The 71,766-nt window shown below is 48.9% G+C and overlaps 2 protein-coding genes and 1 long non-coding RNA gene across 5 annotated transcripts in view; all 3 read left to right on the top strand.

The window, feature by feature from the left end:
• The window catches only part of LOC119956592 (neuronal pentraxin-2-like), a 79,543-nt gene extending 78,241 nt beyond the window's left edge, over positions 1-1,302 (top strand). For all 3 annotated transcript variants that reach the window (XM_038783922.1, XM_038783920.1, XM_038783919.1), the window contains one exon: positions 489-1,302. In XM_038783922.1, coding sequence (XP_038639850.1) covers positions 489-722 — 234 coding nt within the window. In that variant the 3' untranslated portion in view covers positions 723-1,302. The remainder of the gene's footprint in view (positions 1-488) is intronic.
• Positions 1,303-30,781: 29,479 nt separating this feature from the next.
• LOC119956460 (dynein light chain 4, axonemal-like) lies at positions 30,782-39,652 on the top strand. The gene is made up of 4 exons (XM_038783725.1): positions 30,782-30,871; positions 35,319-35,404; positions 36,640-36,723; positions 38,550-39,652. Exons 2-4 carry the CDS (start codon positions 35,336-35,338, stop codon positions 38,712-38,714), a joined length of 318 nt encoding a protein of 105 aa, XP_038639653.1. The 5' UTR covers positions 30,782-30,871; positions 35,319-35,335; the 3' UTR covers positions 38,715-39,652.
• Positions 39,653-54,394: 14,742 nt separating this feature from the next.
• On the top strand, positions 54,395-57,768 carry LOC119956555. The gene is made up of 2 exons (XR_005458649.1): positions 54,395-54,464; positions 56,309-57,768. It is a non-coding gene; the product is annotated as an uncharacterized LOC119956555 (long non-coding RNA).
• Positions 57,769-71,766: the final 13,998 nt, after the last annotated feature.

Below are 71,766 nucleotides of genomic sequence, written 5' to 3'. Positions count from 1 at the left end.
CCCTTCTCTCTCTCTCTCTCTTCCCTCCCTCTCTCTCTCCCCTCTTACTCTCTTTCCCCCCTCCTCCTTTCTCTCTCTCCTGTTCATCTCCATCTCCCCTCTCCCTTCCTTCTCTCTCTCTCCTCCTCCTCTCTCTCTCTCTCTCTCTCTCTCCCATAAATCCTGCCCTTTTCCATCCCTTCCCTTGTTCTGTCTCTATGCGCCTAACAAAGATATTTTGAACTGTTGATTGATAGAGTCGGCTGAAGGGGGCGAATGGCCTGTGCTCGTTCCCAACATTATGGGACGGACAAAATGCCTTCCTTGGCCATGACCAACCCCTGATGTGACCGAGCTGGATCTTGGGATCTGCCTATGTGAAGGGCTAAAGCCATTTGCGGCCTGTGCTCTGTATTTAGGGGTCTCTGGGTTCCCCCAGGCTGGATCTGTACATTTTACATCAAACTGGCCGAGATGTTGATACCAATCCATTTTCTTCTACTGTGCAGGACGTGGCTGGAGGCAGGTACGACGCTACACAAGCCTTTGTCGGGGAAATGGCAGAATTCAACATCTGGGACCGGGTTCTGAGTGCGACCGAGATTCAGAACATTGCCAACTGCTCCTCCAGCATTTTGGGCAATGTCATCTCCTGGGATGACAGCAGCATCGACCTGTACGGTGGGGCCACAAAGTGGCCTTTCCAGAGATGCAGCGAAAGTAAAGACTCGGGGCAGAATTGACCGTTGGTCGCTGGTCTGTGCTTCACCGAGCCAGACATGAACAAAAGCAGCTTCAGCAATCTTCACACTTCTCCAATGTGGTACAGACGCCTACAGGGGGCGGTAAACTGGGGAGAGGTGGACGGGGGGCTGGGTGAACTGACCTCTGAGTGGCTCAATTCACCTGTACAGCCCAACCCCAATTCAGTGAACAGAAATCACCACCATTCGGCCCGCATCCTGAGAGAAAACCTCACCCAACCCAAAGGACAGACCCGCTCTCAATCTCCTCCCTGTGGATTTCCTGAGAGCTGCTCCCAGCGAATGGCGAATTCCTGGAGTGTTTGATTGGGAAATGAGCCCCTGTAGGCACCGGTACTGCATCTTATACCATTCCAGTAATTATAGCAGCTCACCCAGTTCTGGAGCGGATCACTGGGCTGGGTGGGTGCGGTGGGTGAGGCCTCCTCTTGGTATCCTGGGAAGGTCTCATTCTCCAAACTCTTCTGATATTGCCCTGATTTGTATTTATTTTGTACAGAGGAAATCTTTCATTTCGTTCTTTGGCCAAAGTAGAAAAATAAATCACCCAGGTACCAATTCTCATTGTGTTCACTTCGCTTCACTTCTCTGCGTTTCAGGGAACTGCAGTGACCTTTTTTTAAGGATACATTTAAAACTTTGATGTTAAACGGCCAACACTGTGGAACATTAGCGACCCAACACTCCCAACTGGCGCCAATAAAACAGGGTGTGCACCAGGGGGAGAGGAGGGGGACATGGCGGGGGGGTGGTTTCTGGACGAGCTGGAATTTCCCCAGGTGGAGGAAGCAAAGAGGCAGGTGTGGAGGAGCCCCTGGGGCTGAGGGAGGTGCTGGATAGTATCAGGGGTATGAAGTCGGGGAAGGCCCCTGGGCCGGATGGGTACCCGGCTGAATTTTATAAGGAATTTACGGCGGACCTGGCACCACATCTGTTGGGGGCATTTAACGAAGCACTGGAGAAGGGGCAGTAATCATACTAATCTCAAAAAAAAGGGAAGGACCCGGTGGAATGTGGGCTGTATAGACCCATATCACCATTGAACACGGATGTGAAGGTATTGGCTAAGTTGTTGGCGGGGAGGATGGAGGATTGTGTCCTCGGGTGGTTGCAGAAGATCAAACAGGCTTCGTGAAGGGTAGGCAGTTCGCGAGTAATATAAGGCGGCTGTTGAATGTGGTGATGAATCCGTCGAGAGCTCTGGTACCGGAGATGGTGGTCTCCATGGACATGGAGAATGCATTTGATCGGGTGGAGTGGCGGTATTTGTTCGAAATGTTCTCATCTCTGACTTTGTATGGGCGGGGAAGGTGTCGAGGGTGGGGAGGACCCTGCTACAGAGGCAGAGGCAGCTGGGGGGGTTGGCGTTGCCAAACTTGCTTCATTATTATTGGGCGGCAAATGTGGACAAGGTGCGGCGGTGAAATGAAATGAAATGAAAATCGCTTATTGTCACGAGTAGGCTTCAAATGAAGTTACTGTGAAAAGCCCCTAGTCGCCACATTCCGGCGCCTGTTCGGGGAGGCTGGTACGGGAATTGAACCGTGCTGCTGATCTGCCTTGGTCTGCTTTCAAAGCCAGCAATTTAGCCCAGTGTGCTAAACCAGCCCCAAGCCCCAACCTTCCCCCCGTGGTGGGAAGGAGAAGCGGTAGAGTGGGTTAGGATGGAGGAGGAATCTTGTAAGGGGTCTAGTTTGAGGGCTATGGTGATGGCAGCATTGCCAATGGCTCCGAGTAGGTATTCAGGGAGCCCAGTGGTGCAGTCCACGGTGAAGATATGGAATCAGCTGAGGAGGCATTTTCGGGTGGAAGGGATGTCGGTGCTAACGCCGCTGTGCGGGAACCATGGGTTTGAGCCGGGGGGGGATGGATAGTGTATACAGGAGGTGGAGGGAAGTGGGGCTGGTCAAGGTGAGGGATTTGTATTTGGAGGAAGTTTTCGACAGTCTGGAGGAGCTAAGGGAGAGGGTAGAGCTGCCGAGGGGTAGTGAGTTCAGGTATCTACAGGTTAGTGACTTTGCACGAAAGGTCTGGAAGGCGTTCCCTAGATTGCCAGGATACACCCTGCTGGAGCGACTGCTGCTTCCGGATGCGGAAGGGGTGGGAAGAATTGGGGAATATATAAGTGGCTGGGGGAGCAGGAAGGCGAGCGGATGGTGAAGATCAAGGAGAAATGGGAAGCGGAGTTGGGAATGGAGATCAATTGGGGAGTATGGAGTGAGGCACTGCGAAGGGTAAACGGGACTTCCTCTTGTGCGAGGATGAGCCTGATACAGTTTAAGGTGGTGCACAGGGGGCATATGACTCGGGCGAGAATGAGTGGGTTCTTTCAGGGGGTAGCAGATGAGTGTGAGAGGTGTGGGCGGGGGCCAGCGAATCATGCGCACATGTTTTGGGGTTGTGAAAAATTGGGAAGATTCTGGGTGGGAATGTTCACGGTCTTAGCCAGGATAGTGGAGGAGGAGGTGGACCCGGACCCTTTGGTGGTGATATTTGGGGTTTCAGAGAAGCCGGAGCTCATGGAGAGGAGGAAGGCCGATGTCTCGGCCTTCCCCTCTGATTGCACGGCGACAGATTTTGCTGGAGTGGCGGTCGGCATCGCTACCGGGGGTAGCAGCTTGGTTGGGTGACATGTGCGACTTCCTGCGGTTAGAGAAGATAAAGTATGGGTTAAGGGGCTCAGCAGGGGGGTTTGTGAAAAGGTGGGGGATGTTTGTGACCGTGTTTGAGGAGCTGTTCATCGCAGGGGGGTGGGGGGAGTGGGTGATGGGGAGGTGGGGGTGAAAACGGAGAAAAATCTGTCCAAACTGTATAGTTGATTGTTGGGAAGAATGTTTCCCGGGGTGTTTATTTGCTGTAACCTACTTTGATACAAGTTTGAATAAAATGCATTTTAAAAAAAAAATTTAAAAATAAAACAGGGTGTGCAGGGCAAGGTGATAGCAGTACAAAACAATCAGTGCACACCCCCTGTGTGGACGCAGGACTACAATCAGAGTTAGGTGTATAGAGGACTGCACGGGCTGTTCGTTATCACTGCGATTTTTCACCGGCTGCTTTTCTTGTGGCCTTTATTTTTTGCCGATACCACGATTGCCGCCAAAGTTGAACAGCTGCAAATATTTCTGTCACGTTTGTTTCGAACCGACTCGGGATTGGCTGGCATTTATTGCTCCGCAGCAGTGTCCCAGATACTCGATCCAAACGAGGGTTATCGGACGCGTTAACTGGCGGAGGAGGCAGCACGACGGGAGGGACTAATTTGAACGCTGTCCTGTTTACTGGCGCCAGCAAGCAAGTATTAATGACGGTCGGTTAACATCAGGCTCAAGGTTTAGGCTCTGCCACTCAGATTGAGCTATGGATCTACAATCTTAATGGACAGTCCAATCCCTTAGTGTGCAAGAAGTGTGAGGTGATGAATTTTGGCAAGAAGAACAGGGAGAGACGATATAAAATAAGGGTTAAATTCTTAAAGGGGTGATGGAGAAGAGGGTGTATCTCTGCGCAGATCATTGAAGGTGACAGGACAGGCGGAGAGAGCAGTTAATAAAGCAGATAGAATTCTGGACTTTATTAATAGGGGCACAGAGTACAGCAGCGAGGTGGTTATGCTGAACTTATACAAGACACTAGTTAGACCTCAGCTGGAGTATTGTGAACAGCTCTGGGTGCCACACTATTGGAAGGATGTGAACACACCGGAGAGAGTTCAGAAGAGGTTTACAAGAATGGTTCTTGGGATGAGAAACTTCAGTTATGAGGATAGATTGGAGAGCTTGGGACTGTTCGCCTTGGAGAGCACAAGGCAAAGAGGAGGTTTGATAGAGATGTTCAACATCATGAGTGGGCTGGTCAGAGTAGACAGGGAGAAAGTGTTCACGCTCGTGGAAGGATCAAGGAAGAGAGGGCCCAGATTTAGGGGCAGATTTAGGGGCAGATTTAGGGGCAGCACGGTAGCATGGTGGTTAGCATAAATGCTTCACAGCTCCAGGGTCCCAGGTTCGATTCCCGGCTGGGTCACTGTCTGTGTGGAGTCTGCACGTCCTCCCCGTGTGTGCGTGGGTTTCCTCCGGGTGCTCCGGTTTCCTCCCACAGTCCAAAGATGTGCGGGTTAGGTGGATTGGCCACGCTAAATTGCCCGTAGTGTCCTAAAAAGCAAGGTTAAGGGGTGGGGGGGTTGTTGGGTTACGGGTACAGGGTGGATATGTGAGTTTGAGTAGGGTGATCATTGCTCGGCACAACATCGAGGGCCGAAGGGCCTGTTCTGTGCTGTACTGTTCTATGTTCTATTTAAAGTGATTTGCAAAAGAAGCAAATGCGACGTGAGGGGAAAGTCTTTTCACTCAGCGAGTGGCTCAGGTCTGGAATGCGCTGCCCGAATTGTGGAGGAGGCAGGTTCAATTGAGGCGTTGGGGTGGGCATTCGATGATTATTTAGAATAGAAACAATATGCAGGGGTATGGGGAAAAGACAGGGGAATGGAACTGAGTCACGGTGCTCATTTGGAGAGCAGTGCAGACATGATGGGCTGAATGGCCTCCTTCAGCGCCCTAATAATTCTGTGATGTTGTGACAAACCTGACTATCAACAAGAGCCGAACTGTCATAGACACTAGCCAAATATTGATGCTGTCAATGAGCAAGGTCGCCAACTCTGGTCCAGCGCTTACTGTGTTTAATTTATTAACATCTCTCTCTGATTTTTCTCCTGGGTGTTGCTCGCACAGAGGGTAAGGGGGGAGGGGGGGGGGGGGGGGGGGTCAATGCATTCCTGGAGATTCCAGGGAAATGCGGGAGAGCTGGCGAGCCCCGAATGATATCACTTCCCCAGTTAAAGAGGCCGATAACTCGTCAGGGGTGGAAGGTGTTAAGCGGCTGTATTTTGCTAATCTCACCCACGGCAGTAGTGTTTAGGCTGATGCTTGTGAATGATGATACAATACGTGCGTTTGTGGAATTTTTTCCATGAGTAAAGTAGCAGTAAATGTGTCTTGTCAGCATGTGTTAATCTGTCGATCGTTGATTGTGATGTGGTAATGGCGAAGACACTCACACTGTGGCCTGCTCAGAGTGTGAGATTTTACTTGTGTTTGTCAGTCACCAAATGCTGACCATTGTTGATCTGTCGATGCCTTTTTACATGATAACTTGTTCAGAACTTTTAATACAGTGAGGCCATTTGTGGTGTTTTAATATCGACTCAGTTCCATCTTGAACCATTAAAATGAGCTAAAGATACAGCTGTCGTTTGTCTTGTGTATTTGCAAATTTGGATATGGCTCTTCTACAGCGTCCAACAGTGAATCATTGCCAAGTGGCTACAGATTGCTGCACTGATGCTCCCTCATTCATTCAGGGGATTAGGCTGTCAATGGCTTGGCCAAAATGTGTTGCCATCCCTAGTGGCCCCTAGAGAAGTGGGTGGGGAAACTGACTTCTGATACGCTGCGGTTCATGTAGTGAAGGCAGTTAAGACATTCCCATACTCCATGCAGACATTCCCATACTCCATGCAGACTTTCCCATACTCCATGCAGACATCCCCATACTCCATGCAGACATTCCCATACTCCATGCAGACTTTCCCATACTCCATGCAGACATCCCCATACTCCATGCAGACATTCCCATACTCCATGCAGACATTCCCATACTCCATGCAGACATTCCCATACTCCATGCACAGATTCCCATACTCCATGCAGACTTTCCCATACTCCATGCAGACATTCCCATACTCCATGCACACATTCCCATACTCCATGCAGACTTTCCCATACTCCATGCAGACTTTCCCATACTCCATGCAGACATCCCCATACTCCATGCAGACATTCCCATACTCCATGCAGACATTCCCATACTCCATGTAGACATTCCCATACTCCATGCACAGATTCCCATACTCCATGTAGACATCCCCATACTCCATGCAGACTTTCCCATACTCCATGCACACATTCCCATACTCCATGCACACATTCCCATACTCCATGCAGACATTCCCATACTCCATGCATACATCCCCATACTCCATGTAGACATTCCCATACTCCATGCAGACATTCCCATACTCCATGCAGACATCCCCATACTCCATGCAGACATTCCCATACTCCATGCACACATTCCCATACTCCATGCACACATTCCCATACTCCATGCAGTTAAGAAACTCTCACAGTCCGTGCAGTTCAGATCTTCATGGTCCGTGTAGTTAAGACACTCCTTCTCACTGGCTCCGACACCAATAACCGGGAGGGAATCAGCCTCTGGGTTCACAGAATCCCTACAGTGCAGAAGGAGGCCATTCGACCCATCGACTCTGCATCGGCCCTCCGAAAGAGCACCCTATCCATGCCCAATCCCCCATCCTATCCCCGTAACCCCACCGAGGACCAATTTAGCATGGCCAGCCCACCTAACCTGCACCTCTTTGGACTGGTTACAAATGAAGATTGAGCAGCTGCGAGCCACACTTTACGGCGTCCACCAGTAAGCCACCAATCGGCGCTGAGTAAAGTGGCAGGCAGGTTCGGTTGAGCCATGGCACGTTCAACCCGATTTCTCATTCAAAGAGCACACACTGGGTGATAATTTCTACCACCGCCCACCGGGCGTATTTACTGGTGGCAGAAGTGGCCCTCCATTGGCCGACGACAGGACCTCCTGGTCCCTCTGATTTCTATAGGGTTGTGCGCACCCTGCCCTCTGCCATCGGGGAACCCGCCGCATGGTGGCAGCCACCAGCAGGACCCGATCATCCCACCGGAGGATATGGCCGGAGAATTCTCACCTTCAGATATGTTTGCCAGTTTAAAACTCAGTTTCTGGGGAAAACATTTGAGGACCCAGTTTGCAAATGAAAGTTAGTGAGGCTTTTAAATGGGGATGGATCAGAAAACACTGTGCAGGAAAGTTGGAGAAGATTCTGGCTGCAATCTCCTGAGGAATGAAGCCTTGGTTCAGTGTTTTTTCAGAAAATGAGGCAGAAATATCATTGAAACAAAAGTCTGTGCTTCACAATTGCTTTCTTCAATCATCATGTCTTAATCGGGTGACTAACTGCGGTTGAACATATTCCCTGAGATGTTTGGCCTCCTACTTTCAACAGCCCCTTCCCCAGACTCCTGCCATTGTTTGCCCTTCACATCAATCATTGTGGATACTCACCTTTCCAGGGCTTTTCAATGTGGTTCTGACTTCTGAAAATCTACACCTTGAGCCCAATAATGGGATGGGATTCTCCGTTGACCAATGCCGAAATCGGGAACGGCGGTCGGGCAGAGAATAGCTCCCAACGGTGAAATCACGGCAGGCGGCGGTTTGACATTGATACGCGATGCTCCGCCCCTCCAAAACGGCGTCATTGTGCCGCGCACTGCGCACAATTGCAACCGTGTTCGCATCTCATTAGCGGTTCCACCCACGAGACTCTGCCTCCGATGGGCCGAGTTCCCAACGGCGTGGTCCACGTGTGCTCTCAATGGTCATGAACCTGACATGGTGACTGCGGAGAGAGAGAGATGGCGTACGGACAGTATTCAGCACCGCCATACTTCACCGCCATTCGTGCCGCTGGCCGGGGTGCTTCTGCCAGGGCTGGGGGAGTAGTGGGGGATGGCCAGGAGGTGGTCTGTGGGAGCGGGGTTGATGGGGACATGATCCAGCTCAACCAGTGCCATCTTATTGGTCGCGGTTGGGGTGTGTGTGTGGGGGGTGTATGGTCTACGTGCGGCTGAACTGCTCCTTCCCATTCACCTGCTCTCTCATCAACTGCCAACCATACCAGTCATGACCCAGAGCTTGGCGGATGTTTGTGCTGCTCACTAACTGAACAGCTGGAGTCCTGATACAACTGGAGAGATATTGGGCGGGATTCTCTCGCAGCGCCCTCCCAGCGACCAGAAATTCCCTCCCGAGGTCACTGGATCTTTACATGGTCCGCCTCCCGCTTGCGGCAATCTTGTGACAGACAGACGGAAGAATCCCACCCACAACCTGATAAAAGCAAATTACTGCGGGCGCTGGAATCGGAAACAAAAACAGAAAATACTGGACATTCTCAGCAGGTCTGACAGCGTCTGTGGAGGGAGAAGGGAGCGAACGTTTTGAGTCTGACGCCTCTTCGTCAAAGCTGGAATATATGTGTGAGTATAATCCAATGTTTCGGTACGTTATTGAGCAAAGGATGTCACGATCACTGAGCGCCCACAAAGCAGTGTAGAAGTAAAGCTTCCATTTCTCGTTTCAATAATCTAAGAGCCCACTTAGCAGCAGCTATTATTAGCTTGAACACACAATCCTCAGACTAGTGATTCCATTTGGATTCCTTTGGGATGTTTAACATTTGCTGAAGAGGAAACAATGTCAATTTTCCCTCATTTGTCATAGTAACACATGGTGCTGCTTTGAATGGGGACAGGAAGGTGGTTACTAATTCCTTCTCCAATTTCTCTGGCCTCATTTTATTGCCATATAATTTTTGAGCAATTTCCATTTTGCATGTCTGTCCTTTTAAACACACACTAATTGGAAGGAGTGCTTTTCTGACCCATTTACATTGCACATGGTTGGTTGTCAAGAGGTGCCATCAAGTGGTTGAATTCTCGTTGAAGGCAATGGTCCCTGGCCAGTTAAAATGACCAATAGTCTTTTTGTTGAAAGGTGAACTATTTGAGTAATAAAGTTAAAAAACTGAGTCCTTTTACTCAATACCAAACTAACTATAAAGAAATAAAGTACAACACAGTTAACTATATAACTATACACTATTAAAACAAACTAGTTCTAACTTCTCTCTCTACTCTACTAGATTCCCTTTCGATTAATCTCAACAATTGATCCTATACTGGCATTGGAGGCAGTCCAGAGAAGCTTCATTCGGTCAATCCCGGCTGTGGAGGGATTTTCTCATGAGGAGAGGTTGAGTAGGTTGGGCCTGTGCTCATTGGAGTTTAGAAGAATGAGAGGCGACCTCATTGAGACATATCGGATTGTCAGGGGGTTTGACAGGGTCGATGCTGAGAGGTTGTTTCCCCTTGTGGGAGAGTCTAGGACCAGAGGGCAGAGTCTCAGAGTGAGGGGGGGGGGGGGGTCACCCATTTCAGACAGAGATGAGGAGGAATTTCTTCTCTCAGAGGGGAGTGAATCTGTGGAATTCTTTACCGCGGAGAGCTGTAGAGGCTGGGTCGTTAAGTATGTCCAAGGCCGAGAGAGATTTTTAATCATTGAGGCAATCAAGGGTTATCACATCAGCCATGATCTCATTGAATGGTGGAGCAGACTCGATGGACCGAGTGGCCTGCTCCTACGTCTGATCTTATCTGGTTACTGAGCAGATTAGATTAAAATCACCCCCCCTCTCCCCAACAACCTGCCCCGTACTACCACCCCCCCCCCCCACCCCCCCCCCCCCCCCCCCACCCCCCCCCCCCCCCCCCCCCACCCCCCCCCCCCCCCCCCCCCCCCCCCCCCACCCCCACCTACAGAGTCTCAGGGATGAAACCCTGGTCTGTATGATGGTCGAGGCAAAGCCACACTCAATATCAACGTATAATAGGGTCATTGCTCAGCGATCTGGAGTTGGAACGCGGGCTGAATATTCCTGCCTTAACCCATGAACCCCGAGAACAACAGCCCAACTGGGATCAGCGGATCTGGCAAAGAGCAGGAATTGAGCCTGGAGTCTCGTGTGCGTACGATTCAGAACCCCTTCAGGCACCACGTCGATTATCAGGATCGCTGATTGGAAAACAAACTCTGCCCAAGCTGCAATGATTGCTTCGCGGCTTGGGAGAATAACGGGACAGTGCCAATCGTGTTCTTGGAGGAATTTGCCTGCCCCTCTTCGCAACTACTGCCCTGAGAACTCAGCTTCACCGAACCGGCGATCACACAAAGCAGAGAATCTCCAGCAGGACACGAGCCCCGTGAAAAGCTAAAGTAGAGAGAAGAGCAATATTAGAAATGATCAAAAGACCCACTGAACGAACGGCATTTTGCTGAGCTGTCTGACAGACCAGTCTGACACCAGTCCACGTGCACAGGAAATTCACAGAGTTTTGGTTCCGAATTCTAGATTAATTTGACTGGTGGGGGGGGAGGGATGAAAATAAAAACTGGCTGATTCAGGATTTTGTACTGTGTGAATGGAGCTGCTGAGGAAGTAGAGAGTTGACTCCGTGGGCAGTGACGCACAGGGCAGTTGCTGGCTGCTAATATTAATCACACATTAGGAATTTACACTAGCCCATCACCGACAATCTGCTTCTTCACTGCTTCCACCCACACAGTGACTGGAATATTTCATATTTCTTCCTCTGATTCTAATAGTTGCTGCTCCAAACTTCATATTAGCCATCAGTCCCTCGATTCCTGCATCGCACATTCCTTTTGTTACATCATAAGACCACAAGAAATAGGAACAGGAGGAGGCCATTCAGCCCTTCGACTCTGCTCCACCAATTAATAAGACAATGCCCTCTGGTCCTATTCTCTCCCATGAGTGGAAACATCCTCCCAACATTTACCCTGTCAAAGCCCATCAGAAACCTGGCTGGCTGCACCCCCTAAAGCCATCCATGACAGCAGAAGTGCAGATTGTGTGTCCCAATGGATATTTGGTAATAATTCCCAGTCTCACTGGCAGGTCATTGAGTAGCTGGTGCAGTAAGTAGGAAATATCAAACTGGTGTAACAAAGGGTCACTCTTCACAGGTTAGAGTCACAACACAATGTTGGGACAGTGCAGAGCTTTACTCTGTATCTAACCCCGTGCTGTACCTGTCCTGGGAGTGATTGATGGGGACAGTGTAGAGGGAGCTTTACTCTGTATCTAACCCCGTGCTGTACCTGTCCTGGGAGTGTTTGATGGGGACAGTGTAGAGGGAGCTTTACTCTGTATCTAACCCCGTGCTGTACCTGTCCTGGGAGTGTTTGATGGGGACAGTGTAGAGGGAGCTTTACTCTGTATCTAACCCCGTACTGTACCTGTCCTGGGAGTGTTTGATGGGGACAGTGTAGAGGGAGCTTTACTCTGTATCTAACCCCGTACTGTACCTGTCCTGGGAGTGTTTGATGGTGACAGTGTAGAGGGAGCTTTACTCTGTATCTAACCCCGTGCTGTACCTGTCCTGGGAGTGTTTGATAGGCACAGTGCAGAGGGAGCTTTACTCTGTATCTAACCCTGTGCTGTGCCTGTCATGGGAGTGTTTGATAGGCACAGTGTAGAGCAGGGGTGGGCAATCTTTTCCGTGCAAGGGCCACATTCAGAAATTCACAATTTTAAAGGGCCGCATAGTATATTAATTAATAGTCCCGGTTGTAACCAATTAGCGTGCGGCATATACCTCAGCGCTTCCCCCGGCGGCATCCTGCCTTTAGCCCTCTTTTTCTCTACTTTTCAAAAATGGCGCTTCACCTGGTTATGATTCTGGGCGCCTCATATAGAACATAGAATAGTACAGCACAGAACAGGCCCATCGGCCCTCGATGTTGTGCCGAGCAATGATCACCCTACTCAAGTCAACGTATTCACCCTATACCAGTAACCCAACAGCCCCCCCCCATTAACCTTATAAAAACAATATAAAAAAATTTTAAAAAATTTTTTTTTTTAAAAAAAAAAGCTTAAATCACTCCTTAGCCAATTTGTGAATTTGAATTGATTTTTAAATCTGGAAAAAATGAGCTAAGATCAGTTGCCCCTGCATCATCTGGCTCTGCCAGCATTGCCGGTTCCCCATGGTCTGCACCATACTGTTGACGCTCTCAGCGATGCTCCTCAGTGACTGGGACAAGCTCTGCAGCGCCTCAGCCATGCCCATCTGAGAGCGGGACATGCCCTGCAGAACCTCATCAAGGTCGGCCTGGTACTGGGTCACATACCCCAGCGAGCCGGACATTCTGCTGAGACCTGCGGCCATGGCTGTCACCGACCGTGCGACGTCTGGTGCTGACATCATGCACCAGGCTCTCCACTGCGGTTGCCACCTCTTGGCCACGGAGCCACTCATTGGCGGCATCACCTCCTGCACCCCTCGTCTCTGGGACTCCTCCAAGTGGCTATGGATCTGCTAGAGTATCGTTGGCATCTCCCTCTGAATGTCCCGGCCTCTCCCTATCGTCTACATTAGCTTTGAGTTCCCCTTATACCACCACAGGCTCAGCATCAGGCTGCGACCCAGGGAACCATCTTTATATAGATAAAAATCATTGGTCCAACTTTCATGATGCTTTAATTATCCCTTGCAAACAAAAGTGTCTGCTTGTCTTGTAAACTAGGATTTTTAAAAACATGAGTGGATTGTCACACAAACCCTAACCCAGGCTTTTAACCCGAAATGCACCATATACATACAATACAATACATCTGACATTCCTGCATTCATCACAATAGGAGACTATTCAGCCCATCGTGCCTCGCTCTTTGAAAGAACTATCTAATCCACTTTCTCCCTAGCCCCGCAAATATTTCCTTTTCAACTATTTATCCAACTTCCTTGTGACAGGTTCCACAGCCCCTTCAGGCAGGACCTTCCAGCGACTCGCTGCAAAGGCCTCTTCATCTCTGGGTCTTTTGCAAGTTATCTTCAATCTGTGTCTGGCTACTGGTTCCCCCCCATCAGTGGAAACAAATTCTACTCATTTACGTAATCAAAAAACCTTTCCTAATCCTGAGCATGAAACTATTCATCGCTGATATCTCCCAGTTCTCCCCGATACTGTCAGACTTGCTGTTGGTCCCTGTATTTTCTCTTGTTCCAGAGAGAGAGAGGTGTTGTTCCTTTATTTCAAGGCAGATCCTTTATTTTTTCTGTTGCCTTTTGGAGCAGTTAAATCCAAATGGTTGATGATGTAATCGGGTGGATTGACTAATCTTTGTGCAGCTGTGTGTGAGAAAGGAACTGAAAGTATTCACAGTTGAAGTGGCAGCCTTGATCAGGGGCACAGGGAGGATGACTCTTCTGACTCACCTCTTCAAGCCAGTTCCCCCAATTGTACAATAACATTGCATGCGCAGCACAAACACTCAGGTCTGTGCAGTGTTTAACCGCCTCCCACTCCTCCGCCCTATCGATTATTCTATTTCATTCTGCCTCACGCGTTTATCTACTTTAAATGCATCTCAGCTATTTATGTGGGGGCGAGTTCCACATCCTCACCACTCTCTGGGTAAAGAAGTTTCCCCTGAATCCTCCATTGGATTTATCAGTGACTGTTTTATGATTGCAACCCCTAGCTCTGGTCTCACCCATAAATGGAATGAAATGAAATGAAAAAAATGAAAATCGCTTTTTGTCACGAGTAGGCTTCAATGAAGTTACTGTGAAAAGCCCCTAGTCGCCACATTCCGGCGCCTGTCCGGGGAGGCTGGTACGGGAATCGAACCGTGCTGCTGGCCTGCTTGGTCTGCTTTAAAAGCCAGCAATTTAGCCTGGTGAGCTAAACCAGCCCCTGATGAGCCCCTAATACCAGCCCCTAATGAGATGCGAACATGCTTGCAATTGTGCGCAGTGCGCGGCACAATGACAACGCCATAAAGTGTGGCTCTGCTTTAAAAGCCAGCGATTTAGCTGAGTGAGCTAAACCAGCCCCAGAACTAGAAATGGAAACACCTTCTTCAGGATAGGGTAGATACTATCAATTCCAATTCTCTTCCCACACCCAGGCTGACTTTTGGCTGTTTCCAGAGCTAGTTATTCCTGGAACAGGTTGCTAGTCTGTCGCCAGGCAGTTTATAGCTTGAGGGGTGCTACTCCACCTCACGGCACCTTAGGGCAGCACAGTAGCATTGTGGATAGCACAATCGCTTCACAGCTCCAGGGTCCCAGGTTCGATTCCGGCTTGGGTCACTGTCTGTGCGGAGTCTGCACATCCTCCCCGTGTGTGCGTGGGTTTCCTCCGGGTGCTCCGGTTTCCTCCCACAGTCCCAAAGATGTGCAGGTTAGGTGGAGTGGCCATGCTAAATTACCCTTAGTGTCCAAAATTGCCCTTAGTGTTGGGTGGGGTTACTGGGTTATGGGGATAGGGTGGAGGTGTTAACCTTGGGTAGGGTGCTCTTTCCAGGAGCCGGTGCAGACTCGATGGGCCGAATGGCCTCCTTCTGCACTGTAAATTCTATGATCTATGATGATCCACATTAAGCATGGCTGACCAGGAATCCCTTCCGCTCTCACCGCCAGCCATTGGCGTGTTGGAAGGATTTTTCAGGTTGACACTCAACCTGTTTGGTCAAGTCAAGAAGGCTAATGGTATGTTGGGTTTCATTGCGAGGGGATTTGAGGACAGGAGCAGGGATGTCTTGCTGCAATTACACAGGGCCTTGGTGAGGTCACACCTGGAGGATTGTGAGCAGTTTTGGTCTCCTTATCTGAGGAAGGATGTTCTTGCTATGGAGGGAGCGCAGTGAAGGTTTACCAGGCTGATTCCTGGGATGGCGGGATTGATGTATAAGGAGAGATTGAATCGGTTAGGATTGTATTCACTGGAGTTCTGAAGAATGAGAGAGGTTGTCATAGAAACCTATAAAATTCTAACAGGACTGGACAGGGTAGATGCAGGAAGGATGTTCCCGATGGTGGGGGCGTCCAGAACCAGGGGTCACAGTCTGAGGATACGGGGTAGACCTGTAGGACAGAGATGAGGAGAAATTTCTTCAGCCAGAGAGTGGAGGGCCTGTGGAATCCGTTACCACAGGAAGTAGTTGAGTCAAAAACGTTGCATGTTTTCAAGAAACAGTTTGATACAGCACTTAGGACGAGGGGATCAAAGGATATTGGGGTAAAGTGGGACTAGGCTATTGAGTTGGATGATTGGCCATGCTCATAATGAAAGGCATAGCAGGCTCGAAGGGCCGAATGGCCTCCTCCTGCTCCTATTTTCTATGTTTCTCTGTCATGAACGCAGCTTCCTTGGCCATCAAGTCCTGGGGTGGGACCCAAACCTGGAGTTTCTGGCTCAGAGGCAGGGGTCACTCACAACCCCAGAACATCTCCCCACCCTTTCAAACTCCAGCACAATCTTAGAGACATCTATCAGGGCGACTCTTCAGTCTTCTCTTTTCTGGAAAAAAGTAACCCAGTCTTTAGATTGTGTCACTTCTGTTGCCATCCTCACAATTCTCTTTGCACCTTCGCCAGGGCCCTGATTCATAGAATTTACAGTGCAGAAGGAGGCCATTCAGCCCATCTTGGAAAGAGCACCCTACCCCCACCTCCACCCCATCCCCATAACCCAGTAACCCCATCGAACACTAAGGGCAATTTTAGATACTAAGGGACAATTTAGCATGGCCAATCCACCTAACCTGCACATCTTTGGATTTTGGGAGGAAACCAGAGCACCCGGAGGGAACCCACGCAGACACGGGGAGAACATGCAGACTCCACACAGACAGTGACCCAAGCCGGGAATGAAACCTGGGACCCTGGCGCTGTGAAGCCACAGTGCTAACCACTGTGACTACCGCGCTACCCCAAGGATACCCCTGAGCTGAGCACAATAACAAACTTACTCCTGGTTTTAAAAGTATTCAATTAAGCAATGAAATAAAATGTGGAGATATTGCAGTGAAACCATTCTCCATTTGCAAGAGTCCTCTGCGAATTTTGTTTTAATTTATACTCGACTTGACATATTACCCAATTTCATCCAGGAACAGAATTTTTACAGCTGAGGTCATGTGCAATTAAAACTCCCCCTCTCTCTCTCATTCACAAACACATTATCCAGCTGCACTGATCAATATGTCCTCTGCTCTTGATCGAGAGGCAATGCACAGCAGTTAAAAAGAACATACGTTCAACACCCATTTCTCCAATGCACAGGAATCGATTTAAGGACAATATTGAGATTAGAGGAATTATTCATCATGATGAACACAACTTCCTAATCAATAGCAGAAACTCACTTGGGAAATGGACACGTTTCTGGTTCAATCCGAATGGAGAAGGCATTGGGGGGTGGGGGGGGGGGGGGGGCTGCCCAATAATTACAGTCACCAGGTTTTGTAAATGTAAACACAATTATTTTTCATTAATGACACAGGGTGGCACGGTAGCACAGTGGTTAGCACTGTTGCTTCACAGCACCAGAGACCTGGGTTCAATTCCCGGCTTGGGTCACTCTCTGTGCGGAGTCTGCACATTCTCCCCGTGTCTGCGTGGGTTTCCTCCGGGTGCTCCGGTTTCCTCCCACAGTCCAAAGACGTGCAGGTTAGGTGGACTGGACATGGTAAATTGCCCTTAGTGTCCAAAAACAAAAAGAAGGTTAGGTGGGGTTATTGGGTTACAGGGATAGGGTGAAGGCGTGGGCTCAAGTAGGGTGCTCTTTCAAGGGCCGGTGCAGACTCGATGGGCCGAATGGCCTCCTTCTGCACTGTAAATTATATGATATATAATGAAATATGTAGCAAATACAACTGGTTAACTGTTGTCTAAATACCCACTTTAACTAGCCCCCACCCTCTACACAACACACAGGACAGACAGACACAGAGGGGAGGGGAGGGTGAGAAATGAAAAAGAGTCATTGCTTCAGATAATTGTTTCTAGCAACGTTTTCCTCTTCAAACCTTGCTTTCAGTTCAAGGCTTTTACGTAGATTCATTCGGGTGTCGGTAGTTCCAGAAATACAGCACTCACAAGTAGAGAGAGAGAGAGAGGCGCTCCAAATCTTTTTTGCAGCCTGTAAGGGTTTCCTTGTACATCCATTCATTCCTGTTCTCTGCAGTTTGAGGAATACAAAACTCACAGCCATTCTGGAGAAAACAAGGAGGAGAGTGAGTGAGAAGGACCTTGTCTCTGTCCTTCCAGTAGTCAAACTGAGCTCTGAATCATTCCAAGGGGGTAAGATCCAATCACCATCTGTTACCGGGCAGAGTACGGCCTTTTGTCCAATTCATTAGCCACCAGCCAATCAATCAAACCGAGGCCCTTCTATCTCTCTCTCTGGTGCCAAAATGTCTGATGTCTCCTGTTCAAACTAGCAGCGTGTTCTCACCTATAACTTCTGATTTCCTCACTCCACGCGGCTGCTTGATTTAATGATACATGTCCATTAATCTTCCATGGATCAAAAATAATAATGGAAAAACAAAAGAGGACAGAAGGGAATAACGAGAAAGGGCCCTTGCATAACAGCATGAAGGGACATGGTAGATGTGAGTTAAGATGTAAGTCAGACATTATCTATCTGAATAGTAGATCAGGCTGAAGGGGTAGAATTACCACAAACAAAGAACAAAGAAAAGTACAGCACAGGAACAGGCCCTTCGGCCCTCCAAGCCTGTGCCGACCATGCTACCCATCTAAATTAAAATCGTCTGCATTCCTGGCTCCATATCCCTCTATTCCCATCCTATTCATGTAATTATCAAGATGCCTCTTGAACATCACTATCATCCCGGCTTCCACCACCTCCTCCGGTAGCGAGTTCCAGGCACCCACTACCCTCTGTGTAAAAAACTTCACTCGTACGTCTCTTCTAAACCTTGCCCCTCACACCTTAAACCCTATTCCCCCTCTACTCTGGGGAAAAGCCTCTGACTATCCACTCTGTCTGTGCCCCTCATAATTTTGTAGACCTCTATCAGGTCGCTCCTCAACTTCCGTTGTTCCAGTGAGAACAAGCCGAGTTTATTCAACCGCTCCTCATAGCTAATGCCCTCCATACCAGGCAATATCCTGGTAAATCTCTTCTGCACCCTCTCTAAAGCCTCCACATCCTTCTGGTAGTGTGGCGACCAGAATTGAACACTATACTCCAAGTGTGGCCGAACTAAGGTTCTATACAGCTGCAACATGACTTGCCAATTCTTATACTCAATGCCCCGACCAATGAAGGCAAGCATGCCATATGCCTTCTTGACTACCTTCTCCACCTGTGTTGCCTCTTCCAGTGACCTGTGGACCTGTAGACCTAGATCTCTCTGACTGTCAATACTCTTGAGGGGTCTACCATTCACTGTATATTCCCTACCTGCAGTAGACCTTCCAAGATGCATTACCTCACATTTGTCTGGATTAATTTTCATCTGCCATATCTCCGCCCAAGTCTCCAAACAATCTAAATCCTGCTGTATCCTCGGACAGTCCTCATTGCTATCCGCAATTCCACCAACCTTTGTGTCGTCTGCAAACGTACTAATCAGACCAGTTACATTTTACTCCAAATCATTTATATAACCTACGAACAGCAAAGGTCCCAGCACTGATCCCTGCGGAACACCACTAGTCACAGCCCTCCAATCAGAAAAGCACCCTTCCATTGCTGCTCTCTGCCTTCTATGGCCGAGCCAGTTCTGAATCCAGTTCTGTCACCTTCTATTCCAATGTTCCTACCACAGAATTGTAGAAAAACATGAAGTAGCACAGGAATTCTTGGAAAGCCGAGGCACAAGGAAAGCATTCATTCGGATCTTGAAATGAAATGAAAATCGCTTATTGTCACGAGTAGGCTTCAATGAAGTTACTGTGAAAAGCCCCTAGTCGCCACATTCCGGCACCTGTTCGGGGAGGCTGGTACGGGAATCGAACCGTGCTGCTGGCCTGCCTTGGTCTGCTTTAAAAGCAAGCGATTTAGCCCAGTGTGCTAAACCAGGATCTCCCCAAGTACCAGACTTCCAAACTAATTTATGATATAAATAATGAGTGAATAGGGATTTTAACACACTCCCAATATCAGAATAAAATAAGTTTTGATTTCGAATAAGATATTGCGGGAAGCAAGAGAGCTTGATTCTAAACTCGGCAATAACCTGCTCACATACGCTCAGTTTGGGTTCTCCCAGGGTCATTCAGCTCCTGACCTCATTACAGCCTTGGTTCAAACACGGACAAAAGAGCTGAATGCCAGAGGTGAGGTGAGAGTGACTGCCCTTGACATCAAGGCCGCATTTGACTGAATATGGCATCAAGGAGCCCGAGCTAAACTGGAGTCAATGGGAATCAGGGGGGGAACTCTCCGCTGGTTGGAGTCATACCCGGCACAAAGGAAGATGGTTGTGGTGGTTGGAGGTCAATCATCTCAGCTCCAGGACATCACTGCAGGAGCTCCTCAGGATAGTGTCCTAGGCCCAACCCTCTTCAGCTGCTTCATCAATGACCTCACTTCCATCATAAGGTCAGAAGTGGCGATGTTGGTGAATGACTGTATAATGTTCAGCGCCATTCGTGACTTCTCAGACAATGAAGCAGTCCATGTCCAAATGCAGCAAGGCCTGGAATATATCCAGGCTTGGGGCTGACAAGTGGCAACTTACATTCGCGCCACACAAGTGTCAGGTAATGACCATCTCCTACAAGAGAGAATCTAACCATCGCCGTTGACATTCAATGGCATTACCATCGCTGAATTCCCCACAATCAACATCCTGGGGGTTACTATTGATCAGAAACTGAACTGGACCCAGCCACATTAATACTGTGGCTACCGGGGCAGGTCAGAGGCTGGGAATCCTACACTGTATAACTCACCTCCTGACTCCCCAAAGCCTGTCAACTATCTACAAGGCACAAGTCAGCAGTGTGATGGAATACTCTCCACTTGCCTGGATGAGCGCAGCTCCAACAACACTCAAGAAGCTCAACACCGTCCAGGACAAAGCAGCCCCGCTTGATTGCTCCTTCTTCCACAAACTTTCAAACCCTCCACCACCGACGCACAGTGGCAACTGTGTGTACCATCTACAAGATGCACTGCAGTAAATCACCAAGGCTCCTTCGGCAGCACCTTCCAAACCCACAACCACTACCATCTAGAAGGACAAGAGCAGCAGATACCTGGGAATCCCACCACCTGGAGCTTCCTCTCCAAATCACTCATCATCCTGACTTGGAAATATATTCGCTGTTGCTGGGACAAAATGCTGCAACTCTCTCCCTAACAGCACAGTGGGTGTACCTACACCTCAGGGACTGCAGCGGTTCAAGAAGGCAACTCACCACCACCTTCTGAAGGACAAGTAGGGATGGGCAATTAATGCTGGCCTAACCAGCGACGCCCACATCCCGTAAATGAATTAAAAATTTTTTTTAGAATTGATCTCACATCAATTGCCATTTGCAGAAAAGAGTTCCAAACATCACCTCCCTATAGAACCATAGAATTCCTACAGTGTAGAAGGAGACCATTAGGCCCATTAAGTCTGCACCCACCCTCTGAAGGAGCGCCCTCCCTGGCCATCACCCCCACCCTACCCCCGTAATCCCATAACCCTGCCTAACCTGCACATTTTGGGACACCAAGGGGCAATCTAGTCTGGCCAATCCACCTAACGTGCAAATCTTTGCATGTGAGAGAAAACTGGAGACCCCAGAGGAAACCCACGCAGACATGGGAGAACATGCAAACTCCATACAGATACCCAAGACCGGAATTGAATCTGGATCCCTGGCGCTGTGAGGCAGCAGTGCTGACACCGTGCCGCAGTGCCGCCAATTTCCTAATTTCACTCTTGAAATGTCTGGCTCTAATTTTTAGACTATGCCCCCTCCCCCCCCAACCCCAACCCACAGGCCCTAGAGTCCCCAGCGAGTGGAAATAAGTTCTCTCTTTGTTGAAGTTTACTAGGAAATGATGGAATATTCCAGTAGGTTTTGAGGAGTTTGAGAAAGAGACCTGATAAACAGAGAATGTCTTATTAATGAAGTTGAAATGTAAAGTGCTTCGTTTGATAGAGATTTGCACGTCCGATGGGTTCCAGCTCTTTGAGCGCCCTGATGGTGTCACATTACAACAGCTAGAGATACTGTACGGAAGGTTAAGATGAATGAGATGAAGCTGGGTAAAGTGGCCATGGATTGTGCCTGATCACAGGCATCCGTACACTCGAATCCGGTTGTACCTGAGGGAGCAGGAACTGCCAGACACAATGACAGCCATGGTTAAGGTTGTACACTGGTGCTCATATTCCAGGTGATAGCTGAAATGGTAGAATGGTAAAACAACAACTCGCATTTTTGAAAACATTTGTACATGGAATTTGGGCCATTGGCAAAGACTGCATTTGTTACCCATCCCTAATTGCCGTTGAACTGAACATCACAAAGGAACCACATGCAGGACAGCAGGTTCTTTCTCTAAGGAACATTTGTGAACCAGGTGGGTCTTGATGCCAACCGATGATAGTTGCATGGTCACCTTTACTGTGACTAGCTTTATATTCCAGGTTTATTAATTGAGTTTAATTCCATGTTGAGATTTGAACCCACACCCCCAGATTATTAGTCTGGGTCTCTGGATTACTAATCCAGCGACATCACCACCATCTCCCCATTATATCACGGTTTTAACATAGTAAAATGAACCAAGTTGCTTCACAGGAATGCTACCAAACAAAATTTGATACTGAGACACGTCAGGAGCTATAACAGCAGAAGACTAAAAGCTTGGTCAGGGAGGTTTTGAGAAGTGGCTTTCAGGATGTGTGAGCGCTAGAATGTGGGAGAGGTCTGGGGGGTGAATTCCAGAGTTTAGAATCAAGGCAGCTGCAGGCACAGCCACCAATGGTGGAACAAAGGCAACTCAGGTGCAGAGATGTCAGAAGGCTGCAGGTTACAGAGGCAGCGAGACCATGGAGGGGTTTGAACACTGGATGAACAGGACTTGGTGTGAGCCCAGCTGAGTTTATGACGAGATAAACTGCAAACTGAACCTTGAAAAGTTGTGTCACGATCTTGCTCATTGAATGCAACTCTGGTTCAGTGTTGCAAAGGCAGGGCCTAACTAATGCTGAGACATATTTAACATTTGTGCCAGTGGTAATTAGAGACTGATTAATAATGGATGTCTAAGTGCTTTATGTGCTCACTGGTTAACATTGTAATGGTGTTGGGTGTGTTTTTATAGATGTTGTTGAATAAAAGTGTGTTAGTTTATGCATTTGCAAGCTCAGTTCTCAGTTAAGTGATTCTGGCAGGAGTTCATTGTGTTCTGGTCTTTGGCGCATTATCAAGATTCCGGACCAGACCCCAACATATGGACAAGAACTCCAAACCCTTTTTTTTCAATTTGTGAAACTGTGTGGAAAGGATACTTCACTCCCGAAGTGATGACTCTGACCAATGTGCATCTTTTATATTAAAACAAACTTTATTCTTAACATAGGATTAAACACATTGCGCGGAATTCTCTGCTCCCCACGCGGCGTGGGAGAATCGCGGGAGGGCCTCCCGACATTTTTTACGCCCCCATTGGCGCCCCCAGCGATTCTCCCCCCCCCCCCCACCACCCGCTCGGAAAAATCGCCGCTCGCCGTTTTTCACAGCGAACGGCGATTCTCCGAGCCCGATGGGCCGAGCGGCCGGCCCTTCACGCCCGTTTCACCACGGCAGCAACCACACCTGGTTTCTGCATTCGTGAAACGGGCGGCAGATGTCCGTTTGGGGCATCTAGGGGCCCGATTGGCACGGGAGCACCACGACTGTGCTCGGGAGGGGACAGGCCCGCGATCGGTGCCCACCGATCGTCGGGCCAGCGTCCAAAACAGACGCACTCTTTCCCCTCCGCCGCCCGGCAAGATCAAGCCGCCACGTCTTGCCGGGCGGCTGAGGAGAAAGACGGCCACCGCGCATGCGTGATTATGTTTCTATCCTAATATCTCATTACGTGGCTGAGTGCCAGATTTTGTTTGATAATGCTCCTGTGAAGCTATTTGAGATTGCATTAAATTTTTTTTAAACAAGCAGGTTGTTGTTATACCGTGTCTCAGTACTGGCTGTTTTGGAATGTGTCACCATCAGTATGTTATGGATTGTGGTATACAAGGCGGCCACTTTAGAGGAAATGCCAGAAAATGCGCAGACGGTTCCACTGGTGGTGGCTGCCCTCCAGCACGTTGTCTGATTCCTCACCCGTCGTTAGGCTATTAGGCCAAGGTGGGCATCACGGGTCAGGATGCTACCATCGTCACTCAGCACGTGGAATGTGAATTCAATTAATCTGCAACTGAAAGGTAGTCTCGGTAAAACTGACCACGAAACCCCCAGTGAGTGTCATAAAAACCCATCTGGTTCACCAATGTCCTTCTGGGAAGGAACTCCTCCATCCTGACCTGGTCTGGCCTATAGGTGACTCCAGGCCCACAGAAATGTGTTGGCTCTTAATTACCCTCTGCAATGCCACTCAATTGCAAGGGCAATTAGGGATGGGCAACTTACTGGCCTTGCCATTGATGTCACATTCCATGAAAGAATTTTAAAATAAATTTAGTTGGAGGTAGGATTTCTTTTCCTATTTGTTTCCCTAGATCACTCAGGAAGTTGCCTTTTCACGCTCTGTAAGAGTAGAAAGCCCTAAACAACGCTCTGTGCCTGCATCCTAAACATGCCCTGTCACATTAGATTTTATGGCATGCGATTAAAAATTTATGTCTCCATCCTGCCTTCTGCAGGCAGATTTACAACAAAAAAGTACTGATCGCTACAAGTAAAATATTAATCCCACTGCTAGATCTTTAACTGTTTCCTTTCAGGAAACAGCCTTGTGAGTTTGATGCAGATGCTGGCTGGGGTTGTTGCCGAAAGCGCAGGTCCCTGCTCCTTCCCTCTCATTTAGATCATTGTTGGAGTGCAGCATCTGGTCCTATAGCTGCCACACTTAAATCATGATCCAATATTTAAATGCTCTCAACAAATTGCTCTCCCTACTTTTTAAAACACGCAGGTGCTAATCCATTAGCACAGCGCTGCCTGACACATTAGGTGCTAAATGGCTGATTGAGAATCCAGATGTGCTTATGTTCATTAATGGTCAGTAACTAAAAGTAAGCAACATTTTGGTCATGCCGTCTCGATACACATTCACTTGACGCGTGCATGTAAACTTTAACCTTTCTGAGCATTTGTTGGTAAAGTGGTGGGGATGAAATGTTTTTGAAAATTGTGAGTGCTTTACTACCTTGGTTATTCATTGGCGGGAGGTGCCCCTGTATTGTGTGCAATATATTTTCTGCTAATATTAGTGCATGTGGCTTCTTTAAATTGCTGCAGGTTCTCTCTCTGTCTCTCACTTTGCTGTTGTCCTCTAGCTGTGCAAATTTCCCTCGGTACTAGGGAATATTCTGGTTACTCCACAATAAATCTGCCACCCTCTGTTTAATGCTCTTCTGTTTAACACTCTGTCTCGCCATCTCTCCACCACTCATTTTTATCACTTCCCCAAAGTGCTTCACTCCAAACTCACAGCATAACCACTTTGCGGCAAAGCAACTGTGCGTCATGGACATTTCGGCTATAATAACCTCTCACAGAATGAAGACATCACGTTCTTCTAACCTTCAAATTAACTGAAGGCACAATAATGGCTCTTACACTGCGCTGGTACATGCTCAAAGGGCAAAGGGCTCCTACTTTCCAACCTGTGACAAACAAATTCACACTGGAGACTCGGTTGTTTCAAGAAACATCAATTTGAGTTTGGGCAACTTAGGTACAGGGCAATTCGAATTAATTGCTGGACTAAAAACAGATTTCCTTTTTTAACTGGCGCTGCCTGGCTTGCTGAATGTTTCCAGCATTTTGTATATTATTTTCAGCTTTTCATAGCCTGTGCCAGTTTGCTTAATTGAAACTGCGATTGTTTGGGGTTTGTACTCTCTATCTGTTCATCACACACCGACCAGCCACTGGGTAGGGTGTGAAAGCTTCAGTTTCCTCACCCAAGTGGATTCTGAAAGCAAAAACAACTTGCATTTATTTTTTTCTATAAATTTAGAGTGCCCAATTCATTTTTTCCAATTAAGAGGCAATTTAGCGTGACCAATCCACCTAGCCTGCACATCTTTGGTTTGTGGGGGTGAAACCCCCACAAACACGGGGCGAACGTGCAAACTCCACACGGAGAGTGACCCAGGGCCGGGATCGAACCCGGGACCTCGGCGCCGTGAGACAGCAATGCTACCCACTGTGCCACCGTGTTGCCTACAACTTCCATTTATATAACATCCATGTGGTGAATGTAACTCCGTAATTCACACTGTATTGTATATACATGAGACCATGCATTTGTAAGCGCAGTTGCGTTGCCCAGCCACTAGGGGGAGCAGTGCTGGGAATGCTTAGGAGTTTGTACAGGGCTCCACCCTTGGCCCCGCCCACGACTCCTACCCCTGGACTGCTGTATAAATACCAATGCTCAGAGCCAGTCGTTCAGTTCATCAAGAGTTCAACGCGGAACAGGCTGGCTCTGTTGTAAGTAGATTAAAACCACTGTTCATATCTTAAAGCACGCGTCTAGTGAATTGATGGTTCCATCAACCCACAACACAGTGAAATGTCCCATGGTGCTTCACTATAACATTATTAAAAATTTGACAGAGTCACACAAAGATCACATCTCATTATTCCTCTAGATGCCTGCTAGTCGTGTTACTTGTCTGTTATTTTATTTTATCTCAAGTTCACTGTTAATCTCGTTAACTTCCCACATGCCTAACAATGGGATCTTGCTGTGTGCAAATGATATGCCTTGTTTCCTTTTTAAAAAATAAATTTAGTGTACCCAATTCTTTTTCTTCCAATTAAGGGGCAATTTAGAGTGGCCAATCCACCTACCCTGCACATCTTTGAGTTGTGGGGGTGACACCCACGCAGACACGTGGAGAATGTGCAAACTCCACACGGACAGTGACCCAGGGCTGTGAGGTGGCAGTTCTAACCACTGCGCCACTGTGCTGCCCGACATGCCATGTTTCCTGCATTTCAACAATGACGACACTTTAAGGAGTACTTCATTCATGGTGAAGCCCCTTGGGATGTCCTGGGATTGTGAAAGGTGCTGTAGAAATTAAAGTTCTTTATTTATTTATTTCTATCTTCTGACATAGTACATATATAATTTTTAATTACTTTTTGTCCAGCCTGTTTTTTTTGATCTCCTCAGTCTCTACACTACCCCAAATCCCACTTCAGTGGAAAGGGAGAGGTTGTCCCATGGCACTCTCTCTTGTTCAGTTTTGCCATTAGAAAAATTAGAACACAAGAATACTCAGTCCCTTAAACCCATTTTTGCTGTTCAATTACGGTTAATCTGTAACTACACTCCATTTATGGGTGAATGTCATAATTACCACCATCCGTGGCACAGTGGTTAGCATTGCTGCCTACGGCGCTGAGGACCCGGGTTCGATCCCGGCTCTGGGTCACTGTCCGTGAGGAGTTTGCACATTCTCCCCGTGTCTGCGTGGGTTTCGCCCCCACAACCCAAAAGATGTGCAGGATAGGTGGATTGGCCACGCTAAATTGCCGCTTAATTGGAAAAGGTAATTGGGTACTCTAAATTTATAATTATAAAAATAATAATAATTTCCACCACCCCTCATGTGAAGAAATGATTCCTGACATCACCCTTGTATGACCTAGCTTTATTATTATGCCCCTTTTATCTGCACTGGCCCAGCGAGGGGACAGATTCTCTCTATCTACCTGGTCAAAACCCTTTAATCTTTAACCCTTCTGAAGTATCTGAACACAGCCTGAGATGACGCATATCCAATTATTCCACCGTGCCTGTGGTGAGGCAACGAGATGGCTTGCCTCTCTGCTCTGCCACCCACCGAGATTGTTGGCTAATGATGAGAACATTATTTTCTCTGTTAATGACTCCTCCTGATGTCGGGGGTTTTTCCACCCCCTAGTCTTGTATTGAGGCCATCAAACTGCAGACAACACACACATTATTGATGAGCCACCGCTGACAGACCCCTAGTTAAAGGTTGACTTTATGTGGCAGTGGATTTGACTGAGCATTGCGCTGAACATTCTTGGCAGTTTCCACCCACTCCCCCCTCCTGAATGTGCTGACTCTTAGCATGATTTGACAGGGCCAGTTGCTCACCAGTCTGCTGCCAAAGCAGTTAGCAAATCATTTGCTGTGAACTTTGACAATCAGCAGGGTATTCAACTGCAGGGAAACCATGGCCAAACTCAATTCTTCCATCTCCCTGTGATTGTATGTGCAAACATCCTGTGGGAATTGTCTCTGCTATGGGTCAGGGTGAGTCAAAGCCAATGACAACCAATATTATATAAAAGTTAAGGTGAAGTCACCCAGTTGACCATGGGCTGCTTTCCCCTTTGAGGGGGAGAGCTGACGGGCGCTGATTTAACCTGAGGATCACCACACTTCAGGCAAGGGACAAGGTGGAGGAGGCAGGGTCTTCATGAATAACTTCCAACCGGTACGGGGACTGAACTCCTGGCCTTGCTCTGCATCACAAACCAGCTGTCTAGCGCAGTGAGCTAAACCGGCCCCCAATATTTAAAGAGCAACACAGTGGTTAGCACTGCTGCCTCACAGCGCCAGGTACCCAGGTTCAATTCCGAATTTGGGTGACTGTGTGGAGTTTGCATATTCACCCAGCGTCTGCGTAGGTTTCCTCCGGGTGCTCCGGTTTCTTCCCACAGTCGAAAGATGTGCAGGTTAGGTGGATTGGTCATGATTAATTACCCATTTGTGTCCAAAGATGTGCAGATTAGGTGGGGTTATGAGGTTAGGGCGGGGGCGTGGGTCTAGGTAGGGTGCCCTTTCAGAGAATCAGTGTAGATTTAAAAGTCCAAAGGGCTTCCTTCTGCACTGTCGGAATTCTATGGTTCTATGGAAAGTAATGAAATGTCCCCAGATGCTCCAATAGACAGGAACATTATAAAAAGAAGTCTGACATGAAACTAAGCAAGGCAATGTTAGATCAGATGACCAAAGGCTTGGCCAATGTGGTAGGTTTCAAGGAATGTGCTGGGAATCTGGAACTCACTGCCTGAAAGTGGTCGAAGCGGGAACCCTCACAACACTTAAGAAGCAGTCAGATGGGCAGTTGAAATGCAGTAGCATTCAAGGATATGGACCAAATGCTTGAATATGGGTTTAGAATAGATGGGTGCTTGATGGCCGGCACAGACAGGATAGGCCAAACGGCCTCTTTCTGTGCTGTAAAGCTCCAGGATTCTATGGCCCAATCCATTCCTCAAGCCTCACTCACAGACCCTGGGAACCCGGCTGATCTCTCACTCACTAATGAGTCTTGTCTGAATTTCATGCGGGTTGGAAATGGCTATTCTCACTGCTCTTGATCACATTGCTAAATACATCTGACCCTCCCCTGAGCAGTGAATCCAGGCTGACACTGACAGGGAGAGCCGCATTGTCAGAGGGTCAGTACTGAGGGAGTGCCGCACTGTCAGAGGGTCAGTACTGAGGGAGTGCCGCACTGTCAGAGGGTCAGTACTGAGGGAGTGCTGCACTGTCAGAGGGTCAGTACGGAGGGAGTGCCGCACTGTCAGAGGGTCAGTATTGAGGGAGTGCCGCACTGTCAGAGGGTCAGTACTGAGGGAGTGCTGCACTGTCAGAGGGTCAGTACTGAGGGAGTGCCGCACTGTCAGAGGGTCAGTACTGAGGGAGTGCTGCACTGTCAGAGGGTCAGTACTGAGGGAGTGCCGCACTGTCAGAGGGTCAGTACTGAGGGAGTGCTGCACTGTCAGAGGGTCAGTACTGAGGGAGTGCCGCACTGTCAGAGGGTCAGTGCTGAGGGAGTGCTGCACTGTCAGAGGGTCAGTACTGAGGGAGTGCCGCACTGTCAGAGGGTCGGTACTGAGGGAGTGCTGCACTGTCAGAGGGTCAGTACTGAGGGAGTGCCGCACTGTCAGAGGGTCGGTACTGAGGGAGTGCCGCACTGTCAGAGGGTCAGTACTGAGGGAGTGCTGCACTGTCAGAGGGTCAGTACTGAGGGAGTGCCGCACTGTCAGAGGGTCAGTACTGAGGGAGTGCCGCACTGTCAGAGGGTCAGTACTGAGGGAGTGCCGCACTGTCAGAGGGTCAGTACTGAGGGAGCGCTGCACTGTCAGAGGGTCAGTACTGAGGGAGTGCCGCACTGTCAGAGGGTCAGTACTGAGGGAGTGCTGCACTGTCAGAGGGTCAGTACTGAGGGAGTGCCGCACTGTCAGAGGGTCAGTACTGAGGGAGCGCCGCACTGTCAGAGGGTCAGTACTGAGGGAGTGCCGCGCTGTCAGAGGGTCAGTACTGAGGGAGCGCCGCACTGTCAGAGGGTCAGTACTGAGGGAGCGCCGCACTGTCAGAGGGTCAGTACTGAGGGAGCGCCGCACTGTCAGAGGGTCAGTACTGAGGGAGTGCCGCACTGTCAGAGGGGCAGTACTGAGGGAGTGCCGCACTGTCAGAGGGTCAGTACTGAGGGAGCGCTGCACTGTCAGAGGGTCAGTACTGAGGGAGTGCCGCACTGTCAGAGGGTCAGTACTGAGGGAGTGCTGCACTGTCAGAGGGTCAGTACTGAGGGAGTGCCGCGCTGTCAGAGGGTCAGTACTGAGGGAGTGCCGCACTGTCAGAGGGTCAGTACTGAGGGAGTGCCGCACTGTCAGAGGGTCAGTACTGAGGGAGTGCCGCACTGTCAGAGGGTCAGTACTGAGGGAGTGCCACACTGTCAGAGGGTCAGTACTGAGGGAGTGCTGCACTGTCAGAGGGTCAGTACTGAGGGAGTGCTGCACTGTCAGAGGGTCAGTACTGAGGGAGTGCCGCACTGTCAGAGGGTCAGTACTGAGGGAGTGCCGCACTGTCAGAGGGTCAGTACTGAGGGAGTGCTGCACTGTCAGAGGGTCAGTACTGAGGGAGTGCTGCACTGTCAGAGGGTCAGTACTGAGGGAGTGCCGCACTGTCAGAGGGTCAGTACTGAGGGAGTGCCGCACTGTCAGAGAGTCAGTACTGAGGGAGGGCCGCACTGTCAGAGGGTCAGTACTGAGGGAGAGCCGCACTGTCAGAGGGTCAGTACTGAGGGAGTGCCGCACTGTCAGAGGGTCAGTTTGACAACAACAATCAAACGTTCCGCGCGCTCCAACGGCTACCAGGCCCCGCCCTGCTGCGAGACCCGCCCGCACACCCCCGCCAACCAATGGGCGACCGTCCTGGCTGTGACCGACACGAGGCGACGTCCAAAACCGGCGGGAGTCGGGACGCTCTATGAGTGGCGTCCTTATTCACCAATCATCCGCCGGAGCAGCGGCGGCCAATGGAGTGCGCGGGAGGGCGGGACATCCGCTGGTTGCTGGGGGGACCCGGATTCTGTGCCTGACAACGGCCCAAGCGGCGGCGGGAGAGCGGGAGCGGCTCTCCGGGCCCAGGTGAGTCCGACCGGCCGCCTCACCCGCCCCCAGGCTGGGCTGGGGGAGAGACTTCGGTCTGAACTCCGGCCTCATGGACCATACTCCAACCGGGGGGGGGGAAAAGAATTGCATTTCTATAGCGCCTATCATCCCCCCCCCCCCCCCACAGGACATTCAGTTGGAAGCCCGTTGCTCTCTGGAGCCCAGTCGTTGTTGTAATCTGGGAAACACAGCAGCCAATTTCCGCACAGCATGATCCCACAAACAGCCATGGGATGATGGCTGGAGAATCTGAGTTAGGTTGGGTTGGGTGGTTTGGTTGGATTGGGGTTGAGTTGGGGTGGGTTGACGGTTGGGTTGGGGTGGATTGGGGAGTGGGTTGTGGGGTTGGGTTGGATTGGGGGTTAGGTTGGGTTGGATTGGGGGTTGGGTTGGATTGGGGGTTAGGTTGGGTTGGATTGGGGGTTGGGTTGGATTGGGGGTTAGGTTGGATTGGGTTGGGTGGTTTGGTTGGATTGTGGTTGAGTTGGGTTGGCGGTTGGGTTGGGGTGGATTGGGGGTTGGGTTGGATTGGGTTGTTGGGTTAGGTTGGGGGTTGGGATGGATTGTGTTGTTGGATGGGGGGGGGGGGGGGTGAATGTTTGACCAGAAGCTGTGATCCTGAGCAGTGAAGGCCACGCGGCGGAGTGGGTCCAGGTACCCAGAAACGCCTGGAATTCCGACAGCACTTCGGGTGTTGAATGCAACTCCCCAGGGTGCTTCGCAGAGACAAACTTCACGTGGATAGAATTGGTGCCGCACCTTGGTTTGACCCCACCGGGGCTGCGGCGTGCAGTTTCAATCCCCTCACCATAGGAAGCATTTTATTGCCAACAGAGGTTCACCGGGATGGTGGGACTGTCCTGTAAAGGGCAGTTGGCAAAACTTGCCTTTATTCGAAGAATGAGGGGTGATCTTATTCAAACCTACAAAATGCTTAAAGGGATAAATGGAGTTGATGCAGGTCAGGTGTTTCCCTTGGTTAGGGGTTCCAGAAGCAGGGTACGCAACATCAAAATAAGGGGGAAAGCCACTTGGGTCTGAAATGAGAAACCAAATTGCCCGTAGTATTCAAAAAGGTTAGGTGGGGTTACTGCGTTGTGGGGATAGGGTGGGGTCTGGGCTTAGGTGGGTTGGTATTTCCAGTGCGGACGCAAATGGGCTCCTTCTGCACTGTAAATTCTATGTCTACCTATGCAGAGGGTTGTGAATCTTTGTGATTTGTGGGAGGAAACTGGAGCACCCGGAGGAAACCCACGCAGACACGGGGAGAACGTGCAGACTCCGTACAGTCAGTGATCCAAACGAGGAATCAAACCCTGGTCCCTGGCGCTGTGAAGCAACAGTGCTAACCACTGCACCATGCTGCCCGTCAACATGCTCATCATCCATAGAATCATAGAATAAAATCATAGAATTTACTGTGCGGAAGGAGGCCATTTGGCCCATCAAGTCTGCACCGGCCCTTGAAAAGAGCACCCTACTTAAGCCCACGTCTACACCCTATCCCCGTATCCCAGTTACACGATCTAACATTTTTTGGACACGAAGGGGCAATCCACCTAACCTGCAAATCTTTAGACTGTGGGAGGAAACCGGAGCACCTGGAGGAAACCCATGCTGACAAAGGGAGGAAGTACAAACTCCACACAGACAGTCACCCAAGGCTAGGACCCTGGTGCTGTGAGGCAGCAGTGCTGATCACCGTGCCACCCACAGAAATTTACTCCAATTAAATATTAGGAAAATGGAAGCTAATGTCTCAGGTCTTTGTTACAAACTCCAGTCCTTGGTCACCTTCCCTCTCCCCAGCAGCAGCCTGAAACTAAACTGGTCTGTTCACAACCTTGGTGTCATATTGGACCCCAAGACCAGCTTGCGATCATATACCCTCCATCTCTAAGATTGCTTATTTCTGTTTCAGTAGCTTTTAGCCCTGCCTCAGCTCATCTGTTGCTGAAGCCCTCACCCATACCGGTGTTGTCTCTAGACTGCTGGCCGTCCTCCTTCATTCTATCCTCTGCAAGCTAGAGAACATCTGAAACTCTGCCGCCTGTGTCCTCATGCAAAACAAGTTCGGCTCATCTGTAACCCCTCGTACTCCCTGACCTATATCAGCTCATAGCTTAGCAGTGTCTTGATTTAACATTTCTCATTCTTGTTTTCAATATCCCTCCTTGTCTCCCTGCCAGCCCCAGAGCCCTCCAATAAATCAGCGCTCCTCTAATGCTGGCCTCTTGAGCATTCTCAAGCTCAACCTCTCCACCAATGGTGTCTGTGCCTCCAGCTGCCCAGACTCTCAACTTTGCAATTCCCTCCTGAAGCATCTTCAAATCTCGACCTCTCTTCCTTGAAGATACTCCTCAAACCTTTCCTCTCCGACCAAGTTTTTTGCCACCTGTCCTACGTGGCTTCACTCCTGTGAAGCACCTTTCTGCCAAGCCTGCTGGGTTTCCCCAGCATTTCCTGTTTTTATTTCACGTTCAAAACTTTTACCACTTAAATTACAGCACTGGATACTTTCTCCATCCTTATCCCACGCTCCTCTTTTGAGTAAAGATCCTTTTGAGCCAATCACATGGATTGTTTGTCTCTAATGAAATCCAGGAAGGATATAAACAAAGTGCCCCTTTACTTGTTCATTTGATTTTTCCCAAAAGAATATTAAAAGATTGTACTAGTTGCCACAGTCAAATAGCCAAAACTCATAATGACCATCTGGGTTAGCTTCGGAAAGGTGCCGAGCATCACTGACCATCGATAACTATGGACGACAAAGTCTATGAGGTTCACTAAGATCTACAGGTAATTAATATACTGCAGCATGAAGCACTTAGCAACGTTATTAAATCACAAACAAGTCAACAATTCATTCCTAACCCCTTGCATTAAATGCAGCTTGTTGTTAGGTTGAGGGAAGTGCAAAAATCAGCTCAGGTTTCCTTATCACTGGGCAGTGACATACACACAGTGTCTGGTGGTTTTGGGTGTACCACTCTCCTGTTGTTCATTCTGCCAACAGTGTTTCGGTTCCCACTGAGCGTGTGTGAAGAGGGGAGGCTCGAATGGGGCAGAGAGGTAGCCTCGAATGGGGCAGAATCATTGGCAACAAACTGATCAGTAATGATTATGTTGTTTGGATGTAATAGATTAGTAATACCTGCTGGAATCTCTCAGAGGAACTTGAGGGAGATTGCTTTAAGAAAGGGAGCTAATCCTTTTTTTTGGTATGAATTCAGTCCCTTTCTTTCAACTGGAAGGGGTAAACCAGGGGGAATGGTGTAATATAGAAACCAGTGTCTTCCATAGTTCAGTGGGTAGATGTCATGCATGATGTGAGACTGAGCCTTGTGGACCAGGACAGACCTGGATAGACTTTGCTATATAGCAGGCTGGCTCATGAGTTTAGGGGAATATTTTGGAAGAATATTACAATGGTAAAATTGAACCTCATTGAAGGTTCAGTTTTACCTTCATTGCTCGGTCAGTGATGCTTGGCACCTTTCCGAAGCTACCCCAGATGGTCATTGTGAGGATTGGCTACTTGACTGTGGCAACCAGTACAATTCTTTTAATACTTAATTAACAAGTAAGGGGACAATTTGTTTTTATCCTTACTGGGTTTCATTAGAGGCAAATACTCTATGTGATTGACTCAAAAAGATCTTTGCTCAAAAGAGGAGCGTGGGATTAAAAGGTTTTGAAAGTATCCAGGGCGGGATTCTCCAATACAGTAGGCCAGCATGGGGCTGGAACAGTTTGCACCGCTCCAGCTGCCAATCCCGGCGTGAACTGTGCGCCGTGGGATCCGCGCATGCGCAGTGGCGCCGGCGGCAACACGTATGCGCAGTGGCCTCCTTCAATGCGTCGGCCCCGATACAACATGGCGCAGGACTACAGGGGCCGGCGCGTAGGAAAGGAGGCCACCAGCCACAGAGGCCGGTCCGCCGATCAGAGCCCCCCCCCCACAGGTCGCCATCCGGCCCAGAGCAGAACGGTGGGACTCGGCTCTTTTTCGGCCCAATTGCCGGAGAATCGGCAGACCGGCCGTGTAGAGCGGCCCGCGCCAACCACGACGCCGGCAATTGTGCCGATTCTCCGCTCTGTAGAGAATCTCATGCCGGCGGCGTGGCCCGTTCACGGGGATTCTCCGGCCCGGCCCAGGGCTGGGAGAATCCCGCCCCCCCGGTGTCACAGTTTAAGTGATAATGTTTTTAACCTGGAATAAAAACAGAAAATGCTGGACAAACTCAGCAGGTCTGTCAGCATCTGCAGAGAGAGAGAACAAAGTTAATGTTTCAAGTCCGTGTGACTCTGTTTTTATTTCAGATTTCCAACATCCGCAGTATTTTGCTTTGATGCAAGTTTTTAATGTGACCGACTTTCTAAAATGGGAATATTAACAACCTGTTCTTTCCCAAAAAAGGGTAGAGCTTATGCGGAATGGCAGAGCCCGAGGTGAAAAAGGAAGATGCAGATTCCAGGCGAGTTCAGACCTTCCCTATAGTCAGGGTGAGTTTCTGTTTAAGTTGCATGAATCCCCTTCCCAGCTGAGAGTGAGCAAGCCCATTTGATTCAAAGACCTATCCGGCTCGTGGGTCTAAGCCAGATTGCTGCCTCTGATTGTGGAGTTGATTCCTGACGGTTTGGGGCTTGACTGTTCCTTGCATGTTACTGAGCAGGTACAGAGCAAAGCTTTACTTGTCAAGACAGGGTTCACTGCCGCAGACAGACACTCAATGTCAGTTAACCTCTTGTCAATCTCACCAAGGGCAGGTCACAGAAGTAGCTATAACGCTTATTAATTAATTAACTGGTACTCTCGCTATAAAATAATAATTTGAATTTCATTTTAAGCTTCGAGAAAGTACTTGTCTTGCTAGATTCGGATGTTGTTCTGATTAAACCCAGAGAGCTTTGATAGGGCTAAATAAGATCATTAATTTTGAGCTACTGCCACTAGATCAGAAAGAACTATCAGTAAATGGCTTCAATTGTGGCGGTGATACCTCGGTGTGGCGCACGCGCGCACGTCCCTGATCGGTGGTCAGGCATTGTCGATCATTGGTTTAAAAAAATCCATGATTGCAGGTTGTCCTAGAAGGACCCACGGCCAGATTTTAAGTGACCCTCAAAGTTTCACCTGTTCAGTGCAACAAAGTATTTAAACTGACCTGCGAGAGTTTTTACTTTCAATGCCATCCCCTCTTTAACAAGCTCCTGGTGAGCTTTGTCTTATGCCGTCTTTGTAACGGTGTTCTCTGATCCTGTGAACAATTATTAATCCAAATTCCAGAGAATATCTGTCCACTTAAGCCTGTGGAGGGGGAATCCCTGTGCGAATGTCTTTGGGAAGTTTGGTGCATTTTAAAATGGGTCTCCACCCAGATGTGAATTGCCTTTAACCTGACTCATAGGCGACCTCTTTCAGGAGATTTGGGAAATGGGGGAATTGTGCTGAATGGGGGAAAAATGCTGATTGTGCTGAAGAATATTGTTGGGGCAAAGTATACGGAGCTTAACTGCTTGCTATGTTTGATACTGGTGTCCAAAATTGCAAAGTTATTCCATAAATCCATGCCCAATTCTTTCAGGTTAAATTCACTTTGTGTCAATTACTCCTGTGTGTTACAGGCAAACATGCCAATTAATAGTGACTTCCACACTGAGGTTTGAATGTAAGTTGTACACCGAGTTCTCGGTCCAGTGGAAGCTGCCTCCTCAGTCTGTGTATCTTCTGTTTTCAGTATTGCGATATGCCGGAGGAAATGAAAGTGGAAACGATGGAATTGTGTGTCACCGCTTGTGAGAAGTTTTCTGCCAACAATGAGGTGAGGGTGTTTTGCTCCGATTATTTGTGCAGCTGGTCCGTGGATGGGCGGCTGGTTTCACGGAGATGTTTTGTTCTGCTGTGTGCATATTGATGTTCCCCCCAATCGTTCAGTTGCCAAAGGTGTTACGACACAAGTTCAGTATTCTCCCTAAACTGTGCGGGTGCATTGCCGCAAAGCAATCTGAAAGGGGACTGCCTGGGGTAATAAAGACCATGCACAACAAAGGAATTTGAGGCAACGTTGCACGGGATGCTAAACTGTATAGTTCAGGAAACTGATGGGTTTGATACATGCTCGGTGATAAACCAGCATTCCTGTTCCTGACTAATATCTGGACATTCTGCTAGAATGTGTCTGTGTCCAGATCTTGCCAATGATGCCCTTCATGATCCAGTTCCTTGCCAGTGCTCAGTGTCTTTGCTCACACAGCAAGGACAGCCATAATTGTGAGCACGGAGAACAATCAGCATCTTTTTGAAGAGGAGAGTGGCAATAAAGAGTATTCTTTAGTGGAAGGGGAAGATGTATGAACCATTGTGTTCACGTACCTGTACTGTGAAACTCTGCTTGATAACTCTTCCTGGATTCAAGCAGACCAAGCAGGCCAGCAGCACGGTTCGATTCCCGTACCAGCCTCCCCGGACAGACGCCGGAATGTGGCGACTAGGGGCTTTTCACAGTAACTTCATTGAAGCCTACTCGTGACAATAAGCGATTTACATTTTTTCCTGTGATACAACACTGCTATACACTTCTCAAACCCCCTTCTCCCTTGCTCTGTCTTTGTATCTGTTCCTCGTTCTGATCAATGTTCTCTGGATGTGGGTGAGGGTGACGAGGCTGAATTAATTGCCCATCCCTAGATGCTTGGAGGTAGTGATGAGTATTTGCTTCGAAGGGCTGCAGTCCTGTGTGTGATGAGGTGGGAGGAGAGGGGGGTGTCACTCTGCCCCCCTCCAGTCTAACTGCAGCAAATGTGGCCTGTGCGGTAAGGCCCGATGCACTCGGTTTGATGTGTGCTCCACTCGATCTATTCACCAGAATAAATAGCCTGGGAGGGAATGCATAAATAAAAGGCACAACGGGATCAGTCGTAAACCACTGCACTTCTGCCCAGTTGGCGTGTGTGTCCAATAGTCTGACTGACCTTAGGGATCTGGAGTGTGCAACATTGTAACCTGCAGCTCTCATTCAGTCAGCTCAACGCATCAACACATGGCCATAAGAGAAGAGTTTTGATCCCATTTTGGAGTAATCCCATGTACCTATCTCTCTTCCTTTCCTTTGGGGGGGGGGCACTGCCGGGCTTTGCCACGAAACTGAAACTGAGACTGAGTCTGAATGTGTGAGGGCAGCTCCCACGTAACCCCATATCAGCAGCCTCCCCTCCAAAAAAAAAACCCCCCTACGCACACACACACACACACACACACACACACACACCAGTTTTATTTCAAGGTAGTGGACGCATGATAGGAGATACGTTTTCTTGGGCGGTTATGTTGCAGGGTCACTGAATCAGCTGGATTACACAATAGATACATAGAAGATAGGAGCAGGAGGAGGCCATTCGGCCCTTCGAGCCTGCTCTGCCATTCATCATGATCATGGCTGATTGTCCAACTCAATAGCCTAATCCTGCTTTCTCTCATTTAATCCCATTCTCCCCAAGTGCAGTCAATGGAGGGGATACCAGACTCTGCATTCTGAACTCGAGTACCTGAATTTCTGGACAATAAAGACCAGAGACAGTGTACCTCTGAATTGACATCACCACTGCCTAGTTTAAAAAATTTTTAAAACTTGTTTCATCTCTCCCACAGACTGCAGCTAAAATGATTAAAGAAACCATGGACAAGAGATTTGGTGCTTCCTGGCATGTGGTGGTTGGCGAAGGGTTTGGGTTTGAAGTCACTCACGAAATGAAGAACATTCTCTACATGTATTTCGGGGGCAACATGGCCGTGTGTGTGTGGAAGTGCACATAACACGACAGGACTGCGCAGGGCCCAGCAATGCTGATTCTCCTCACTCCTCCGATCCTAACTTGTCTCTGAACACAACCGCACAAAGGACACAGATTCAATCCAGTCGCTGCGATGGGTCAGACTTCAAACAGACCACCTGCAGCTTGAAAAGACGCAAAGCATTTCTTCTGGTTTCAGCCGGAGCAGGGACAGGGACTGAAGAGTATTTTTATTCTCCTGTTTTTTTAATAAGGTTCAGAAACTAAATGGTCAATAATGAACCATACTGTCACTCAACCAAGATTCCCTGCCCTATTGTAATGTGGTTGGAATGTTAACAAGGTGAATGAACCACATCAAGGCTGCATTTCCGTAGTGTTTATGTATTTTTAAAATCTTATTTCCATTAAATGGCGACCGGAATAATGCATCCGTTTCCAAAGGGTTTCTCTGGCATGTCATCTGGACGGGAGCCCCAATTGTGTGTTGCCGTTGAAGCAGCAACCAGCATTTTAGATTAAAATGGAATGGTGCAGGCATTCCTGGGTAAGGGAGGCAGAGGGGAGAAGGCACATTACAATGAGAGTTTCGCACCCTGACCATCAAATAAAGCCCTCAGTCCCCGGTTAGCCTGTGGTTACCCGTTGGAAACACAACTGAGATGCTATCCAGCTTGTTTTTTGATGCAACTTCCAGGGACCTGACTAAGGTGGAAAAGGGCCAGGGAGACGAGAGTCCGATCTATTTTAGCATTAGAAAAATTATTCTCATTTCCGGTTCGCTTCTTACCAGCACCACGGATGTGGATGAGAGTGTCACAGGCCCTCGAGTTAAACCCTCGCTGGACCTGTTTCCAAAAGTTTGCCTTTTTTTTAAAACAACTTTTCAAAATATTGTAACAGAAATGTTCTCACTTGTATCTTCACAGGTTTTAATAAAAAAAACGCTATCAAAATTCATTCTGCAGTTTATTTAAACTTTAATTCGGTGAGGGAGACGATGTTCAATTGACGTCTGTGTTAGAATTGATCATTAAAGAGTTTATAGCTGAACACTTGTACAAAGTCAATGTAATTGGGAAGAGGCAGCATGGTGTTATGAAAAGCAAATCATGTTTAACTTATTTAATTTATTAGAGTTCTTTCAAGGAGTAAGATGTGCTGTGGATAGAGGGGAACCTGTAGATGTACTGTACTTCGATTTCCAGAAGCATTTGATAAGGTGCCACATCAAAGGTTATTTAAAAAAAAAAAGCTCATGGTATAAGGGTAACATATCAGCCAGGATTGAAGGTTGACTGGCTGGTAGGAAACAGTATGCATAAATGTGTCTGTCTGATTGGCAGGATGTGACGAGTGGAGTCTCTCAGGGGTCTGTGCTGGGCCTCAACTTTTTACAATTCACATCAATGACTTAGATGAGGGGCGCATAGGCAAGGTAGCTAAATTTGCAGACAACACAATGATGGGCAGGGAAGTATGTTGTGAAGAAGACATGAGAAGTTTGCAGATGGGTACAGATAGGTTGAGTGAGTGGACAAAAATCTGGCAGAGGGTGTATATTGTGGGAAAATGTGAAGTTGTTCACTTTGGCAGGAAGAATAAAAAGCAGAATGTTACTGAAACAGAGGATGACAACAGAGGGATTTAGATAGTCTAGCGCATGAGTCACAAAAGGTTAGTCTGTGGGTACAGCAAGTAATCACGGCGGCTAATAGATTGTTGTCCTTTATTGTGAGTGGATTTGGATGTAAACGTAAGGATGTGATGCTCCAGTTGTACAGGGCACTGGGTGAGACCACATCTGAAATACTGTGTGCAGTTTTGGTCTCCTTAGTTAAGGAAAGATGTAAATGCACGGGAGGCGGTTGAGAGGAGGTTTACGAAAGAACAATGCAGCACAGGAACAGGCCCTTCGGCCCTCCAAGTCTGTACTGGTCGTGATACCAATCTTTACCAATCTGAATGATCTGTTGAGCTGCTTGCAGAAAAATACTTTTCACTGTACCTCGGTACACGTGACAATAAACAAATCCAATCCAATCCAATACTAGATTGATACCGGGAATGAATTGGTCTCATGAGGAAAAGTTGGACAGTCTGGGCTTGTCTCCAAATCACCGAGTGTCTTTAAAACAGAGATAGATAGGTTTTTGATCAATAAGGAGATCAGGGGGTTACGGGGAGAAGGCAGCAGAATGGGGATGAGAAAAATATCAGTTCAATAGAGGTTAGAAAATCGGAGGTCAGAAAAGTGATGCGTGATTTCATTGAAGTGCATCAGATCCTGGATGGTCTCGACAAGGTGGATGGGGGAAGGATGTTTCCTCTTGTGGGTGAGTCGAGGACGAAGGGGCAACGTTTTAAAATTAGGGGTCACTCTTCAAGGACAGGGATTAGGGGAATGTTTCCTCTCTCTCGAGTGTTGTGCGACTTTGGAACTCTACCTGAGAAGGAGGTCGGAGGCGGGGGGGTCACTGAATATTTTTAAGGCGGAGGTAGATTCTTGTTGGACAAGGGAGTGAAAGGTTATCAGGGGATGTGGAATTTGATCTGAATGGAAGAGCAGACAGGAGGAGCGGAATGACCTATCCTGCTCTTGTTTTGGAAGTTCTGTTTGTCCTTCCCTTTGGGGTTTGTGTCCTGAGTGGGTTTGAAATGCAATTTGTGCATTGCCAGGCCCCATGGATAACAAGGCGACAACTGAAACATAATCCGAAGCTCCACATGATTGATGGGACCTCTGACAGCTCTGAAAGACCGCATCTTTGACAGTGCAGCACTGCCTCAGTATTGAACTGATATGTTTCTCATCCCCATTCTGCTGCCTTCTCCCCATAACCCTTGATTTCCTTATTGATCAAAAACCTATCTATCTCTGTTTTAAAGACACTTGGTGATTTGGCCTCCACAGCCTTCTGCGGCAAACAGTTCCATAGATTCACCACGCTCTGGCTGAAGAAATTCCTCCTCATCTCAGTTTTAAAGGATCGTCCCTTTAGTCTGAGATTGTGTCCTCTGCTTCTAGTTTTTCCCAAGTGGAAACATCCCATGTCCACTCTATCCAGGCCTCGCAGTATCCTGCAAGTTTCAATAAGATCCCCCCCTTATCCTTCTAAACTCCAACGAGTACAGACCCAGAGTCCTCAACCGTTCCTCATACGACAAGCTCTTCATTCCAGGGATCATTCTTGTGAACCACCTCTGGACCCTTTCCAAGGCCAGCACATCCTTAGATACGGGCCCCAGAACCCGAGAATGAGGAGGGTATTCCTGGAGCGAGGAAGGGAGGTAGGCGGCTTGGCGTTGCCCAACTTGTGTGGGTATTACTGGGCTGCGAGCATGGGTGATGGAGGGGGAGGGTGCCGCATGGAAGAGGTTGGAGGTGGCGTCCTGTGTGGGTATGGGTTTGGAGGCATTGGTGACGGCAGCGCCGGCCCTAGGGTTGCTGGCGCCCCGGGCAAGCTGAACTTCGGCGCCCTTGGGGGGGGGGGGGGGGGGGGGGGGCGGCGAGGCCGGGGGGGCGGGGCTGAGGAGGGGGGGGGGGGGGGGGCGGGGGGGGTGGGGGGGGGGGGGGGGGGGGGGCGGACAGAGGGGGGGGGGGCGGAGTGGGCCGCCCTGGGGGAGGGCGGCCACCGCGCATGCGCTGGTTGGCACCGGCCCAACTGCGCATGCGCGGGACCCGAGTCCCTGGCGCCCCCTAACACATGGCGCCCCGGGCGATTGCCCGAGTTGCCGGTACCTTGGGCCGGCCCTGGGTGACGGCCCCGCTCCCACTCCCCCCGGCAAGGTACTCTACGGGTCCGGTAGTGGTGGCGTCCCTCAAAGCTGCTCACAATACTTCAAATGGGGTCTGACCAGAGCCTTGTACAGCCTCAGAATTACATCCCAGGTCTTTGTATTTTAGCCCTCTCGACATGAATGCTAACATTGCATTTGCCTTCCTAACTGCCGACTGAACCTGCACGTTAACCTTAAGAGAATCGTGAACAAGGACTCCCAAGTCCCTTTGTGCTTCTGATTTCCTAAGCATCTTCCCATTTAGAAAATAGTCTATGCCTAAATTCCTCCTTCCAAAGTGCATAACCTCACACTTTTCCACATTGTATTCCATCTGCCACTTCTTTGCCCACTCTCCTCGCCTGTCCAAGTCCTTCTGCAGCCCGCCTGCTTACTCAATGCTACCTGCCCCTCTGCAGATCTTTCTATCATCCGCAAACTTAGCAATTGTGCCTTTATTTCCTTCATCCAGATCATTAATGTACATTGCATTGCCACTCCATAAAAGATATTGCGGAAGAACCGGGATTCGGGAATATAACACTTCCCGTCATTGCCGGTCTGGTATATGGACTGTGAAACCATCTTTGCTGTAATCTAAATCCAACATCTCCAGTGAAAAAATGCATTTACCCACTGGATAGAATAGAACAGTACAGCACAGAACAGGCCCTTCGGCCCTCAATGTTGTGCCGAGCCATGATCACCCTACTCAAACCCACGTATCCACCCTATACCCTTACCCAACAACACCCCCCTTAACCTTACTTTCATTAACACACTACGGGCAATTTAGCATGGCCAATCCACCTACCCCGCACATCTTTGGACTGTGGGAGGAAACCGGAGCACCCGGAGGAAACCCACGCACACAGGGGGAGGACGTGCAGACTCCACACAGACAGTGACCCAGCCGGGAATCGAACCTGGGACCCTGGAGCTGTGAAGCATTTATGCTAACCACCATGCTACCCTGCTGCCCCCTATGGGACACTTTATTAATGTTTGAGGGATTCCCCTAACCCAGTGTTCAAACTTTTTTACTGGGGACCCATTTTTACCAACCGGCCAAACTTCGAGACCCAACCCAGCCGACCTGCACGACCCACCATTTTCCCTTACCTTGTTTGCTGCTGACAGAAATGGAGGAAATGGTATTTGGTCCCTTTGGCCCTCGTACTCGCTCCTCCAATGGAACCTGTTGGATGAGGCTGAAGCCTTTCGGTGTCGGGAAATATGGAGACTCCATCTGTCCGAAGTTCTGCATTTTCTTCCGGTAAAATTTGATCAAATAAACCACACCCCTCCCCGAACTTGTAAAAAACAATAACAGTTTTGTGCCTGCGCGCTGAGGATCTGGCATGCACGCTCAGTGCGGCTGCATTTTTTTAACATGTTCACGGCCGTTGTGAAGGCGTTATTAACAGCCGGCTGCTGCGCGCAGATTGGCGAGATCGGGAGCGCTGCAATGCGCGGCTCAGCGACCCAGCTGCGGGTCGCGCCCCTGAGTTTGACAATGCTTGCCCTAACCTATTTCATCAATTATTTAGGACATAGACATAGAACAGCACAGAACAGGCCCTTCGGCCCTCGATGTTGGGCCGAGCAATGATCACCCTACTCAAACCCACGTATCCACCCTATACCCGTAACCCAACAACCCCCCCCCTTAACCTTACTTTTTAGGACACTACGGGCAATTTATCATGGCCAATCCACCTAACCCGCACATCTTTGGACTGTGGGAGGAAACCGGAGCACCCGGAGGAAACCCACGCACACACGGGGAGGACGTGCAGACGCCGCACAGACAGTGACCCAGCCGGGAACCGAACCTGGGACCTTGGAGCTGTGAAGCATTTATGCTAACCACCATGCTACCGTGCTGCCCATATTTGATAAATTACAGCTGCCATCATTCAGGAGTGTAAACTAATCACGAAAACACTGTGTGTTATGGGATGGGTAGGCTGTTGTCAGGGCTAACATTCTTCCCTAATTAGCCACTTTGCCACGTTGCCTTGTCAGCTGCTATTTTCAGTCACGCAATGGGTTTCAGTTAACTAGGTAACTGTTTGTGATTTTCTATTAGCTGGGCGTGACCATCTCAGGTGATTCACTCTCACTTTCTATGACTTTGTCAAGTGAATTGTGATGTTTTAATTGCTAACTCTGCTCCCCTGTCCCTGTAGTGTTGGGCAGGACACGACCGTATGAACTATTTATACAATGTTAAAGTTGGGTAAACAGCGACCTGGGGACGGGCTTATCCACCTGTTTGCAGGTAACACCGCAAGGTGAGAAGATTGTTTAAAAAAAATCAAACCAGTACTCATGGGATCAGGGGTAATATGAGTTGAGGAATGGTGAATGGCTCAAAAACAAAGAGTAGGAATAAACCAGCCATTTTCAGGTTGACCGGCTCCTCCTGGTGGACAGAACATGGGGCTCGGCCTTTTGGAAACTATATCGATAACCTGGTCAAGGACAGAACAGTGTGTCAATGTTTTCAAACAGGGAGGACACTTGTGGGTCACATTCTCGATGAACTTAAGTGGACTTAAATGTCCTGTCAGAGGGTCAGTACTGAGGGAGTGCTGCACTGTCAGAGGGTCAGTACTGAGGGAGTGCTGCACTGTCAGAGGGTCAGTACTGAGAGAGTGCTGCACTGTCAGAGGGTCAGTACTGAGGGAGTGCCGCACTGTCACGGGGTCAGTACTGAGGGAGTGCCGCACTGTCAGAGGGTCAGTACTGAGGAGGTGCTGCACTGTCAGAGGGTCAGTACTGAGGGAGTGCTGCACTGTCAGAGGGTCAGTACTGAGGGAGTGCCGCACTGTCAGAGGGTCAGTACTGAGAGAGTGCTGCACTGTCAGAGGGTCAGTACTGAGGGAGTGCCGCACTGTCAGAGGGTCAGTACTGAGGGAGTGCTGCACTGTCAGAGGGTCAGTACTGAGGGAGTGCCGCACTGTCAGAGGGTCAGTACTGAGAGAGTGCTGCACTGTCAGAGGGTCAGTACTGAGGGAGTGCTGCACTGTCAGAGGGTCAGTACTGAGGGAGTGCCGCACTGTCAGAGGGTCAGTACTGAGGGAGTGCTGCACTGTCAGAGGGTCAGTACTGAGGGAGTGCCGCACTGTCACGGGGTCAGTACTGAGGGAGTGCCGCACTGTCAGAGGGTCAGTACTGAGGGAGTGTTGCACTGTCAAAGGGTCAGTACTGAGGGAGTGCCGCACTGTCAGAGGGTCAGTACTGAGGAGGTGCTGCACTGTCAGAGGGTCAGTACTGAGGGAGTGCTGCACTGTCAGAGGGTCAGTACTGAGGGAGTGCCGCACTGTCAGAGGGTCAGTACTGAGAGAGTGCTGCACTGTCAGAGGGTCAGTACTGAGGGAGTGCTGCACTGTCAGAGGGTCAGTACTGAGGGAGTGCCGTACTGTCAGAGGGTCAGTACTGAGGGAGTGCTGCACTGTCAGAGGGTCAGTACTGAGGGAGTGCCGCACTGTCAGAGGGTCAGTACTGAGGGAGTGCTGCACTGTCAGAGGGTCAGTACTGAGGGAGTGCTGCACTGTCAGAGGGTCAGTACTGAGGGAGTGCCGCACTGTCAGAGGGTCAGTACTGAGGGAGTGCTGCACTGTCAGAGGGTCAGTACTGAGGGAGTGCCGCACTGTCAGAGGGTCAGTACTGAGGGAGTGCTGCACTGTCAGAGGGTCAGTACTGAGGGAGTGCTGCACTGTCAGAGGGTCAGTACTGAGGGAGTACCGCACTGTCAGAGGGTCAGTACTGAGGGAGTGCCGCACTGTCAGAGGGTCAGTACTGAGGAGGTGCTGCACTGTCAGAGGGTCAGTACTGAGGGAGTGCTGCAGTGTCAGAGGGTCAGTACTGAGGGAGTGCCGCACTGTCAGAGGGTCAGTACTGAGGGAGTGCCGCACTGTCAGAGGGTCAGTACTGAGGGAGTGCCGCACTGTCAGAGGGTCAGTACTGAGGGAGTGCTGCACTGTCAGAGGGTCAGTACTGAGAGAGTGCTGCACTGTCAGAGGGTCAGTACTGAGGGAGTGCCGCACTGTCAGAGGGTCAGTACTGAGGGAGTGCCGCACTGTCAGAGGGTCAGTACTGAGAGAGTGCTGCACTGTCAGAGGGTCAGTACTGAGGGAGCGCCGCACTGTCAGAGGGTCAGTACTGAGGGAGTGCTGCACTGTCAGAGGGTCAGTGTGTATAATAAATGTGTTTTGATTTGAAACTTACTAACTGGTGTATTGAGTTATTGATCAGCACTTGGCTTTGAACCTCGTGGTGGTATCAGGAAGATACCTGGCGACTCTAGAGCAAAGGTTATTAAACAGAGCAACTAAGTAAAAGCAACACCTAGCAACAGACTCTTACACTAGCACACGCAGAGACCACATGTGGGCTATCATCAACTCCGTACAATGACGCTTGAAATAGTTATGGCCGTTTTGACAACCAGCAGTTAATATTCATGCAGCTGGTACCAACCCTTTATCCAGATCGATGGAATTGTTAGGCACACAGGGTAAAGAATTAACACTTGACCACTGACCCCACAACAGAGCTCCCCGGTTTCGATTTCCCTCAAAGATATTGGAGAACATTCCACTGAATCTGCACAGGGCGAGGGCAATGTGGGACCTTCTCCATACGTGGCAGGTGAGGGATGACCCAAAGTGGGACTATGACCCTGACTCCCGGACCATGAAACATCACATCAACCTGCCCATCGCAGTCTGCGGGGGGAGGCACCTCGCGTTGGCACTCCGCATCCCAGCAGCCATTGAATGGTCAAATATGAACCACACTGTCACTCAACCAGGATTGCCCGCGTTATTTTGTGGGATTGTAATCCGGGCTGGAGTATTATCACGATGAGTAAACCACAGCAAGGCTGCATTCCCATCCAGTGTTTTTAAGAGATTTTTAAAATCTTAATTCCCATTACTTGGCAACCAAAATAATGCCACAATTTCCCATAAGGGGTTCTCTGGCTCGGCAACTGAATGGGACCGTCGATTCTGTGTTGTCATTGAAGTAGCAATAGGTTTTTAGACTAAGTGGAATGGTGCAGGTATTCCTGGGTAAGGGAGGCAGAGGGGAGAAGGTAGATTCCAATGAGAGTTTCGCACCCTGACCATCAAATAAAGCCCTCGGCCCCCGGTTAGCCTGTGGTTACTCATTGGAAACATAACTGAGATTCTGTCGAGCTTATTTTTTTTCTCTTTTATAAATTTAGTGTACCCAATTTTTCCAATTAAGGGGCAATTTTTTTTAGTGTGGCCAATCCACCGACCCTGCGCATCTTTTTTAGGTTGTGGGGGCGAAACCCACGCAGACACGGGGAGAATGTGCAATCTCCACACGGACAGTGACCCAGAGCCGGGATCGAACCTGGGATCTCGGCGCCGTGAGGCAACAGGGCTAACCCACTGCGCCACCGTGCCGCCCCTTCAAGCTTATTTTTTGATGCAACTTCCACGGACCTGACAAAGGTGGAAAGGGGCTGGGGAGAAAATAGAGTCCAATCTATTTTAGCGTGAGAAAAATGATTCTCATTTCAAGTTCACTTCTTACCAGCTCCATGGATGGATGAGAGTATGATAGGCCCTCGAGTTAAACCTTCGCGGGACCTATTTCCAAATATTCGCAGCGGTCCTAAAAATAACTTTGCAAAATTTTGTAACAGTGACGTTCTGACTTGTGTCTTCACAGGTTTTAATTTGAAAAAAAACCACTATTTGAAATGCATTCTGCAGTTTATTTAAATTTTGATCAAATGAGGGAGAAGATGTCCTGCCCCTTTGGGGCTTATGGTCTGAATAAATCAGAGAGAAATGCAATTTGTACACACAAGGTCCCATAAAAAACAATGAAATAACTCAGAACATGATCTGCAGATTTAATGCTGGTGAGGGCATTAAGGAGGAGTGTGAAACTGCATGGGATTGTGGATAGTGTATTGAAATGGATAGGAAACTGGTTGGCAGACAGGGAACTAAGAGTAGAAATAATTGGCAGGCAGTGACTAGTGGGGTACCACAGGGATCGGTGCTGGGACCCCAGCTATTCACAATATATATTAATGATTTAGATGAGAGAGCTAAGTGTAATATCTGCAAATTTGCGGATGAGACAAAGCTGAGTGGGAGGGTGAGCTGTGAGGAGGATGCAGAGATGCTTCAGTGGGATTTGGACAGGCTGAGTGAGTGGGTAAATGCATGGCAGATGGAAGATAATTTGGATAAATGTGAGGTTATCCACTTTGATAGCCAAAACAGGAACTGCCCCCTGCAGGATCCCACTGCCTGGCACTTTGAAAAATACCCATTTAATCCTGCTCTCTATTTCCTGTTTGCTAAAATAAGAATGGAACGAGGTGAGTGCTGTCCCGCCCAGCTGGACAATGGGGACAGGAGTTCCAGAACGATTGAACGGTCAACTGTGTCAATGTTGGCGGTCAGAGTGAAAAGATTAATGGGATATGGGCCAGTTATTAAGCAGGGCTTTGTACATATTGGGGCTGTTGTACTGTGAGGAACAGCAGTTTCAACCACCTGGATACATTCCCCAAACTAACGATCTTTGTCTGTGAAGAACCTGTTCTCCAACCAGCCAATGGAATGTTGTCCCACCAGAAATATGGAAAGTGAACACCAATTACAGAAACAATCAACGACCGAGAATCAGGGAAGAGGAACAGAAACTAATATTTCAGCAAAACAGCACAGTCACTGGCAACGTTCCACAACCATGGGGCGAGACCCACTCATTCACTCACATAGTTAAAAGCTCTTTTAACTGTTCTCTAGCCGGATTGAACGGCTACCCGGAGTCTATGGGCCTCGCTGAGGAGGTCCCAGCCGGGGGCCGTTCAGCATTGGTCCCCACAAACGGGGACCAGGTTAAATGACACTTGGCAAGGTTCTCCTGGGCGAGAATTCCAGGTGGTCGGCCTCCGGCTAGGGTGGCACCCTGGTGCTATCTGGGGACCTTGGCACAGGTACCAGCCTGACATGCTGGGGTGTCCAGGTAGCACTGCCAGTCTGACAGGGGCACTGCCAAGGTGCCAAGTTGGCATTTTTGCCTCGCTGGAATCGGCCCATGGGGTGCCCTACCCGTTTAAGGGGAAGGTGCTCAAGGACCCTCCAACAGGTCAGTTGAGGGTTTGCGGGTATGGTGAGGGTTCAGTGCATTCGGGGGCGTTCCCCACAGGGGCCCGATATAGCATCAGAGTGCCGTTAGATAGCAGGGTTGTACCCAGCCCTGATTATTTTCAGTTAGATCCCAATATTGAATTCGTAGTCCTTGAGAACTCCAGTCCATGCTTCGTGACGAACTGATTCACATCCTCCAGCGCATCAGATTACTCATCTATCTCCCTGACTGCCACCCGAAGTCAAGCTGGATACACCACACGGAGTCTTACATCACTGTCAGACAGCATAGCCTTGGCCTTAATGAACGCTGCACTCCTTCCCTGCAGCTCTGCCCCAATGCCCTGATATATCCTGATGATGTGGCCCTCCCATCTACAGTCTCGATGATATTTCGTCCACCTTAGGACCCATTGTCTTGGTAGCTGTGGACCCTGACGATGATCGCCCGTGGTGACTCCCCAGATCTGGGTTTCTGCCTCAACAACCGGTCCAATTCGGGAGTGACGGCAACACCAACACCCCACAAACTTTCCAACCATCTTGGACATATAGTCCATAAAGTTTCAGTTCTCCAGAGCCTCCGGTGGCTCGATGATACTTTAATTTGTGCTGCCTGGAGCGGTTCTCCAGATTGTACACCTTGGCCTTCAACGCTTTCCAGCTCTTCAGCCAGGAACGCCATCCCGGCCTCCAGGGTGATAAGCCGCTCACTATGGTCTGAGACCTCCACCTTCTGTATCACCGCATCTTGCTCCTCTATCTGCCGGTCAGTCCAGAGCCGGTTCTCCAGAGCCACCCAAATAGGAGCCAAATCCCTTCCATTGCCTTCTCCAGGTCCTCAGCGGCTGCCTGCTTTTGCTTCTTAAATTCTTCCCTCGGGAAACTTGCCAACATCTCAGTGAACCGCAGGGAGAGGCCAATGACGCTGCAGAAACCTCCACCATGTCTCCCCCCCGGCCCCCCCCCCCCCCCCCCCCCCCCTAACCCCCCCCCCCCCACACTCGTCCCCGATGTTAGAATTCTTTGAGGAGGTGACAAGTAGGTTAGACCAGGGAAACCCAGTGGATGTGGTCTATCTGGATTTCCAAAAGGCCTTGATAAGGTGCCACACAGGAGGCTGCTGAGTAAGGTGAGGGCCCATGGTGTTCGAGGTGAGCTACGGCATGGGTTGAGGATTGGCTGTCTGACAGAAGAAGGAGAGAGTTGGGATAAAAGGTTCTTTTCGGAATGGCAGCCGGTGACCAGCGGTGTCCCACAGGGTTCAGTGTTGGGGACGCAGCTGTTCACCATATATGTTAATGATATGGTGAAGGGACTGGGGGCATTCTAGCGAAGTTTGCCGATGATACGAAGTTAGGTGGTCAGGCAGGTAGTGCTGAGGAAGTGGGGAGGCTGCAGAAGGATCTAGACGTTGGGAGAGTGGTGCAGGAATGGCTGATGCAATTCAACGTGAGAAAATGTGAGGTCTTGCACTTGGAAAAAGAATCCAAGCATAGACTACTTTCTAAACGGTGAGAAAATTCATGAAGCCAAAGTACAAAGGGATCTGGGAGTGCTAGTCGAGGATTCCCTAAAGGTAAACATGCAGGTTGAATCTGTGATTAAGAAAGCGAATGCAATGTTGTCATTTATCTCAAGAGGGTTGGAATATAAAAGCAGCGATGTGCTACTGAGCCTTTATAAGGCTCTGGTTAGGCCCCATTTGGAGTACTGTGTCCAGTTTTGGGCCCCACATCTCAGGAAGGACATACTGGCACTGGAGGGTCCAGGAGATTCACACGATGATCCCTGGAATGGCGGGTCTAACATATGATGAACGGCTGAGGACCTGGGATTGTATTCATTGGAGTTTAGAAGGTTAAGGGGAGATCTAATAGAAACTTACAAGATAATACATGGCTTAGAAAGGGTGGACGCAAAGAAACTGTTTCCGTTAGGCGAGGAGACGAGGACCCGTGGGCACAGCCTTAGAATTAGAGGGGGTAAATTCAGAACAGAAATGCGGAGACATTTCTTCAGCCAGAGAGTGGTGGGCCTGTGGAATTCATTGCCGCGGAGTGCAGTGGAGGCCGGGACGCTAAATGGCTTCAAGGCAGAGATAGATAAATTCTTGATGTCGTGAGGAATTAAGGGCTACGGGGAGAATGCTGGTAGGTGGAGTTGAAATGCCCATCAGCCATGATTGAATGGCGGAAAGGACTCGATGGGCCGAATGGCCTTACTTCCACTCCTATGTCTTATGGTCTTATAGAAACCTCCGCCATGTCCCTCCCCCCCCCCCCCCCCCCCCCCCCCGAGGCACATGGGGCTTCTGAGTCTGACCACCATCCTTTGCTGGACTTCTGCCTTATATTGTACCAGCTGGGCCGTACCTTTCTGAGGGGCCCCTATCCCATCAAAACTAAACCAATTTCCCCCAAACATCGTCCATAAACCGGTCAAAAAGGGGCAAAATCAAAGTGCACTGATGGGAGTCACATGTGTGTGTGCCCCTGCTCACCACATTGTCACCACCGGAAGGAATTTTCCTTCAGTTTTGAAAGAAAACAATTGAAGAACATTCTTTTGAATCTAAACAAAAATAAATGATCCCACATCTATAACTCCTGCACGTGGGCCTCACCCCCACAACCCAAAGATGTGCAGGGTAGCTGCAATGGCCAGGCTAAATTGCCCCTTGATGGAAAAAAATAATTAGGTACTCGAAATTTAAAAAAACGATCCATAGCTCCCGCAGTTCCTTCAACAAATATACATGAGCCATTGTAAAAGAAACAGAAATGATTATTTTTTTATGGACAGTGATGGGTTAATGATGGCTGTTGAAGTCAAGGGGGCTGTTTAGCTCACTGGGCTAATTGCTGGCTTTGAAGGCAGACCAAGACAAGCTGGCAGCACGGTTCAATTCCTGTAACAGCCTCCCCTCCCTGAACAGGTGCCGGAATGTGGCGACTAGGGACTTTTCACAGTAACTTCATTTGAAGCCTATTCGTGACAATAAGTGATTTTCATTTTTTTCAATGGTAACAACGCGAGAAACCATTTCTGATGATTCTCTGGCAGGAACTGGATCGATACGAATGGATCAAGGTGAGTACACCCCCACCCAGAGAGACAACAGAGCAGAGGAGATGGAGGAGGACTGTGTGGTCAACGGTGTCAATGATTAAAGACTTGATGAAGAGGGTGAATTGAACATGGATCATATATTTAAGCAGGGTTTTTATGTATTGGACTGTTGTACAGAGTGAGGGCAAATATAGTAATCTGGACACGTTCCAGGAATTGACAACCCAACTATCCAATTCAACCATCCAATGGAATGAACCACTCGTTCTGTCCCATTGGAAATATGAAATGTGAATATCAGTTCAAGGTATTTTCAATAAGGTCACACAGAACACACCATAGACCCTGGTCACTGTAACCCTGCCCACACTGGGGTCCCTCCCAGACCCTGGTCACTGTAACCCTGCCCACACTGGGGTCCCTCCCAGACCCTGGTCACTGTAACCCTGTCCACACTGGAGACCCTCCCAGACCCTGGTCACTGTAACCCTGCCCGCACTGGGGTCCCTCCCAGACCCTGGTCACTGTAACCCTGCCCACACTGGGGTTCCTCCCAGACCCTGGTCACTGTAACACTGCCCACACTGGGGCCCCTCCCAGACCCTGGTCACTGTAACCCTGCCCACACTGGGGTCCCTCCAGACCCTGGTCACTGTAACCCTGCCCACACTGGGGTTCCTCCCAGACCCTGGTCACTGTAACACTGCCCACACTGGGGCCCCTCCCAGACCCTGGTCACTGTAACCCTGCCCCACTGGGGTCCATCACAGACCCTGGTCACTGTAACCTGCCCACACTGGGGTCCCTCCCAGACCCTGGTCACTGTAACCCTGTCCACACTGGGTCCCTCCAGACCCTGGTCACGGTAACCCTGCCCACACTGGGGTCCCTCCAGACCCTGGTCACTGTCCACTGCCCACACTGGGACCGGCAGACCCTGGGTCACTGTAACACTGCCCACACGGGTCCCTCCCAGACCCTGGTCACTGTAACCCTGCCCACACTGGGGTCCCTCCAGACCCTGGTCACTGTAACCCTGGCCCACACTGGGGTCCCTCCCAGACCCTGGTCACTGTAACCCTGCCCACACTGGGGTCCCTCCAGACCCTGGTCACTGTAACCCTGCCCACACTGGGGTCCCTCCCAGACCCTGGTCACTGTAACCCTGCCCACACTGGGGTCCCTCACAGACCCTGGTCACTGTAACCCTGTCCACACTGGGGTCCCTCCCAGACCCTGGTCACTGTAACCCTGCCCACACTGGGGTCACTCACAGACCCTGGTCACTGTAACACTGCCCACACTGGACACCCTCCCTGACCCTGGTCACTGTAACCCTGCCCACACTGGGGTCCCTCCCAGACCCTGGTTACTGTAACCCTGCCCACACTGGAGACCCTCACAGACCCTGGTCACTGTAACACTGTCCACACTGGGGTCCCTCCCAGACCCTGGTCACTGTAACCCTGCCCACACTGGGGTCCCTCACAGACCCTGGTCACTGTAACACTGTCCACACTGGGGTCCCTCCCAGACCCTGATGTTTATTCTGATTCACAGTTTCGGTATTCCAGGCGTTTCATGTGGGATGAGGATGTTCGTGAATCCTGCAATAATGGCAATGATGATGTTGCAATAATTCAAGAAAAACAATTCAATATATACGGAAGCAATCTTGTTCAAACTGGTTTAACATTATCTGAGTTGGTATATATACAGGAGAGGAACAGACAGAATTATAGAGACGATTCCACCTGAAGATGGTGAGTTAAGTTTATTATCTGAGGAATATTTCAGTTTCAATGTTGGAGTTCTGGGTTTATCTCCAGGTGTCTCTGGGATGTCAGCTCTACTCCTGCTACCCCCTGTGACACAGTCTTGGGGAAGCCAAGGACTGTCTGCTCTATTCTGTAAAGTATCTGCAATAGTTTTCAATTCCTTTCCATCTTCTCTCCCGGGTAACTCGCTGGGTTTTCTGCTTCACCAGCTCTTGTTGCAGGATCAGTCTGAGCTGGACAGTGACTGGGATCCCACCCTGGGGTTCCTGTGAGGGGTGTCACCCACAGGGAGAGCTTCACATGGCACTGTGCCCAATGGACCCCCCTCCATTCTGGGGAAGGTTAGGGGGGGGTCCTTCAGGATGGCAAGGCTGTGATGGGCCGAATGGTTGACCTCACATTGAGTTTCACAGAGTTGCTATTTATAGTTAGGTTGGTGTGTTATGAATTGCAAACCAATAGAGCAGATTCCTGATGATTTAATGATCTCCATGAGTGAGGATTGAAGGTTTTTGAGGCTGTCAGGGAGATTGAGGATCAGGAAAAGGCAGAGAGATTCCTGACAGTTTAGAATCCACAATTCAGGAATAAAAACAAGGATTCTGCTGAACACATTTCTCTCACGTTCCTAAAGTATTTTTCTGATCTCTTCTCCCCTCTTACAGTTACATTTAGAGATTGATCGATACTCCACACCCTCATTATCATCAAATCGATACTTATCCATTCTCTCCAACTCGAACTCGGTCCTAAACCTCAAAGTGTGAAACTCTCTTTCCCTCTTTTTCCCACAATCGACTGAATTGAAAACCCTCCGATGATTTTCTTTCTCTTTCTTCCAACTCCTCAAACCCCCGTCTCCTGCTGTCTGGATCCCCATTCTTTATTCACTGAATCATTGTGTATTTCCAGCATTTTCTACTTTTAGTCACAGGCAGTTTATTTATTCAAATTCCATGAAGTAAACTGATGTAAATCTTGAGTTTTGGGCACACTTGGAGTGTTGGGTGTAATTTTGATCACCTTCCTCAGTGAGTGATATTGAGTGTGTGGAGTGGAGAGAAATTAAATTCGCTTATTGTCACAAGTAGGTTTCAAATGAAGTTACTGTGAACAGCCCCTAGTCGCCACATTCCGGCGCCTGTTCGGGGAGGCTGGTACAGGATTGAACCGTGCTACTGGCCTGCCTTGGTTTGCTTTCAAAGCCAGTGATTTAGCCCTGTGCTAAACAGCCCAGAGGTCAGGATAATCACAATATTCGGGATCCTGTGTATTCAGGATCCAGTTTGTCCGGTTAGGCAAACATGGGCTCAGAGAGGGAGCAATTGAGGGGTTTAAAAAGTTGAAGGGATTGAACCCAGACTGATTGGAGAGATTATTTGAGATGGACTCTCGTGGAATCTGAAATCTTGAGGGTAAGGTTAAATGTTGGGAAGGATTTATCATCACTCCCTGGGCTGTTTATACAAGATACAGTGAGATCACCCAGTGATCAGGACTAGAATTGTTGCTTTTTCTTGTAGCATATTTATGCTCTCGACTATCTTTCTAAGTTGTTAAATTCTGTTTGTTGTGAGCTGGCTGGTGTGGAAAGAGGTTGTGGAGATCAGGAATTCCCCATCTGCACCCCCTCCACCTTCGAGAGCTTCCTCAATAATCCCCACTCCGCATGACCAAGCTGCTTAACCTCCCTCCTGGCTCAGTGTTTGCCTTCACGTCCACTGTTTGGGATCTTTTCATTGATTGAATGATCTTTACAAATACATCACTGGGGATGTGTGGAGATTGTGAAAGATGCTGAACAAATGCAAGTTATTTCCCTTTTTCAGGATAAACGTGTTTACTTACTCCGGGAGGAAGGCAGTGATTTTTACAAAGTCGGTCATTCCACGGATTACAAAAATATAATTCCTCAGCTTCAAGTAGGAAACCCCCGGAAACTGATCTGTTTATGTTCAACGATAATGAACGATAAGGATGATGAAAAGAAGGTTCTTGAGGCGTTGAAGCAGTACAAAGGGAATCTGGACGGAGGGACTGAGTGGTTTAAAATCCCTGAGGGTGACATCGAAGATGCATGTGAAGCAATTAGAAACATTAACCCTGCAGATTATGAAGTTGTCCCTCACTTGGAAGTGAGGAACGATCAGGAACAGAGTTACTGTGCTGGACTCTGAAAAAAGATTTATGTGTTTGTATTTTCAACATTTGATGAAAAATAGGAATTTGTGTTAAATTAATTTTGGTCCGATATCCCCCTCAGGGGCAGCGACAACCAACACCCATTCGGATAGGAACCAATTACAGCAACAACTGGTGGGTTCAGACCCCCTCAATCCGGCCACAATCCCCTCACCCCCATCAGATAGGGGTGTCCGACTGACCCCCACTTAAACCCGGATCTCAGTGTAGCTTCCAATCCATCAGAGCTGTCACTCACACACTCACTGAATCAGGGCAATATTGGGAGGCTGTCATTCAGTCACTGGGTGGAATTTGATCCTATTTTACCCCCAAATTCCACAATCCCACCATGTAAAGTCCAGCCCAGTTGGGCCCAGTACATACTGCTATTCTACTGCAAAAGGCATCGCACCCTGTCCTATTTAATGGGATCTCCCTGTGCTATTCTATCGCCATCTTCTTATATTAATCGATCGCATTCTTCATGTCAAAGTCTCAAGGGGTCTATTTAGTTACACGATGATCTTTCACTAACCAGCCTGAAGTATATTGACTGTATTAATGAACTGTCCAACACTGGGTGATGGGGAGAATTTCTCGGATCTTGGATCCAGGGGTTGAAGGAGGGAAGGGAATCGGGGATGAGGGAGTGTGGATTGGACCAGGAGAAAGGCCGAGAGCAGCTCGCTGTTAATTGTGTGACGGTTAAAGAATAAACAATCAATCGTTGCATTAGAAAGATTGGCAACATAATTTGTCACAAAGTTTGTAATATTTTATGTTTTATAATTACACATAATTAACACTTGATTTTAAGTACACAAGTGGAGGCAGTGGTGGAGTGGTATTATCACTGGACCAGAGACCCAGGGGAAAGCTCCTGGGTCCAGAGTTCGAATCCCCACCAGGGCAGATGGTGGAATTTAAATTCGATAAAAATCTGAAATTAAAAGTCTAACGATGACCATGAAACCATCAAAACCCATCTGGTTCACTAATGTCCTTCAGAAAAGGAAATCTGCCGTCCTTACCTGGTACTATGCTTTGTATCTTTCTGACTTATCTTTATGCCTTGTAATGTTTAATAAAGCTTTTCAATTCACCATTTAAAGTGTCCATTCTTGCTCGATGGTTCAGTCTTGTAGAACCTGATTTAATTCCCAATTGGGGATTCATTGCAAATGTCCCGGACCCCAGATATCCCCAGGGTTGTAGCTCCTGCTCACACTCTGGTCAGATATTGGATTGTGTGGGACTGCAGCCCAGTGAGAGTCGGGGAGGAGGGGAGGGAATTAGGGATGAGGGAGTGTGGATTGGCCCAGGAAGGAAGCTGAGGAACTCCTGAGATTTGAGCAGACGGAGCCCCAGGGAACGGGTCTGGAGAGATGGTGGGACTGTGGGAATCACTTGTTCCTGATCCCAGCTCCAACGGGGAATCAGGAATTCATGACTGACGCTGTTCACTTCCTATCTGAAGAGAAATAGAAATATATTTTACTGCAATAAACTCTGCTGATGGTTTGAGGAAGGAATGTTGACTCATTCTTTGGTCTCCTGATTTTAAATCAACCCAGCCTCTCTCCCCAATGGCTGTTTGTCAATGGGTGTGTCCAATCACAGTCCACTTCCTCCAGGGAAAGATGCAGGGAGAGAAATCTCCGAATGATGCCTCGATCAACAGGAGGATCAGAGATCCCGGCCTGGGAGTACAGACAGCGGGAGCATAGTCTGAGAGTACAGGCAGGGGGAAGCACAGGCTGAGAGTACAGACAGAGGGAGCACAGTCTGAGAGTACAGACAGAGGGAGCACAGTCTGAGAGTACAGACAGAGGGAACACAGTCTGAGAGTACAGACAGAGGGAAAGCACAGTCAGAGTACAGACATAGGGAAAGCACAGTCTGAGAGTTCAGACAGGGGGAAGCACAGTCTGAGAGTACAGACAAGGGGGAAGTACAGTCTGAGAGTACAGACAGAGGGAGCACAGTCTGAGAGTACAGACAAGGGGGAAGCACAGTCTGAGAGTACAGACGGAGGGAGCACAGTCTGAGAGTACAGACAGAGGGAGCACAGTCTGAGAGTACAGACAGAGAGAGCACAGTCTGAGAGTACAGACAAGGGGGAAGTACAGTCTGAGAGTATAGACAGGGGGAACACAGTCTGAGAGTACAGACAGGGGGAGGACAGTCTGAGAGTACAGACAGGGAGAAGCACAGTCTGAGAGTACAGGCAGAGGGAGCACAGTCTGAGAGTACAGACAGAGGGAACACAGTCTGAGAGTACAGACAGAGGGAAAGCACAGTCAGAGTACAGACATAGGGAAAGCACAGTCTGAGAGTTCAGACAGGGGGAAGCACAGTCTGAGAGTACAGACAGAGGGAGCACAGTCTGAGAGTACAGACAGAGAGAAAGCACAGTCTGAAAGTACAGACAGCGGGAGCACAGTCTGAGAGTACAGACAGGGGGAAGCACACTCTGAGAGTACAGACAGAGGGAGCACAGTCTGAGAGTACAGACAGAGGGAGCACAGTCTGAGAGTACAGACAGCGGGAGCACAGTCTGAGAGTACAGACAGAGGGAGCACAGTCTGAGAGTACAGACAGATGGAGCACAGTCTGAGAGTACAGACAGAGGGAACACAGTCTGAGAGTACAGACAGAGGGAGCACAGTCTGAGAGTACAGACAGGGGGAACACAGACTGAGAGTACAGACAGAGGGAGCACAGTCTGAGAGTACAGACAGCGGGAGCACAGTCTGAGAGTACAGACAGAGGGAACACAGTCTGAGAGTACAGACAGAGGGAGCACAGTCTGAGAGTACAGACAGGGGGAGCACAGTCTGAGAGTACAGACAGAGGGAGCACAGTCTGAGAGTACAGACAGCGGGAGCACAGTCTGAGAGTACAGCCAGAGGGAGCACAGTCTGAGAGTACAGACAGAGAGAGCACAGTCTGAGCGTACAGACAGAGGGAGCACAGTCTGAGAGTACAGACAGAGGGAGAACAGTCTGAGAGTACAGACAGGGGGAGCACAGTCTGAGAGTACAGACAGAGGGAGCACAGTCTGAGAGTACAGACAGGGGGGATGCACAGTCTGAGATTACAGACAGAGGGAACACAGTCTGAGAGTACAGACAGAGGGAGCACAGTTTGAGAGTACAGACAGGGGGGAAAACAGTCTGAGAGTACAGACATAGGGAGCACAGTCTGAGAGTACAGGCAGAGGGAGCACAGTCTGAGAGTACGGACAGAGGGAACACAGTCTGAGAGTACAGACAGGGGGAGCACAGTCTGAGAGTACAGACAGGGGGATGCACAGTCTGAGAGTACAGACAGAGGGAAAACAGTCTGAGAGTACAGACAGAGGGAGCACAGTCTGGGAATACAGACAGGGGGGAGCACAGTCTGAGAGTACAGACAGCGGGAGCACAGTCTGAGAGTACAGACAGAGGGAGCACAGTCTGAGAGTACAGACAGAGGGAGCACAGTCTGAGAGTACAGACAGGGGGGATGCACAGTCTGAGAGTACAGACAGAGAGAATCACAGTCTGAGAATACAGACAGGGGGGGATGCCCGTAGTGTCCTAAAAAGTAAGGTTAAGGGGGGGTTGTTGGGTTACGGATATAGGGTGGATACGTGGGTTTGAGTAGGGTGATCATTGCTCGGCACAACATCGAGGGCCGAAGGGCCTGTTCTGTGCTGTACTGTTCTATGTTCTATGTTCTACTTTAAAATTGTAATGTGAGCTTTGGGATGGAAAACAGCCAAAACACTAAAAACGCAATCTGGCAATAACAAACCTCCTGCCAGTAGGAAAGTAGGACTGGCCAATCAGATTATAGGAAAGGAGGATCCTCCCAGTTGCTCTGGCATGCTGATGTTCCCCTATTCATGCAATACGGAAGAGGAGGAGGATTTCAACCCTGGACCCCACCCTCATGCTCCCCGATCCTACAATTCCACTGTCCCAAGTCCTGACTCCCACTTCTGATCCCATTACCAAAGACTCCCGCTGATGTGTCCCCCTTAGCGACACGCACTCGGTCACAGACGCAAGCCGGAAATATCTTCTCTACGGAAGACATGATAATTGGCTAAAAGGTGTTGATTAAAAGATCCACAATAAGGGAATTATGGAAGTGAAGTTAATGAGTTACCAATTTAGAAGCATGCTGGCAATAATGACTAAAGTTTAACATTGCTTTTGAACAAAATTTAATAGATCAGATGATGTAAACTAACTACTGCTTGGAACGCTGTACTGGCCTTATTTTGATAACAAGTGGTTCTTTTGAAGGACAACAAAATGCGTACTTGAATTGTTTTTAAACTATTGGCAAAACATTCATAATTCCTCTTGCAAATGTTCCCAAAGTTGTTCAGTTCACACTATATCAGTTTAAAAGAAAGTAACTTTACAAATAAGAGTAATTGAAATATGAATAAGTTTTTGGATTGCGTGAAAAGACGTAAATGGCATCACGCCAAGTTCACCGCCCCTTAGATTCTGCAGGAAACATTAACCATTTCAGCAGACAGTTGGTCTTTTTTGAATTGACAAAGAAAAAATACACGTCTCTAAGAATAGCTAATGCCTCTAAAATTAATCAGTGCAAATTGACTTAAATGGAATAACACAGATAAAGTTTTCGAAGGAGAATGAAAAATGTTTTTGTTCGAAATTTGTCCCCAAGGACAAGGGCTGAATCCAAGAGACAGAAAGAGAGACAGAGGAAGAGATTGAAGGAGAGAGAGAGCCAGGGACAGAGACAGGAACTGTTAGAGACAGCGAAAGTTGAGAGAGCGAAAGAGAGCGAGTCAGGGAGAGGCAGAGATGGTGAGGTAGACAGATAAAGAGAAAGAGCGACAGGAGTTCCAAAGACAGATAGAGTTACGTAGAGAGGGAGAGAGATAGATAAGAGAGAGAGGGAAAGAATTCATATTTCATTTTTCAGACTTTGACTTTAAAAATTATGTTTCAAGCTGTGATGATTTGAAAGAGGTAAAGAGATATCGATGCCAACATGGTCCTTGTTATTACCTGAAACCTTCTCTGTGTTCTATGCTGGCAGCTAACGTTAACCCTGAGTACCACTGTTTAAAAAAATAAAAATCTAAAAACTGCAGGAAGTCTTACAGAAGATTAATGACACTTGGGCACAGCTATTAAAACACCCGATAGAGTCCAGATGAGAGAATATAGTGACCCAAGCCTTGATAACGGCATTACCATATCACCTATCCCGCAGGCCCAGCTTCGAAATTTTCCCCTATTCATTACTCCACAGTGGTGGTTGATTGATTTTGATCCCTCACACTTTTCACCTCCCTTAGATATTCCCAATCCACATGTCACTCTTTGCTACGATCATACAGTAACCTCGCCCGATTTGGAGAGCATTTACCAAGACAAAAGAAGGATCTGCCTTTCTTGTTGATTTACCCCACAGCCTATGGCGTCAGTCGAGACTTGTGTCACCCCACGTGACCCTTTCTGTCAACGAAGGCTGCTGTGCCAAGTCCTTGGGATTTCCGGCAGCTGCACTACGAGGACAAGCTGATACTTTCCTCAGTGAAAGTCAAACCCTACCCGCAGGCACTTTAGAATATTTTAAACGCCCATTTGTCCTCATTGGCAGACTGCACCATCATCATTCAACCCAATCGACGACTCCTGAACTACCCGCAGATTTATGGGCAGCCTCCAAACACGAAGTTGCTTTCACTAATGTCCCTCCCTTGCCCTGGATTTCACAGTACCCTTTGCGCCCCGAGGCTGAAGAAGGAGTCTTGGTTATGATTCAATCGTTCCTTCAACAGGGAATTCTGATGCCATGCCAATCGCCCTGAAATACCCAATTCTTCCAGTTCCTAAGATAGGAAGACCATCCGAATGGCGTTTGGTCCAAGACCTCCGGCGTATTAATCAGATAGTGGAACCCTTACATCCTATTGTCCCGAATCCGGCAACAATCCTTAGCAATGTCCCACCGGAAACGACTATTTTCACCCTTGTTGATTTGCAACATGCCTTTTTTGCGATACCCCTCGCCCCTGAATCACAGTATTTGTTTTCTTTCACATTTAAGGGAAAGCAATACACCTGGGCTAGACTTCCACAGGGCTTCATTCATTCCCCAACCCTTTTCTCACAGGCATTGCACTCCCAATTAGCGACATTAGCATCTCCTGGTGGCTCCACCATCATTCAATATGTTGATGACTTACTCCTTGCCAGCCCTAATTTCATCGCTAACCAGCATGACACCTTTTACCTGCTCATCCGTCTCCATTCATGGGGATATGTGAGCCCGCCCGCTAAAGTTCATAAAGGCCAACGACAGGTCAAATTTTTGGGTGTCCTAATAAGTGCTACTGATCACTCCCTTACTCAGGAACACATTACTCCTATACTGCAGACCCCATTTCCTACATCGCCCAAGCAGGTGCCAGCCTTTTTAGGATTAGTGAACTTTTGCAGACAATGGATTCCGAATGTTACTGTACATACTAAAGAATTAACTCCGTACTCCTCTCAAAATGTTCCTCTTAAGTTTGATCTACCTGATTCAGCAATGCAATCTTTCATTATTCTGAAAAACGCCCTGGCTACCGCCCCAGCGCTAGGACGACCTATGTATGACAGACCCTTTCAGCTGTACGTTAATGTTCTTGATAAATGCGTCACTGGTGTTCTTACACAAGAACACGGTGACCGGCGTCATCCGGTCACCTACTATTCTACCAAATTAGATCCTGTAGCTTGCGGTCTACCTCCCTGCACCCAAATTCTTACTGCTGTCCATTTGTTAGCACAGGCAGCCTCTAATCTGACGCTTCACCAGCCAGTACAAGTGCATACTTCACACTCTATCGTAGCTCTCCTAACGTCTCAGCAAACCCAGCATCTGACTCAAGCGCGATTGAGCCGCTATGAGGTTTCACTATTGCAAAACCCCTACCTCTCTTTTCATTATTGTTCAACCTTAAATCCTGCTGTGTTCCTTGAACAGCCCCCCGATAACCTTGGGGACCCACCACACGACTGTTTACTTCGGAATCACTTCCTTACCGCACCTCACCCGGATTTAACAGACAGGCCTATTGATAATCCAGATCTAATTTTTTATGTTGATGGCAGTTCTTCCATTTCCCCATTTGGTGTCCCACAGTCGGGATATGCCGTGGTAACCGACACCGACGTGCAGGAAACAGCAGCCTTCCAGACCCCTGTCTCTGCACAAAAAGCCGAGCTATTCGCCCTTACTCGAGCATGTATTTTGGCCACAGACAAAAGTACTAATGTTTACACTGATTCTAGGTATGCCTTTGGCGTGACCCATGATTTCGGTCGCCTCTGGCAGCAGCGAGGTTTTCTCACCTCTGCGGGAACTCCCATTCAAAATGCTCTTTGGGTTAAAAATCTCCTCAATGCTATTCAGCTTCCCCGTCAATTGGCAGTTATTAAATGTGTTGCGTACACGAAGGGTGACACTCCTGTTCAATTAGGAAATGCCCGTGCTGATTCAGCTGCTAAAGCTGCAGCTTCATCAACCTCTTTAATTGTTCCCAGTGGGGCTAATCAGGCTCTAAACCAGGTACCTGCATTAAGGACGAAGAGCATGCCAGAGATAACTGAAGTTCAAAATTTACAGACGGACGCCTCTGATTCTGAGCGAACACTATGGAAGTCAATGGGGTGTTCACACTCCTTGACACGAGACCTCTGGCTGACTCCAGTTGGTCAAGTTTGTATTCCAAATTCTTTATTGCCGGTACTTGTTGATTATTTGCATTCTTGTACCCATCTTGGCAAGGAGGTAGTGGTACAGCTACTCCTAAAAACTTGGTGGCACCCAGATTTGAATACAGCAGCGCAAACGCGGCTGGATCGATGCGTCATTTGCATGAAACATAATAGGGGTAAAGGTATTAAATGCCCTCCGGGAACCACCCCCTTGCCAGATGGTCTTTTTGCTTGTATACAGCTTGATTTTATAGAATTGCCAAAAGCACAGTGCTATAAATATTGTTTAGTAATAATCGATGTGTTTCATAAATGGATTGAAGCCTTCCCTACCACTAATTGTACGGCACATACAGTAGTGAAGTTGTTGTTAACGGAAGTCATTCCTCGTTTTGGGGTACCCAAAATGGTGAGCTCAGACAATGGACCACATTTTGTAGCACGGATCAATACTGAATTGTGCGAAGTACTTGTAATTAAACAGCAACTGCACTGCGCGTATCACCCGCAGACAGCAGGAATTGTGGAAAGAGCCAACGGGACGTTAAAAGTAAAATTATCTAAATTAACTGAAGAAACTGGGTTAAATTGGCTAAAAGTATTACCCTTGGCACTGTTTCACATGCAAGTGACTCCCCATCCGCGGACCGGACTGTCAGCTGCAGAGATAGTCTATGGTCGGCCAATGAGGACTCCCTGGGATGCCCATGAAAAACCCCCAGAGGGAGTAGACCTCCATGTGATGGGGGAACAAATGCAGAACTATTTGAAGTAATTAACACTTTCTTTGAAGTTTCTCCACTCACAGGTAAAACAGGCACATCTCTCAGTAATGGCAGGGACAGCCATCCCTCGATATCCAGTGGTCAAACCCGGAAACCACGTGTTGGTGAAAAACTGGGACAGAAAGAAACTAGGACAACACTGGAGCGGACCCTTCCTTGTACTATGACGACACCAACTTCGGTCAAACTTGAAGGACGTTCCAGTTGGACACATCTATCCGATTGCAAGAAGATAGTCTCCAACCCAGACGAGAACACAGGATGAAGATCTTCAGTATAATTTTTGGACTTTCTGGGCTATTTAGCCTTAATGGCCACTCGGTAGTAAAACAACGAACTAAACGAGACCTGCCTTCCAATACCTATTTACATATGTCATATCTTTACGCCGAAAATTTAATATTAGCAAGTGTTGGCTTTGTACCCACATCCCCGTCCATTCGAGGGAAGGAATACCTCTCCAATCTCTCCCCTTTCATACCGCAGACAGTTGAATGGATTTTACGACAAAATCAAACAGGGATCAGGGGAGATAGGGGGAATATGAAAATATGGAGATCTGCTGGCTATGACATGACTAAATTTTCAGCTTCATATCAACCTACCTATAATCATGCCTTGACACCACCCTCCCTCACTGTCCACTCGTATAATGTTCAAGGTTCCATGGGCGCAATTCTCCGCACTCACGACGGTGCGGAGAATAGCGGGGTTCGTAAATTTTTACGGCCACGCTAGTCTGACGCCCTCCCGCTATTCTCCCCCCCCCCCAAGCCCGACTCCCGATACGAATCGCTGCCGCCATTTTTTTACGGACAGCAGCGATTCTCAGCTGGCCGATGGGCCGAAGTCCAAGCCCTTTACGGCCGTTTTTATGAACGTAAAACGCACCTGGTCTGGCCGTTCGTAAAAACGGCCGTAAAGTCCACCGATCGCGGGCAGCGGGTCCGATTCCCGCGCACTCTTTGTCCTTCCGCCGCCCCGCTGAGGGGCATCCTGGCCCGCGCATGCGCGGGTTTTGCGCAAATGCGCGATGACGTCATGTGACGCGTCAGCCGGCGCTAACTCCGGCAAGCGGGCTTAACGAAATTCGTTAAGCCCGCGATGCCGGAGTTCACGGCCGCGGCATACTAGCCCCGACCGGGGACCAGAATTGGTTCCCGGTTGGGGAGGGGGAGGCTGGCGTCAAACCCGCCCGGATTTGACGCCAGCCTTACGATTTCTCCCTGTCTGGGAGAATCGCGTTCATATGTTTTAATAAATCAGGGAAAGGAAAGTTAATGGGGCAAAGTAGGTGCAACCTACCAATATAATCCCCTGGATGACATCAGCTGATGATTTTACAGCCTACAATGGAACCTATTTCATATGCGGCACTAAAGCATATCCGTGGCTCCCCATTGATTGGACAGGATCCTGCTTTCTGGGATATTTCGTACCCCAAATGCATCACCGACCCACCCTTAAGCACTCCCCCTCGCGAGCAAGAAGAACAATTTCTAAAACGGAACAATTCCTTATGATGACCTTTCCCTTGTACGGAACGGGCAAGGCATCCAACGAACTGATCTACATGGCCTCAGCATTGGAACATCTGGCAAACGTAACGGCAACAGAAGCCAGGGACACTGGACAGGCACAGGCCGAGGTCTCAGCTGAGCTAGTGGCTGTCCGGACCGTGGCATTACAAAATCGACTGGCTTTGGTTTATCTGTTAGCCTCGCAGGGAGGAACGTGCGCTATCATAGGCCAAGAGTGCTGTACTTACATTCCAGATGGCTCTGAAAATATCACTAACCTGGCCGACCATATTAAGAGACAGGCTGCTCAAATTCAAGAAATTGGCAGTGAATTTCACGACTATAACCCGCCGGGTTGGCAAGGGTGGGTGGGTCATGGATTATTTGATTGGATCGTTAAGGCCTTTATTCTACTACTACTAATGCTACTAGGGATAGGATTGCTTGCCTGCTTGTGTAAATGCATTTTCAAACGAATCATGGATATACCTATTTAGCTAGTTGTCATGATATGACAAAAGGGGGGAGTGTGGTATTGTACGAAGCAAATAATGGCATGATGGGAAAACTAGTCAAGTCTTCTTGGTACAATTGAATTTAAACTGACTTCACATAACCTAAGGCACAAATACAAACAGCCAAGGTCAACTTGACCTGAGAACTGGCTGACTCTAAAACTCGGATAAGGCGCGTTCGCCATGAGACCAGAGCAGTCTCAATACATACGATAAGCTAAAAAACTGTCTCTTCCTGTACTTAAACAAATTTGCTCCACTCTTAAAACAAAGACAAGATAGTGATATGAGACCCCAGTCCCCTAAAGGTCAGCAAGGTGACGCCTTTGTAATGATTATTACTTATGTTATACTTTTGATCAAATTCCTGACCAAGCTGTATTCATGTTATCTTGATCCTATAATGTGTAAAAATCGTCTTATTCTTCTGTGATATTGCAGACTTGGGATGGACCCAGCAGTTTGTACTTGACTGCCTTCTGACTCCAAGTCTCAGCCAATACTGCTAGCAGTTGTAATTCGTAAAATAAAGTTCAGTTTTGCTTACCTAATGATTGCTGTTTGAATCTTTCTATCACAGTACAGAAGCAGGGAAAATATTGACAACGACAGGGGTCCCTCACAGACTCTGGTCACTGTAACACTGTCCACACTGGGGTCCCTCCCAGACCCTGGTCACTGTAACCCTGCCCACACTGGGGTCCCTCCCAGACCCTGGTCACTGTAACCCTGCCCACACTGGGGTCCATCACAGACCCTGGTCACTGTAACCCTGCCCACACTGGGGTCCCTCTCAGACCCTGGTCACTGTAACCCTGCCCACACTGGGGTCCTTCCCAGACCCTGGTCACTGTAACCCTGCCCACACTGGGGTCCCTCCCAGACCCTGGTCACTGTAACACTGCCCACACTGGGGTCCCTCCCAGACCCTGGTCACTGTAACACTGCCCACACTGGGGTCCCTCCCAGACCCTGGTCACTGTAACCCTGCCCACACTGGAGACCCTCCCAGACCCTGGTCACTGTAACCCTGCCCACACTGGGGTCCCTCCCAGACCCTGGTCACTGTAACCCTGCCCACACTGGGGTCCCTCCCAGACATTTGTGTTTATTCTGATTCACAGTTTCGTTATTCCTGGCGTTTCCTGTGGGAGCGGATGTTCCTGAATCCTGCAATAATGGCAATGATGATGATGGAACAATTCCAGGAATATAATTCAATAAATACGGAAGCAATCTTGTTCAAACTGGTTTAACATTATCCGAGTTGGTATATATACAGGAGAGGAACAGACAGAATTATAGAGACGGTTCCAACTGAAGATGGTGAGTTAAGTTTATTATCTGAGGAATATTTCAGTTTCAATGTTGCAGTTCTGGGTTTATCTCCAGGTGTCTCTGGGATGTCAGCTCTACTCCTGCTACCCCCTGTGACACAGTCTTGGGGAAGCCAAGGATTGTCTGCTCTATTCTGTAAAGTATCTGCAATAGTTTTCAATTCCTTTCCATCTTCTCTCCCGGGTAACTCGCTGGGTTTTCACCCACAGGGAGAGCTTCACATGGCGCTGTGCCCAATGGACCCCCCTCTATTCTGGTGAAGGGTAGGGGGGGGTCCTTCAGGATGGCAAGGCTGTGATGGGCCGAATGGTTGACCTCACATTGAGTTTCACAGAGTTGCTATTTATAGTTAGGTTGGTGTGTTATGAATTACAAACCAATAGAGCAGATTCCTGATGATTTAATGATCTCCATGAGTGAGGATTGAAGGTTTTTGAGGCTGTCAGGGAGATTGAGATCAGGAAAAGGCAGAGAGATTCCTGACAGTTTAGAATCCACAATTCCGGACTAAAAACAAGGATTCTCCTGAACACATTTCTCTCACGTTTCTAAAGTATTTTTCTGATCTCTTCTCCCCTCTTACAGTTACATTTAGAGATTGATCGATACTCCACACCCTCATTATCATCAAATCGATACTTATCCATTCTCTCCAACTCGAACTCGGTCCTAAACCTCAAAGTGTGAAACTCTCTTTCCCTCTTTTTCCCACAATCGACTGAATTGAAAACCCTCCGATGATTTTCTTTCTCTTTCTTCCAACTCCTCAAACCCCCGTCTCCTGCTGTCTGGATCCCCATTCTTTATTCACTGAATCATTGTGTATTTCCAGCATTTTCTACTTTTAGTCACAGGCAGTTTATTTATTCAAATTCCATGAAATAAACTGATGTAAATCTTGAGTTTTGGGCACACTTGGAGTGTTGAGTGTAATTTTGATCACCTTCCTCAGTGAGTGATTTTGAGTGTGGGGAGTGGAGAGAGGTCGGGATAATCACCAATATTCGGGATGCTCGGTATTTGGGATCCAGTTTGTCCGGTTAGGCAAACATGGGCTCAGAGAGGGAGCGATTGTGGGGTTTAAAATGCTGAAGGGATTGAACCCAGTCTGATTGGATAGTTTATTTGAGATGGACATGAAAGAGATAGGGAATGAACCTTGAATTGCTGGGAAAGGTTAAACGCTGGGAAGGATTTATCTTCACTCCCTGGGCTGTTAGGTAGCTCCAGACTCATCCTTCAAAAGTGGGAAAGTCGACGTTTCCCCGAGTGAGGAGGTTACATCCAGGTTATAGAGAAGGAGTTTCTGGTTATTCCGGAGACTGAGAGATTTCCCTGAGTTTGATTAATGAAGACCTCAAGGGGTTTGAGCAATTCCCTGAGATTGCTGGTTATTTATTTTTCCTTTCTGAAGCCTCCCTCATTGGGTGAGTTAAATGCAGGAATCACCGGTTTGTACAGGGTTCACAGCCTCACTCTGCCACTAGGTTCTTCAGCGAGATTGTCCCTTTGCTGACGGCGAAATCGGGAAACGCGATTGGGTGGAGAATCGGTCCCGATGCCAAAATCACAACGGGCACCAATTTGACGCCAAATCGCGATTCTTGGTCACCTCGACAGCGGCGTCAATGCAATCCAGAACGCATGTACATGTCATTAACGTTCCTGACCCGGTATTCCCCGGGGCCTCCGCGATTCTCCGCCTCCGATGGGCAGAGTCCCCGACGGCGCGGTTCACTTGTGCTTTTAAACCTCGTGAAACTGACGTGGCTGCTGAGGGAGAGGCACGGAAAGTGACCAACATCGCCATGATTTGCCGACAGTTATGCCGCTGGCCAGGGGGGCTTCTGCCAGGGCCGGGGGGTGTAGCGGGGGGGAGTAGCGGGGGGTGGGCTGTGGGGTCAGGGTGGACGGGCGCGGGGCACCATTACCCCAGCCGGCAAGGCAGCCATGCAGCTGCGCACGATGCTAAAGCCCACTGTCAACGTAGGGCCACGGGTCGTATAGGTGTCCCCCCTTGGGGCACGCCCCTGGGTGCCCTCTGGCCCCAGTCGACCCATCAGGTGTATGGGCGCTCCAGCACAACCAGTGCCATCTTGTTGGCTGGGGTGAGTGTGTGTGGGGAGTGTAATGTGTGTGTGTGGCTGGGATGAGTGTGTGTGGGGAGTGTAATGTGTGTGTGGGGCTGGGATGAGTGTGTGTGGGGAGTGTAATGTGTGTGTGCGGCTGGGATGAGTGTGTGTGGGGAGTGTAATGTGTGTGATGCGGCTGGGATGAGTGTGTGTGGGGAGTGTAATGTGTGTGTGGGGCTGGGATGAGTGTGTGTGGGGAGTGTAATGTGTGTGTGGGGCTGGGATGAGTGTGTGTGGGGAGTGTAATGTGTGTGTGCGGCTGGGATGAGTGTGTGTGGGGAGTGTAATGTGTGTGTGTGGCTGGGATGAGTGTGTGTGGGGAGTGTAATGTGTGTGTGCGGCTGGGATGAGTGTGTGTGGGGAGTGTAATGTGTGTGTGCGGCTGGGATGAGTGTGTGTGGGGAGTGTAATGAGTGTGTGTGGCTGGGATGAGTGTGTGTGGGGAGTGTAATGTGTGTGTGTGGCTGGGATGAGTGTGTGTGGGGAGTGTAATGTGTGTGCGGCTGGGATGAGTGTGTGTGGGGAGTGTAATGTGTGTGTGGGGAGCGTAATGTGTGTGTGCGGCTGGGATGAGTGTGTGTGGGGAGTGTAATGTGTGTGTGTGGCTGGGAGGAGTGTGTGTGGGGAGTTTAATGTGTGTGTGCGGCTGGGATGAGTGTGTGTGGGGAGTGTAATGTGTGTGTGTGGCTGGGATGAGTATGTGTGGGGAGTGTAATGTGTGTGCGGCTGGGGTGAGTGTGAGTGGGGAGTGTAATGTGTGTGTGGCTGGGATGAGTGTGTGTGGGGAGTGTAATGTGTATGTGAGGCTGGGATGAGTGTGTGCGGGGAGTGTAATGTGTGTGTGTGTGGCTGGGATGAGTGTGTGTGGGGAGTGTAATGTGTGTGTGTGGCTGGGATGAGTGTGTGTGGGGAGTGTAATGTGTGTGTGCGGCTGGGATGAGTGTGTGTGGGGAGTGTAATGTGTGTGTGTGGCTGGGATGAGTATGTGTGGGGAGTGTAATGTGTGTGTGCGGCTGGGATGAGTGTGTGTGGGGAGTGTAATGTGTGTGTGTGGCTGGGATGAGTATG

The sequence above is a fragment of the Scyliorhinus canicula genome, chromosome 23 (genome assembly GCF_902713615.1).
Source record: "Scyliorhinus canicula chromosome 23, sScyCan1.1, whole genome shotgun sequence".
In the NCBI taxonomy this organism is placed as follows: Eukaryota; Metazoa; Chordata; class Chondrichthyes; order Carcharhiniformes; family Scyliorhinidae; genus Scyliorhinus; species Scyliorhinus canicula.
Note: the sequence above shows the minus strand (reverse complement) of the source record. Positions and strands in the feature narration are given on the sequence as shown.

Coding starts and splice junctions, on each gene's coding strand:
- LOC119956460 (XM_038783725.1), top strand. CDS start 35,336: ATGGCAGAGCCCGAGGTGAAAAAGGAAGATGCAGATTCCAGGCGAGTT. Junction 35,405..36,639: donor AGACCTTCCCTATAGTCAGG/GTGAGTTTCTGT, acceptor TTCTGTTTTCAG/TATTGCGATATGCCGGAGGA. Junction 36,724..38,549: donor AGTTTTCTGCCAACAATGAG/GTGAGGGTGTTT, acceptor TCTCTCCCACAG/ACTGCAGCTAAAATGATTAA.